At 42.9% G+C, this 72,089-nt stretch overlaps 1 long non-coding RNA gene and 2 gene segments (V, D, J or C); all 3 read right to left on the bottom strand.

The window, feature by feature from the left end:
• LOC111848117 (uncharacterized) overlaps nt 1-537 on the bottom strand; it is a 3,442-nt gene extending 2,905 nt beyond the window's left edge. For all 3 annotated transcript variants that reach the window (XR_011991678.1, XR_011991679.1, XR_011991680.1), the window contains exon 1: nt 1-537. This exon is cut by the window's left edge and continues 1,401 nt beyond it. This is a non-coding gene — a long non-coding RNA (uncharacterized lncRNA).
• Nucleotides 538-46,809: 46,272 nt separating this feature from the next.
• Nucleotides 46,810-48,906, bottom strand: LOC111843081 (Ig heavy chain C region-like). The segment is given in 4 exon segments: nt 46,810-47,150; nt 47,280-47,576; nt 48,370-48,660; nt 48,789-48,906. Coding segments are annotated over 4 exon segments (1,047 nt in total).
• Nucleotides 48,907-49,631: 725 nt separating this feature from the next.
• Nucleotides 49,632-52,799, bottom strand: LOC140590960 (immunoglobulin heavy variable 1-69-2-like). The segment is given in 3 exon segments: nt 49,632-50,071; nt 51,153-51,303; nt 52,769-52,799. Coding segments are annotated over 3 exon segments (396 nt in total).
• Nucleotides 52,800-72,089: the final 19,290 nt, after the last annotated feature.

Here is a 72,089-nt window from a genome sequence, read left to right as displayed (position 1 = left end):
ATATCTTGCTTCTCCTTGCATGTAAATGCATCTCCTACCTCAGAACAGTGAAGGGGATTTTTTTGGTACATTAAATCATATATTCCTGATAATTCCTGCTTTAAAATATTCTAAAATTATTATTTTTTGAAAAGTCTATATTTAAGTTTATATTTTCTTGAACACGGTAATCTTTCTCTGTATGTAACTGCATGGGGGCCAAAATAGACTGAATTCCCTAATGACACTTGTGGTATTAACTTGCAGTATAAACACAAAGGGAGTGTTATTGTCAGAGTGCAGGCTTGACTTCTCTCACTGTGAGTCTCGAGCACAGTAATACACTGCAGTGTCTTCAGCTTTCAGGTTATTCATCTGCAGGTACAACCTGCTGTTTGAGTCGTCTCTGGAGATGGTGAATCTGCCCTGAGCAGACTGGGAGTAGTAAGTGCTACTGCTATATGCATAAGCGATCCACTCCAGTCCCTTCCCAGGAGCCTGTCTGACCCAGTGCATAACATAGCTACTGAATGTGAAGCCAGAGGCTGTACATGTCAGTTTGTGTGATTCTCCTGGTCTCTTCACCACTGGTTCAGACTCAGTCAGTACAATCTGAGCCTTCACACCTGTAAATAAAGAGGTAGAGCAGACTTTTAGATGAGCACAAAGAAAGATGCAGAGAGAAAGAGAGACAGAGAGGAGAGAGACAGGGACCTGAGAGAGCCAGTGCTGTGAGGGTGAGCAGGGCTGGTAGGAGCTTCATGGCTGCAGGACAGAGGGAGGAGCACTGAGGTAAAGTACACACTGAGTCCCAGTGACTGCTGCTCTCTGTCACACACTGACACTGGCTCCTTTAAAAGCTATGGCAGGAATGCACTGAATACTCCTCCAATGGGGGGCGGGGGGGGGGGGTTTGGAGGTGGAGTATGACTGAAGGAGCAGAATAAGATCACTTGCACATTTGTTTTGTACAGCTTAACTAAGACATTGATCACAGATTCTGACCTTTTTATGCGATGCATTACACAAGGAATAATCACACTTTAAGTGGAATGCAAATGAAAAACAATGCAATTATCTCAGTATGAGCTACTTTAAAAAATAAGTTCTAAATCTAAAGGTACAGTTCAGATTAATTTGTGTTAGTATTGCACACATTTATTATGCAATTTTTCTTCATTTCTAAAATTCTTTTGAAGGGTCTTCAACAGTATGAAATTTGATCCAGAACAATTTAATTCAGTTCAATTTAACTCAGTTGAATTCAGTTCCATTTTTATAATTCTTAGGAGCATATGTTTGCATGATTTTTGCCTATGACAGGACCTTTGAATTGGCATCTGATTTTACAATCAGAGGCTTAGCTAGAAATTCTGGGCCTGTGACAAAATGTCACCTTGGTCCCCCATCCAATTTTATTTTTAATTGTATATGTTCAGAGTGCTGGGCCCCCTGAATCTGCCAGGGCATCCATGCCCCCACAGTACCCCTTGGTTACAGATTCTGGCTAAGTGAGCTAAGTTCTGACCCTGATACACACTCAAAGTTGCTGCCGTCTGTACAAAGCACGCAGCTGCTGGGTGGCCACTAAACTAAACAAGACACCTTGTTACTGGGTGACGAAAGAATCATAAAGAACTAAGTGTTATTCCAAACATTTAGTGTCCTAAAAGCAAATTAACAAGTTTATTCCACTATATCTCAGATCCAACACATGCTTCCCCAGATACTTTTGTACTATATTAGTCCACTGGGCTATTATCTATTTTATTGAATGTTAGCACCTGCATGCGACAGTGTGGAGCAACATGAACTCGATGTATCATTTATCCCACTGAGGATACTGCACCTGGGAGACCCCACACCCATGACCACATACACATTCTCCAAAAACCACACACAACCACAGATATTGATTATATGACATTGAATAACTGGTAATGTTTGGGTGTTCCATTGACTAATGATTAATACATTGACGTATTGTCATTGAATCATTGCAAATACATGGTTAACGTATGATTAACATGATTACAGTACTTATACATTTGCACTACCGCGTAACATTTTATATATTGTCTACTGCAACTATTTTATTAAGCTATAACTCTTTGTGCACCAGTTGGAGCGGCTCCGATCTCTCTTCAGGGTCTGCGGAACTAACCACTAGCAGCCATCACGAAGCGAGGTCACACAGTATTCAAAACAATCTCTTCTTCCCTAAGACATAACAGACCCAATATGCCTCCCCTCCTGAGCCTACCAATGTCCAATTATACTTCCACATATTACACTCTGCACCTGCATTACACAAAATTTAAATACAGCACTAAACTCTGGTAGATATAGTATATTAAAGAATGTAGAAACATACAGAATACAGAAGTATTGAAGTACAATGGAAACTATATGTAAGCAATCAATTATCAGAAACTGTGATCTTATATGAAAATAAAGCCATTAAAGTATTAGGCCTCCTATTGTCATTCAGCTGTGGGTAAAGCCTGCATGTTTAGGGGAAGCTGATTTATATGAAGCTCAGATGGATGCACTTGTTTATCTCTCTGGGGGAGTGTGGAAGTGTCTTCATAAACACAGATGGTCATACTGTACTTCCCTCCATAAGGGGCTCTGGCGCCCCCACATGGTGAGGGTCTGCAAAAATAAGGAATATTTTCAGGAAATTGTGTTAAATTACTATAAATATGCTGTTTTCTACATCAGTTATTGTAATATTAGCACCATGGCCACCAGTATCGGATTTTTGAGATTCTTTGAAACCAGATCTTAAACTAAATTGAAGCACTACATATCTTCCCTTGCAAACCGGTAAAACAGATTACTTGTAATTTCTGGAAAAAAACAACAACAAAATACATTAAGAGTTTGGGCTGTAGATGTGTCTGTGTGAGTTTATGTAGCTTGCTGGATACCATCTACGGCTGCAGTTAAGATAACTGGTGTGATGGAGTGCTTGTGCGCTGAGTAGGTACGTTCGAATCGCTGTGGGGAATCCGGTCAGAACTCTGACACAACTGCAACTGTTGATACTTTATTACGTGGAATTAGGGTGTGGTCTGTAAACATAAATAACGCAATGCCAGACTTAACATTATAAATACAAATTACAGATTACACTGCGAAGTAATCTGGCTCGTCTTCGAATTTAAACCTAAATGATATATACATATATCCAACATAAAGGAATCAAACCAAGAATGCACATTAATTATAAACTAGTAAACGCAGTCTTACGCGTAGTGTCTCTACCGTACAAATTAACATACAAACTTAGCATTATTCACAAGGAAAGAAAAAAAACTTACGGTTTTCATGGACGCACACATCCCACGCTAAAAAATGGCAAGTTATAAACTAAAATACTAACTTACTAAACTTCACTTATCACGGGCTTAAACTGGCTACATAACTAAACAAGTCACAACTCCTGTGCAGTTTCCCAAAACGCCCCTCTTCCTCCTGTGACGCGGGACGCACACCCTCCGCTGATCGGTAAGCAAAGTCTCAGCTCCGACAAATTTAAAGGTACAGACCGCCTTTTTAACAGCCGCCCCCGAATGAACAGCGTGAATTCGTCCATCAAAAAGGCCTTATAGTCCCTTTGCCAAGGTGACAATCAGTCCTCTTCAGGAAGAGCAGGGAGACTAATGAGCCGTGCCACAGGTCGGGTATATGTTCTATCCTTTACAAATACGTCAGCTGATCTGACTCGGTTGTCGGTGCCCGGGAAAACTTGAGTGACCTTACCAACAGGCCAGAGTGCCCGAGGCAGGTGATTATCAACAATCATGACGACATCCCCCACCTGCAGGTCTGCTGCTTCCGTTCGCCATTTCTGACGAGCTTGAAGTCCTGGAAGGTAATACTTGAGGAAATGCTTCCAAAAGTTGTCAGCTAATACCTGACTATGTCGCCATCTTCTTCGACCCAGAATCTCAGGGCCTTCATAGACGATTTGGGGTAGAGACGCGTCTCGCCGCCCCATGAGAAGACAGTTGGGGGTGATGGGATCAGGGTCTGCTACATCTGATGAAGTGTACCCAAGAGGCTTCGAATTGAGGATCCCTTCAATCTCAATAAGGACTGTGCGCAATACCTCTTCAGTAACCGTCTATGCTCCTATTGTTACCCTGAGTGCTGTTTTGAGAGAGCGGATCTCCCTTTCCCAGCACCCTCCAAAATGTGGTGCCCCAGGTGGGTTGAAGACAAATCTGATCTGCTGGTTAGTTAATTGGTCTTGGAGCTGAGGATGGAGGTTGGTGAAGGCTTGCTGGAGTTCGCTGTCTCCGCCTCTAAAATTCGTGCCTTGGTCACACAGGAGCTCATGAGGCTTTCCCCGCCGGGCTATGAAACGTCTCAGGGCCATCAGGAACGCGTCAGAATCTATACTACTAAGAAGGTCTACATGGACTGCTCGGGCATTCATGCATTTAAACAGAATTCCCCACCTTTTCTCATTCCGGCATCCAACCTTGATGGTGAATGGCCCAAAACAATCAACACCCGTGGAGTAAAATGCAGGCTTGAATATGCGCTGTCGTGCAGGAGGGAGGTCAGCCATCTTAGGTGGAGTGGGATGGCCTCTCCATTTCTTGCACTCAGCACAGTGCTTCTGGTAGTGCCGCACGGCTTCATGCCCACGTAACACCCAATATCTTCTTCTAATGTCCGAAAACACCCTCTCAGACCCAGGATGGTGTAACTTGTCATCATAATCCTGTATGATTAACCTGGTGAAGGGATGCTTAGGGTCAAGGACAATGGGGTGTATAGTGTCTAATGACAGGTCATTGCTACGGCGGAGGCAGCCACCCACTCTGATGAGGCCGGTGGTCTCGTCAAATTCTGGAGCAAGTGTGAGGAGACGACTGGTTCTCACCACTGGTTTACCGGCCTTTAGCTGGGCTACCTCGTCTGGGAAGGAATCTCTCTGAGCCTGTCGCAGGGCGTCCAATTCAGCATTGGCATAATCCTCAGCTGTAATTGGAGTCTCTGGTGTAGCCGCCCCGTGCAGCCGACGCGCAATAGTATCCAGGTAGTCGCACCAGGTCTGGTGTTGCTGGAGATCTGGCAGATGTGAAACGGAGGTTTCCAGGATGACTATAGCTGATCTTCTCATCTCGCTCTCGGGCTCGACATGAGGCAAACTCAGCTTCGCAGGCCATCCATCGGGTGGACACTTCAGAAAGGCTGGGCCATGGGTCCATCGGCTGCCATCACACATATCCAGAAGAGCAAGTCCTCGCGTGATGTCGTCAGCTGGGTTATCTTCCGATGGCACGTATCGCCATACAGAAGACTCTGTCAGCTCCTGGATCTCCGCAACTTGAGTACCCACAAAAACCTTGTAGCGACATGAATCTGACAACACCCATGTAAGGACAGTCATTGAGTCAGACCACAATGTGCAGCTACGGATGGGAAGGGTTAACTCAGTGGATATAACCCTGTAGAGCTGTGCTCCTGTGAGGGCTGCACACAGCTCCAAGCGTGGAATGGACTGCTGCTTCCGGGGTGCAACGCGGGAGCGTGCCGCAAGGAAAGAGACCTCAACCTTGCCCTTTTTATCCTCAGTCCTGAGATAAGCGACAGATCCATATGCCTGCTCTGAAGCATCACAGAACACATGGATGTCTCTCATACTGCTGGGGTTGTCCATTTCTGGGCTGGAGTAGCACCTGGGTAACGCTATCCTTTGCAGATGTTCCAGCTCTGCCTCCCAGGTATGCCATGAGTGCAGCAGTTCCTCTGGTAGATGGGGATCATCCCACTCCCTTTTCTTGTCCCACAAGCGCTGCACAAGTATCTTTGCTCGGGTTGTATAAGGTACTATGTAGCCAAGAGGGTCAAATTGGCTAGCAAGAACTTTATATATGTTCCTCATAGTGGCTACAGAATACTTAACCTGACGATGCTTGTAGGTGAGAATGTCAGACTTACAGTTCCACTGCAGGCCGAGGGCAGACTCCTGAGCATCTGGTCGACTGTGACTAAGCCACAACTCACAGCTGGTTGATCTGGCTTCAGCTGGGAGGTGGTCAATGATAAATGGGTCATTGCTTGACCACTGCCTTAACTCAAAACCCCCCTCAGCTAAGAGGTGACGCAGTTTGTCGATTAGAGCTTTAGCCCTATCCTTTGAAGTGAGGCTCAGTAGACAGTTGTCTACGTAGAACGACTGGTGTACGGCAACCCATACATCCTCATCTGGCTGGCTATGATCTGTCACGTGCCACTCATATACACTCGGTGGGCAGTCTCGCTTCATATCTCTCCACAGAAACCGCAGCAGTGGTCTATCTGTGGGGAGCAGCTGCACTTGGTGGAACATCCCACGAATGTCACTACTGAAGGCGATGGCATGTTCCCGGAAGCGTAGCAGTACAGCCAGTAATGAGGGACCTAAGGTAGGGCCAGGCAGTAGGAGTTCATTTAAATTGTGCCCCTGGTGCTGGAAAGAGCAGTTATATACCACCCGGTTCTTTCCATTGTGTTGGACTATATGGTGTGGTATATACCATGTCTCCTCCGAATTCTCTATCTGATGTGGCTCTAATTTCACCACATAGCCTGCTTCTTCTAATTTATGGATTTCCACCCCACCTGATAAGCAGAGGCTTGTTCTGGGGCCTTCGCCAGCCGCTTCTCAGTGCCTCTCAGATGTGGTAGTACAGCTTCTGGTGAGGCGTGCAGTCTAGGCATGTTCTTCACTCGTAGGAGGGGTGTGGCGTACCGCTCGAGGCCATCAACGTTCACCCTGACCGTCTGCTGCTGAAGGAGAGCCATTGCTTCCTCATCTTGTCGGGATCTCACGACCAGCTTCTCATTGCGATATGGAAGCACATCCATCTGCCACAACTTCTCTATGCATGAGAAGAGGTCCGTTGAGGATGACACAGATGTGAAGAGGCACTGCTGCATTTGAGGGCCATACTTGGTATCCTGAGCTGGGCCTTGTAGAGTCCATCCCAGACGTGTCCTCACGGCGGCTGGACCTCCAGGAGGGCCCAATCGAACTGGTTCTATAGGCATAATGAGGTGGGCACAGTCAGAGCCAATCAGTAGCATGGGGCGTACTCGTTGCAGGGACTGAAGGGGCAACCCAGCTAGATGTTTATACTTCTGCTGCAGTGCACTAACGGGATGGGTGTGTTCCGCAAGCCCCTGAGACGTAGCAAAGAATGCACTGTCAATCATATGCTTCTTCTTCGGCTCTGCTACAGGGGATATTATGAAGGATACTGACTCCCCCTGAAGCACTTGCAGCTCCTGTCTGACTGTGCGGAGGGCCAGCTCCTCTGGTTTGCCCTTAAGACCCAGCTTCCTCACTACCGGGTGAAGGAGTATGGTACGCTCTGAGCCATCGTCCAGAACAGCATATGTCTCCAGAGACCTGTCGCCATTCCTTATGATGACCTTACTAACCTTCAGAAGCACCTTACAATTATAAGCTGGGCGGTCAACATACAGAACCTTACTCTCTGTACTCACAAGACAATTCTCGGTCTTAGCGGCCATTGGTGTTCGGGGATTGTCCTCTACTCTCTCATTCACCTCATGCAGCACAGGCAGATGCCTTCTATTGCACATCTTGCAAGGGGCTTTCAGGGTACACTTTGCTGCCTGATGCCCACGGCCACATCGCCAGCACTTCTTGTTACCTTTAATCCACTGCACCTTCTGCTCCTTGTTTAGCTGCTTGAAATTAGCACAGTTGTTTAATAAGTGCTTATCATTGTCGCAATACGGGCAGTAGGCCTTCCCCTTTTCCATCTTAATAGAGCTACTTGCTAGGGGCTCTGACGCAGGTGGGTCTGCCGGGATGCTAGCCACCTCTGTCCCCAGGAGAACAGTAGTGGTCCTACTGGTCTGCTTTACCTCCTTCCGGCACTCTCTCTTCTTGTTGAATGGCTCCTCTTTCTTGTAGTTGCCATACCTTACACTCTCTTCTTGCACTTCAAGCTCGTATTCCAGCCATCCAGCAAAGTCAACGAGCGTGGGGATAGCTACTCTCATAGGGTGGATGAATCTCTTAAAGTTAGCAGTGAGGTCATGGGGCAGCTTACCTAGCAGTCGTGATACGTGGGAGCCACACTGAAGCTCTACCCGGCCTCTTGTCCCTAGCTGCTCCAGCATACCCACCAATGAGCGTACATGGAGAGCGAACAGACGAAAAGCCTTTATATCTCCACTGCAAACACTTGGGCCGTCCATTAACTCTGTGATACGCTGCACAGCCAGCTTGTGAGGCTGCCCATACATCTTAGTGAGAGCTTGCATTGTGTCTGTGTAAGGCTGTCTGGAATTGCAATATGAATCTGCCACCAGCAAAGCTTCTTCACATCTAAGGTGATCTGTGAGGATCTGGAACTTATACCTCTCTGTGGCATCATCAGGAAGGATATTCTCCAGTGCAATCTTCATCCTAGCAAACTCTCTTGGATCGGGCGACAGCAGGTGGGGGTTGGTCGGCTTAGGCCCTCGGTAAGTAAGCTCTTGGGCACGTGGTGGGTGCGCATAGTAGGAATGAGGAGGGGCGTGTCCTCTCTGCATTCCACCTGTGTACCCATGCTGTGGTTGATGTGGCAATGGCCTCGCCTGGGTTCTTTGACCGTAACGGTCTGCACAGGGAAAGCTGACTCGAGATGGAGCAGAATAGTCTGGCATGTGAGCGGCATCCTCTTCTACCTGATAGGTGACTCTAAGGTGGAAGAGGTCATCTGATAGCTCGTTGCCATCTTCAGGTGAGACAAACGGCACTTCTCTGCATGTAGTAGGCTGCACCGTGTCTTGCATTTGGGCTGACCATGAATAGCGTCTCTCCTGCCCACGGTCATCTGATCCTGCTAGTAGACAGGAATATGGAGATTGCTGCGCTACTGCATGTCTGGAGGGGGTGCTTATCTCCATTACCCAGCTCTGGAACTGCTGCCGGAGTTCAGCGTTCTGCTGCCTCATCTCCTTCATCATGGCTACAAGTTCGGGTACTTGGCTAATCTGCTGCCTCAGAGTAGCATTCTCCCTATTTATCTGCTGTAACTGGGTAGACAGATCTGACATCTGACGCACTGCAGGATGCAGACCCTCTGCCTCACCACTCATGTCATCCTTGTCCCCTATCAGTGGGCTCTGGTCCAGTGCGCTGCCTTGGCTGATTGGTGACGTGGACCTAGAGGGTACATCTGGCTCCAGCGACTCATGTTCTGCTTCCTGTATGTGCTGGGGCACTGGGAAATGGGCACGTCTCTGTAACCCTGGCCTACTTAATTCATAGTCCAGAAGGTGGGACGGGATTGTTGCCTGCCGTCTGGGTCTAAGACCACTCTCATCCAGCCCGGGAAGTTGCATTGTCACACAGGAATTCGCTGATCCAGCTCGAAGGACCAAATTGTGATGGAGTGCTCGTGCGCTGAGTACTGTAGGTACGTTCGAATCGCTGTGGGGAATCCGGTCAGAACTCTGACACAACTGCAACTGTTATACTTTATTACGTGGAATTAGGGTGTGGACTCTAAACATAAATAACACAATGCAAGACTTAACATTATAAATACAAATTACAGATTACACTGCGAAGTAATCTGGCTCGTCTTCGAATTTTAAACCTTAATGATATATACATATATCCGACATAAAGGAATCAAACCAAGAATGTACATTAATTATAAACTAGTATATGCAGTCGTACGATTAGTGTATCTATCGTACAAACTAACATACAAACTTAGCATTATTCACAAGGAAAGAAAAAAACTTACGGTTTTCATGGACGCACACATCCCACGCTAATAAATGGCAAGTTATAAACTGAAAATATTAACTTTACTAAACTTCACTTATCACAGGCTTAAACTGGCCACATAACCAAACAAGTCATGCAAAGAACTCCCGTGCAGATTCCCAAAACGCCCCTCTTCCTCCTGTGACGCGGGATGCACACGCTCTGCTGAGCGGTAAGCAAAGTCTCAGCTCCGACAAATTTAAAGATACAGACCGCCTTTTTAACAGCTGGCATTCAATTATTAGGGAGATTATCCCTCTGGAACACTTGACCTGTATTATTCATTTGACAACCGATGCTTTCAATCGCATATGCACTCCATACCTTAATTTCATAAATGCATCTACCTGTGATATCTTGCGGTTTGGAATGTGTTACTAGAGGTGTATAGATAATTTATGTATTCTCCCCGGTTATTGTCAATTTTGATCTGTGATATAATACTCTGTTTGTCATTGTATGTACAATTTTTGCTTTCTTTTGTGTTGTATTCCAGCCAGTGTGTGTATGGTTTTGTTTTGCTAACTAAAAAAAAAAAAAGATGCCATGATTGACAGATTCAGATTCTCCACTGAGTGCAGAGAGATAAATATAGGAGGAAGATGTCAGGATTTGCATGAACTCCTCCTCACTGGGTGGGCAGATATACTGAAGGTAAGTGGCAGAGTCAGGGCAGTGTGGGATCTCATATGAGAAACAGGATCTGTACTATTATACAGGGATTCATATTAGAGTTTAGATTCTCTGCCCGAGCCCAAGCCCAGACCCGTGGGCCGGGTCGGGCCGATATTTCCTGCCACTATCTTCGGGCCGGGCCGGGCCGGGCCGGGCTGGGCGGGGCCATGATCAAGCATTTGTGTGTGTTTTTTTTTTTTTTTAAATCATTACTTAATTAGCCTAATTGGGTGGAGAGCTATGCCATAATTATAAATGTAGCTCCCTCCCGTAAGACACGAGCACAAGAGTCCTTTGCATTTAACTGAGCTGACGGTTTATTCGAAAGACAGTGGCTTCGTTATTATCACCATCATGGCAGACGTGAGAACTAAATACAGATACGGAAACACAAAATCAAGCACATTTACTTACAATATTAGCTAACAAAAATTGAAATTCAAATGAAATATAAACATAAATAACAATAAAGACAGCTTAGAGAATTCATATACAGTTAACACGAACCTCAGTTAGCATTTACATTTACATGGCTAAATACAACAAACTTAACTAAAACTTAATTAACACATACCTCGTTGGCTGCTTACGGAAGGATTTAACCTTTTTCTTAACCCTTTACTTAAAGTTCGATGCCGAGCACACAAACTGGTTCCAGCAGCAAGCGAACTGGATAAGTGAAAACGTGCTTTTCTTCTAAACGTGTCTCAAAAATCCATTCTGAATAAACAAACAATGCAGTTTACATGCTTCGTCCTTGTTGCATTTTTCATTAAGATAAATCTAAACTAATTTCTGTAGTTCAAACAACTTAGAATTGTAGTTGAGAACGTCTGTTACAACGGCTCACGTATTAAAAAATAGTCGGCTTTAAATCGGGCTCGGGCTCATAATTACAGTTAATGTGTCGGACCGGGTCGGGCTCGGACACAAGGTGCATGGGCTCGGGTAGGGTCGGGTTTAATTTTTTGGGCCCGATCTAAGCTCTAATTCATATGAGAAACAGGATCTGTACTATTATACAGGGATTCATATGAGAAACAGGGTCTGTACTATTATACAGGGACTCATATGAGAAATAGGATCTGTACTATTATACAGGGACTCATATGAGAAATAGGATCTGTACTATTATACAGGGATTCATATGAGAAATAGGATCTGTACTATTATACAGGGACTCATATGAGAAACAGGATCTGTACTATTATACAGGGACTCATATGAGAAACAGGATCTGTACTATTATACAGGGACTCATATGAGGAAACAGGATCTGTACTATTATACAGGGACTCATATGAGAAACAGGATCTGTACTGTTATACAGGGACTCATATGAGAAACAGGATCTGTACTATTATACAGGGACTCATATGAGAAACAGGGTCTGTACTATTATACAAGGACTCATATGAGGAAACAGGATCTGTACTATTATACAGGGACTCATATGAGAAACAGGATCTGTACTGTTATACAGGGACTCATATGAGAAACAGGATCTGTACTATTATACAGGGACTCATATGAGAAACAGGATCTGTACTATTATACAAGGACTCATATGAGAAAACAGGATCTGTACTATTATACAGGGACTCATATGAGAAACAGGATCTGTACTATTATACAAGGACTCATATGAGAAAACAGGATCTGTACTATTATACAGGGACTCATATGAGAAACAGGATCTGTACTATTATACAGGGACTCATATGAGAAAACAGGATCTGTACTATTATACAAGGACTCATATGAGAAAACAGGATCTGTACTATTATACAGGGACTCATATGAGAAAACAGGATCTGTACTATTATACAGGGACTCATATGAGAAACAGGATCTGTACTATTATACAGGGACTCATATGAGAAACAGGATCTGTACTATTATACAGGGACTCATATGAGAAAACAGGATCTGTACTATTATACAGGGACTCATAACTTCATATACATCAGGTTTTTCAACATAATTTCAAATTATTTGCAACTGAAATCAAATGTTTATTTTCATAAATACTTTTACTGATTCAAAGATTTATTATATTTATTATATTATATCTGACACACATGACATATGATTATACCCAAACCAAATCCATATAACCCAGAGCAGTAGTTGTCACTGTCTTATCTTAATGTCCATTCGAGATGCATCGCAAGCCTGGGGGATTCAGGGCTTAAGCCCCAAATGAATCTAAATGAGCCCCGAATGACTGTTTAGCTCAGATATTTAAAGCCCAGGCTCTCATTCTGAGAATTTCATACATCACTGCAGTGCCAGTCCAGGGCTGCGTTTTCCAAAACCTCTGCAGTGCTGAAGTGCTGGTAACTTCAGAGAGAGAGAACTCAGTCTGACCTTCGGACAGGTCAGGTCTCTGGGCTGAGACCCTGCTGTCTTAAGATCCTAGCAAATACCTCTGGTCCATTTTGTGTATTTCCTTCAATCTTAGTAAAACAAAAGTTAAAAAAATCAATAATAAACATTTTTTTTGCATCTAAAATACTATCCTCTGTAGGTACCCTTATTTCCTCAAACCTCCAATACTGTGTGTTGAATCCCACCTCTGCTCCTTGTCTGTGGAGTTTGCATGTTCTCATTCGTTGTGCAGGTTTCCACTGGGTTCTCTGGTGTCCATAGACATGCTTTTAGGCTAAATGATGTCACTGAACTGCCCACTGACATCCCGTCTAGGATGTACCCTGACCTGGTGCCCTATGCTGCTTGGATTGGGCTCCAAGCCCCCCTGTAACGTGACCAGAATTACTGGTTGTAAGATGATTGGATGGATGGATGGATGTTCAGCCACAGGGTCAAAGAGCGTCTCACTCTAACTCACCATTAATTTTTTGCTGTAAAAATAGGTGGGGAAGGAAGTGTCTGAGAATTTGAATAGATTTGACAGCAAAAACCTATAAACCGCCATGAACATCAAGTCTTTTGATTTTAAATAAAATGATTTAGTTTCTTAAATTTTAAGAGGGTTCGAGTTAGGATTACTCTCTCCCGGTTTTACAGATATAGCACTCACCACAAGTTGATTTATATGAAGGGCAAGTGGTGGATTTGTTTACATCCCTGGGGGATTGTGGGAGCGTCTTCATAAACACAGATGGTCATATTTCTCTTCATAAAGAGCTCAGGTCCCTCTACAGAGGGAGGGTCTTCAAAAATATACAGCATTTTCAATAAATACATTTAGAGACTGAAACATTTTTCTATACACAGTACAGCTTAAATATGCTGTATTATATTCAGTCACCAGTTATTGTAATATTAACAATGTTGCCACCAGTAAAGATGCTGAATATCCTGCTGTCCAACCAAACTGTTTAAGTAAATATTTTCCCTTGTAAACAGGGATGACAGATTAACTGAAATTCCTGAATAAACTTTAAAAAATCTATGAGTTTCTTTATATGTAATGTATGTGTATATGTGTTTTTGGTGACTCACATGTATGTGTTTAGGTGGCTCACTGGGGACCACAGTTTCCTCTCTTTTCCAGAGCTGCAATCAGGCTAAACGGTGTCTCTGAATTGCCCATAGAGTATGATGTGTGTGTGTGTGTGTGTGTGTGTGGGTTACAAAGGACTGGCCCCCCATGCAGGGAGTCCCCCACCTTGTGACCCATGCTGCCTGGATTGTCTCCTCCATGACCCGACCCAGGATAAGCAGATATAACAGGCATATATGTAGATGTATCAGCCTGGGTTTGCTGATTACTGAGATCCACCACCATTCCACCATCCACACCCAGAACCTCCAGCAGTTACATGCTGCTCTGGGGGCGCTGTGCTGTTCATCGGGTTAAGATGCTGTCTGTGTGACCAGAGGGTCCCAGGTTACAATACCAGGGTCAGAAGAGTGATGTCACTGTTGGGCCCATGACCCTAATTGCCCCACGGACTGACTGGCCCAGATTTCTCAGTTGTATGTTGCTTGCGGGTAAAAGCATCTGCAAAATAAATATAATTTACAGTTTTGATTGATATTTTGCTCAGAATCCAGCCTTGATTATTATAAAAAAAAAACTATCTGGTAATTACTGCACTAAATAATGTACTCAGGGTTTTCTAGACAATCTTACCTTGTGTTTCCCCGAGCCCAGCCTGGCATGTCAATACCTCCATTAAAAAACAAAGGTTTTATTAACATAATATCTGATTTCACATAAATTGTATATATAAGGTATAAAAATACTGTAACAGACAGGAAAGCTTTTGAAGTTTATTTAATTAGAAATGAAAACATCCTTATTCTCTGTGAGGAAGTAGTATTTGTACGGCTTCCCCACAGCCCCCATCACTGTGACTCTCTGGCACAGTAGTACACAGCTGTGTCTTCAGCTTTCAGGCTGTTCATCTGTAAATACAGCTGGTTCTTGCCGTTGTCTCTGGAGATGGTGAATCTGCCCTGAACAGACTGGGCGTAGTAGATGTAGCTGCTGCTCCAACTAATATAAGCGACCCACTCCAGTCCCTTTCCAGGAGCCTGTCTGACCCAATTCATGCCATAGTCATTGAATGTGAAGCCAGAGGCTGTACATGTCAGTTTGTGTGATTCTCCTGGCTTTTTAACTGCTGGTTCAGACTCAGTCAGAGTCTGAGTATCAACACCTAGAGAAACAGAGAGAAGCAAGAAATGAGAATTACAGACATCTAACATTGAAATATAAACCTGTTACTGAATATTTACCTGTTAAGCATATAACCATCAGAACTACTGGGAACCTTGTTAAAGATGCCATGACTGACAGATTCAGATCCAGTCACCTCTCACTGCAGAGAGATAAATGTAGGATGAAGATGTCAGGATTTGCATGAACTCCTCCTCACTGGGTGGGCAGATATACTGAAGGTAAGTGGCAGAGTCAGGGCAGTGTGGGATCTCATATGAGAAACAGGATCTGTACTATTATACAGGGACTCATATGAGAAACAGGATCAGTACTATTATACAGGGACTCATGAGAAACAGGATCTGTACTATTATACAGGGACTCATATGAGAAACAGGATCTGTATTATTATACAGGGGCTCATATGAGAAACAGGATCTGTATTATTATAAAGGAACTCATATGAGAAACAGGATCTGTACTATTATAAAGGAACTCATATGAGAAACAGGATCAGTACTATTATACAGGGACTCATGAGAAACAGGATCTGTACTATTATACAGGGACTCATATGAGAAACAGGATCAGTACTATTATACAGGGACTCATGAGAAACAGGATCTGTACTATTATACAGGGGCTCATATGAGAAACAGGATCTGTATTATTATACAGGGACTCATATGAGAAACAGGATCTGTACTATTATACAGGGAATCATTTGAGAAAACAGGATCTGTATCAAAGATAGGCACGCTCAAACTCCAAAATATCTCAAAAATTACTTAGGGTGCGAGTTGACCTCAAAATACAAAAAATGAACCATGCTCACAAGATACTTCTCATACTATTTAGAAAAAAAGTTTATTGCACCATGCCACACAGACGCGTCAAGACGTTATCAATGTGTAGGACAGGATCTGACTCATAACTTCTGGTTTTTCTACATAATTTGAAAAGATTTGCAAGTGAAATCAAATGTTTATTTTCATAAATACTTTTACTGATTCAGTGATTTATTAGATTATATTTGACACATGCAATATATGATTATACCCAAACCAAATCCATATAAACCAGAGCAGTATTTGTTAATGTCCATTCCAGACCATTGCAGTGCTGGTAACTTCAGAGAGAGAGAGAGAGCTCAGTATCACCCTTGGACAGGTCTGGTATCTCTGTTGAGCTCTTGATATCTTAAGATCCTAGCAATACCCCTGGTCCATTTTGTGTACTTCAACCTTAGTACCAGATGCGACAAAACAAAAGTTTAAAAAGTCAATAATAAACATTCTTTTGCATTTAAAATCCCATCCTCTGTAGGTATCCTTATTTCCTCAAACTTCCAATACTGTGTGTTGAATCCCACCTCTTTGTGTGTGGAGTCTGCATGTTCTCATTTGTTATGCAGGTTTCCACTAGGTTCTATGGTCTCCATAGACATGCTGTTAGGCATCCCATCTAGGATGTACCCTTACCTGGTGCCCTATTGTCATGACCTGCTCGTACGATCCTCGTGTGTGTCACGCCCCCTCATTACCTACGTGTACTAACCCGATTGTGATCACCTGTTTCCTGTTATGTTCGGCTTGTCTTGTGTATTTAGTCTGCGTCTGAGTTAGTTTTCCCCAGATCGGTCATTGATGTTTGTCTGTGTTTGCCCTGTCTGTGCTAATAAACCCCCATTCCTGACTTCATGGCTTCGCTGCCATCCTGCCCGCTGGGCGAACGTAACACTTATGCTGCCTGGATTGGGCTCCAAGCCACCCTGTAACGTGACCAGAATTAGTGGTTTTAAAGTCTCAGGGAATTTGAATAGATTTTGCAGCCCAAACTCATAAACCACCATGAACATCAGGTCTTTTATTTTTAATAAAAATCATTTAGTTTCTTATATTTTAACAGGGTTAGGGTTAGGGTTAGTCTCTCCCGATTTTACAGATATAGCACTCAAAAGTTGATTTATATGAAGGGCAAATGGTCGATTTGTTTACGTCCCTGGGGGATTGTGGGAGCGTCTTCATAAACACAGATGGTCATATTTCTCTCCTTAAAGAGCTCAGGTCCCTCCAAAGAGGGAGAGTCTTCAAAAAGAAATAATTTTGGAGACTGAGACATTTTTCTGTACACAGTACAGCATAAATATGCTGTATATTTGCTGTATTGAGTCACCAGTTATTGTAATATTAACAATGTTGCCACCAGTAAAGCTGCTGAATATCCTGCTGCCCAACCAAACTTTTTAAGGAAATATTTTCCCTTGTGAACAAGGAAGACAGATTCACTGAAATTCCTGAATAAACTTAAAAAAAAGTATGAGTTTCTTTATCTGTAATGTATGTGTATATGTGTTTATGGTGACTCATACGTATGTATTTAGGTGGCTCACATGTATGTGTTTATGGTGACTCACATGGATGCGTTTATGGTGACTCACATGTATGTATTTAGGTGTCTCACATGTATGTATTTAGGTGTCTCACATGTATGTGTTTATAGTGACTCACATGTATGTATTTAGGTGGCTGACATGTACAGTATGTGTTTATGGTGATTCACACATATGTGTTTATGGTGACTCAGATGTATGTATTTAGGTGTCTCACATGTATCTCTTAGCTGTCCATCGTGTCCGATGACGACGCTTGCTCCCGGGGGAAGGGAGGGGGGGGAAGGAGGAGTCAACGCCATTGACGTTGGTGCCACGTCATATGGCTGTGAAGGCCAATGCGGGAACCACATACTCGCTTGCAAATGTGGCAAATGTGTCCTGATGTTGGAGCGATTCCGGCTGCCCGCTGGTGTCGTTGGGCACGTCTCTCGGCCCTTCTTTTAAAGAAGATGTCGCTGATTTGTTCAGTTGCCTTGTTGCAGATGTCATGCCAAATTGGCCTGATGAGTGCAAGGGGCTCTAGTTTACTTGGGCTGATGTTGCAGTGCTTCAGGAGTTCCTTAGTATAATCTTTATAACGTCTTTTCTGGCCACCAGCAGCCCGTTTGGAGTTGAACAATTGCCCATAGAGAGTTTGGCGGGGAAGACGGTGGCCAGGCATGCGAATAGTATGCCCAACCCAGCGCAAATGCCTTTTTGCCAGAATGGCTTCCATACAAACGGTATTAGTTAGTGACAGAACATCTGTATGGGGGGTTCGGTCTTTCCAGGAGAGATTGAGGATTTTTTGCAGGCACCTAATGTGAAACATCTCCAAGCTATTTATATGACGCCGGTATGGGGTCCATGTTTCTGCCCCATAGAGAAGGGTGGAGACACAAACTGCATTATAGACTGCGATTTTGGTACTGATCTTTAGGTTTTTGTTATGAAATACCCTATTACGAAGTCGCCCGAATGCTGATGCGGCATTGTTGATGCGGTGATTAATTTCCATGTCAAGAGAACAGTCTGATGTAAGTCTAGAACCAAGGTAGGTAAATTGGTGGGCAAGGTTGAGAGGGCTCCCATTAATACAAAAAAAGGATGGTGAGGGGAGTTGGGTGGAGAGCTGTGCCATGACCTCGGTTTTCTTGACATTGATGTGGAGACCGAAAGACTGATATAGGCTGGTGATGGTATCTAGAGCATGCTGCATGGAGTCTGGGCTGTGTGCCAAGACAGCACAGTCATCAGCATATTGGAGCTCATAAATTTGACAGGTTTTTGTCTTTGTGTGGGCCTGGAGTCGCCGGATGTTGAATAGGCTGCCATCAAGGCGGTATTCCAGGTGAACGTCAGCGTTTTGTTTCATGGCATGGTGAAAGAGGTAGGTGATTGCTGAGAGAAGGAGGTTGAACAGTACTGGGGCCAGGACACATCCCTGCTTCACCCCTACGGTTACCTTGAAGGGCTCTGACTGGAGGCCTCCCATTAGAACTCTGGCTTGCATCCCATGGTGCAGTTGCTGCAGGATGGATAGAAACTTGGGTGGTATACCAAGTTTATGGAGCTGTTTCCAGAGCAGCTCACGGCTTATGGTATCAAAAGCTTTGCTGAGGTCAATAAATGCTATGTAGAGGTCTCTATGCTGCTCTCTACTCTTCTCAAGCAACTGCCGCAGAACAAAGATCATGTCGATAGTCGACCTGGACTTCCGGAAGCCACACTGCGTTTCAGGAAGAGTAAATTCTGAGATGTATTCCACCAGTCGGTTGAGCATGATCTTTGCCAGTACTTTTCCAGCGTCCCAGGAAAAGTACCATATATTTCCATATATTTAGGTGGCTCACATGTATGTATTTAGGTGTCTCACATGTATGTGTTTAGGTGGCTCACATGTATGTGTTTATGGTGACTCACACATATGTGTTAATGGTGACTCACATGTATGTGTTTATGGTGACTCACACGTATGTGTTTATAGTGACTCACATGTATGTATTTAGGTGGCTCACATGTATGTATTTAGGTGTCTCACATGTATATATTTAGGTGGCTCACATGTATGTGTTTATGGTGACTCACACATATGTGTTAATGGTGACTCACATGTATGTGTTTATGGTGACTCACACGTATGTGTTTATGGTGACTCAGATGTATGTATTTAGGTGGCTCACATGTATGTATTTAGGTGTCTCACATGTATGTGTTTATAGTGACTCACATGTATGTATTTAGGTGGCTCACATGTATGTGTTTAGGTGGCTCACATGTATGTGTTTATGGTGACTCACACATATGTGTTAATGGTGACTCACATGTATGTGTTTATGGTGACTCACACGTATGTGTTTATGGTGACTCAGATGTATGTATTGAGGTGACTCACATGTATGTATTTAGGTGGCTCACATGTATGTGTTTATGGTGACTCACACATATGTGTTAATGGTGACTCACATGTATGTGTTTATGGTGACTCACACATATGTGTTTATGGTGACTCAGATGTATGTATTTAGGTGGCTCACATGTATGTATTTAGGTGGCTCACATGTATGTATTGAGGTGACTCACATGTATGTATTTAGGTGTCTCACATGTATATATTTAGGTGGCTCACATGTATGTATTTAGGTGTCTCACCTGTATGTGTTTTGGTGGCTCACTGGGCACCATAGTATCATCTCTTTTCCAGGGCTGCAATCAGGCTAAATGGTGTCTCTGAATTGTCCATATAGTATGGTGTGTGTGTGTGTGTGTGTGTGTGTGTGAGAGAGAGAGAGAGAGAGAGAGAGAGGATGTGTGAGTGTGTCTTACAAAGGACTGGCCCCCCATGCAGGGAGTCCCCCACCTTGTGACCCATGCTGCCTGGATTGTCTCCTCCATGACCTGAACCAGGATAAGCAGATATAACAGGCATATATGTAGATGTATCAGCCTGGGTTTGCTGATTACTGAGATCCACCACCATTCCACCATCCACACCCAGAACCACCAGCAGTTACATGCTGCTCTGGGGGCGCTGTGCTGTTCATCGGGTTAAGATGATGTCTGTGTGACCAGAGGGTCCCAGGTTACAATGTCAGGGTTGGAAGTGTGATGTCACTGTTGGGTCCATGACCCTATTTGCCCCAGGGACTGACTGGCCCAGATTATATGTTGCTTGCAGGTAATATAAATAAAACAAAAATAGGTAAAAATAAATGTAATTTACAGTCTTAATTGATATTTTGCTCAGAATCCAGACTTACTATTTAAAAAAAACTGTCTGGTTATTACTGCACTGAATAAAGTGCTCAGGTTTTTCTAGACAATGTTACCTTGTGTTTCCATGCGCCCAGCCTGGCATGTCAATATCTCCATTATAAAACAAAGGTTTTATTAACATAATATTCAGGGTTCCACATAAATTGTATGTGTGCATTTAAAAGGTATAAAAATATTATAACAGACAAGAAAACTTTTGAAATTTATTTAATTAAAAATGGAAACATGCTTATTCTCCGTGAGGAAGTAGTATTTGTACGGCTTCCCCACAGCCCCCATCACTGTGAGTCTCTGGCACAGTAGTACACAGCCGTGTCTTCAGCTTTCAGGCTGTTCATCTGTAAATATAGCTGGTTCTTGCCGCTGTCTCCAGAGATGGTGAATCTGCCCTGAAAGGACTGGGAGTAGTGAGTGCTACCATCACCAGTCCAAATGTGAGCGATCCACTCAAGTTCCTTCCCAGGAGCCTGTCTGATCCAGCTCATCCAGTTGTTACTGACTGTGAGCCCAGAGGCTGTACATGTCAGTTTGTGTGATTCTCCAGGTCTCTTCACCACTGGTTCAGACTCAGTCAGTACAATCTGAGCCTTCACACCTGTAAATAAAGAGGTAGAGCAGACTTTTAGATGAGCACAAAGAAAGATGCAGAGAGACAGAGAGGAGAGAGACAGGGACCTGAGAGAGCCAGTGCTGTGAGCGTGAGCAGGGCTGGTAGGAGCTTCATGGCTGCAGGACAGAGGGAGGAGCACTGAGGTAAAGTACACACTGAGTCCCAGTGACTGCTGCTCTCTGTCACACACTGACACTGGCTCCTTTAAAAGCTGTGGCAGGTTTGTACGGGATCCTCCTCTGATGGGCGTGGGGCGGGTCGTGCAGGGAAAATGGTCACATGATAAAGAGATGAATTTGTTATGTAAAGACTAAAATGGGTCTCAGTTTGATATTTATGTCCCTCTGCTGCCTGCATTTATTGTCACACTGAGGACATCTTGTGGTTCCTGCTGAAGAAGCAGAATACGGTCACATGCCAAACAGATTAATTTGCTTTGTAAAGCTTAACTAAGACACGGAATATATTACCTATTTGACCTTTTTATGCTATGCAGTCCACAAGAAAAATCACAATTTTTCTAGTATAATTTCTTTAAAGAGGAGCATATGTTTATTAGAGGTCGACCGATGTATCGGTTTTGCCGATTAATCGGCACCGATAGTTGATTCCCGGAACTATCGGTTATCGGCAAAAATCCACGCCGATAGTTTTTCCAGGTTGCGTCAGAGCTGAAGTTTCTGAGAACGGTCCGTTGTCCTTATACAGTGCGAGAGCCAACATATATATCTATGGCAAGAGCGGCCTCTATAGGCGAAAATCGCTGTAAAGCACATGCTTTTGTTTTGACACGTGATACTGTTAGTTAAAAGGAGAGCGCAAGCTGCCTGGAGAGAGCGCGGTGCACGGACAACGCTGACACTTCAAATGCACGTTTAAAACACAGACAGCGAAAAGGTATGTATACAGTACACTACAGTACATGTTTTCATCTCAATATAAAGTAATTCATTTGTTGATTAGATTCTGCATTGGAGAAAGAACAGCAGTATGTTTGTCGACAAGGCTGAGAGGACGCTAACATTAGCAGTACATCAAGCGGTTAAAATAATGTGGCAAAAATACACGCAAGTCCGACCCAAATGTTTAATGTCATGATTGTTACCATCAGGAATGCATTCGATTTCAGTTCTTTTTATCTTCAGGCACAGGGTGCGATTTGCCGGGGGGATGGGGGGATCCGACTGGAGCGCTTCGAAACAGTGAATCTTTTTGCGACGCAGTGTTTTACTGATTCGGAGTTTCAAAAAGCTCTGTTGATACTTTGCTCACCTTCTCTATATAATATATTTGTTGTTTGAAATGAAATCATTACTATTATAGGCCTAACTTACGATGTTTTTATTAAATTTGTTATCACGTAATACAGCTCCCTTCGTATTAAAACCATTTCATGACGTGACACTCATTATCTGGTTCTTGCCTAAAAAGACGGGTATATAATGAGCGTTGTTAACAGATTACACAGTTTGGTCAACCTCTGCCTATGGAGAGAGAAAAAAGTTTTCAAAATAGAAGCAAATATAGTGGGAGACTACACATATAATATACATTTATATAATTAATATTATATATAATTATAATATTATATAATTATATAATTATTATTACAATTCATTTTGTATGTAACTTTTTATTTATTTATTTGGAGTGTTACTTTTTCTTTCAGTTTGAAAGCATGTCTTTAATTTACCTCAATATTTATTAATATATTCATATTTATTTCATATAGCACATTTTCATGATTCAGTACTGTTTTTTTGTTTGGTTTTTGTAATAAAGTTTAGTACTATTTTACATGTAGTGTTGTGTTTTAATTTAGTTTTTTTTTTTTTTTAATCCAGTATCCATTTTAAAAACTATCGGTTAATTAATCGGTTATCGGCAAGTACGGACCAACCTAGCTATCGGTATCGGTAAAATTCAATATCGGTCGACCTCTAATGTTTATATGATTCACGCAGATGGTGGGACTTTTAAATCAGCAGAATCCAGCCTGTGGCATAAATGCTACCAGTCCCTGACGATCCAGAGACTTTACATGAGATGGTCTGGAAACGTATTACACTGTGCACCTGCATTATACAAAATTTAAATACAGCACTATACTCTAATAGACACAATATAAAAAGTATTTAGAAACATACAGAATACAGAAGTATTCAAGTACACTGTATATAAGGAATCAATTACCAGGCACTGATCTTATATGAAAATAAAGTCATAAAAATTATTAGGCCTCCTATTGCCATTCAGCTGTGGGTAAAGCCTGCATGTTTAGGGGAAGCTGATTTATACAGTATGAAGCTCAGATGGATGAACTTGTTTATCTCTCTGGGGGAGTGTAGAAGTGTCTTCATAAACACAGAAGGTCATAGTGTACTTCCCTCCATAAGGGGCTCTGGTGCCCCCACATGGTGAGGGTCTGCAAAAATAAGGACTATTTTCAGGAAAATATGTTCAATTACTATAAATATGCTGTTTTCTACACCAATTTTTGTAATATTAGCATCATGGCCACTAGTATCGGATTTTTGAGATTCTTTATAACCAGTAGCAATTGGTTCTTAACCTAAATTGTAGCAGGAAATATCTTGCCTTGCAATCAGTGAAGATTAAATGTACTTTCTGGATAAAATGAATGAAACAAAAATACCTTAGCAGTTTCGGATGTAGATGTGCCTGTATGAGTTTATGTAGCTTGCTGGCTCAGTAGCTACCATCTACAGCTGCAGTTAAGATAACTAGTACCTCAAAATCGCCCATAGTGCATGACTGTGGGTGTGTCTATGTGCTCTGTGATGGACTGGCATCCTGTCCAAGATGTATCCCTGATCTGTATCCTGTGCCTCTCCAAGTCTCCCCATGACCCAGACCAGGATAATCTCTTAAATCTATTAAAGTTCCACAATTATTGGCACCCCTTGTAAAGATTTGTAAAAAGGGTTAGAAAAAAATCCACGTTTTGGTGAAGTAGCTTCATCTCACCCTGAACAAAGGAGAAAAATCCAGCCTTTCATTAAAATAAATTTAACCAAAGAAAAATAAATTCTTCAGCATGTTGATGTTCCCACACATTTCAGAGGGCATATCTTGGATCTGGTTATTACAAACTCTGTACCCATTAGCAACCTTTTTGTGTATGATCTGGGGATGTCCGACCACAAGGTCGTTTCAATGGAGCTGTCACTCCCTTGTTCCCCCACAAAAGCAAAACGAGAAATATTTTACAGAAATTTGAATAAGATCAACCCAGATAATCTGAGTAAAGATCTTCAACATCTCTCCTCTGTTGAATGTTCCTCAGTCACCTAGTCAGTTGACTTCTACAATCAATCACTCAACAGTATCCTGGATTTCCATGCCCCTGTCAGATATAGAACTGTCTGCTTCTCACGTTCAGCCCCCTGGTATACATGTGAATTGCGGAAAATGAAGACAACTGGGCGTGTACTTGAGCGACGTCTGCAGGCCTCAGGACTCACTGTTCATAAGCAAGTTTACAGAAGACATCAGAAAGCATATGCAAGAACATTGAAAGCTGCAAGATCACAGTTTTATTCAAATATCTTTAACAATAGCTCTGGAAATTCAAAGCAATTTTTCTCTACTATTGATCGCCTATTGAAACCAAAATTTCAATGTCATCTGGAAGCTACAGAAGAAAATTGCAATAACATCATTACTTTCTTCAGGAAAAAAGTGGATACCATCCGCTCGTCTCTATCGGGTTCCTCTGCAATACCCGTCCTGAAGGATGACCCGCAAGAAGGAAATTTGCAACCTTTCAGCAGTTTCTCTAAAGTTATGCCGCAAGAGGTTGAGGTCATTGTCAGAAAGATGAAACCATCAAATTGTGCTCTGGATCCTTTTCCTACAGTATTGGTTAAATCTAACTTTTGTGCTATAAGTCCCCTGACTACCAAGATAATAAATCAGTCTCTTCAGACTGGATATGTTCCCGCTACATTGAAATCGGCTATCATCAGACCACTTGTAAAAAAATCCACCTTAGATCCAGAAGTACTTGCAAACTACAGGCCCATTTCTAACCTCCCGTTCCTTTCAAAAGTGCTGGAAAAAGTAATTGCTGCTCAGCTACAGTCTCATCTAAAAAAAAATAATTTGTTTGAGAAATTCCAGTCTGGTTTCCGCCCATGCCACAGCGTGGAAACAGCTCTGGTTAGAGTATCGAATGACCTACTGATGTCGGCTGATGCTGGTTTTCCATCACTTCTCATACTGTTGGACTTGTCTTCGGCCTTTGATACTGTTGATCACAACATTCTGCTTCACAGATTACGTCATACTGTAGGACTGTCTAACTCTGCTTACAATTGGTTCTCCTCTTATCTTACTGAAAGAACGGAGCATGTTGCCCTGGGAGAGGCTAAATCCGCTATACACAATGTCACCTGTGGTGTTCCTCAGGGCTCTGTGCTTGGTCCCATTTTGTTTATATTGTATATGCTTCCCCTGGGCTGTATCATCAGCAATCATGGTATTTCATTTCATTGCTATGCTGATGACACTCAGCTTTACCTCAAAATAAATTCAACCTCCTCGTCTACTTTATCATCATCCACTTTGACAACTTGTTTGGAGGAGATAAAGTCATGGATGAAGCAAAATTTCCTGCAGCTGAACAGCTCTAAAACTGAAGCTATGTTAGTCAGCACCCCACACCAGGTTAGGGCCTCTAACATCACCAGTATTACCTTTTCTGGTGAGGATATCCCATTGTCAACATCTGTTATAAACCTTGGGGTTAAAATGGACACTCATTTGTCATATGAGGCTCATGTCAAACATCTGTGTAAAACATCTTATTTCCACCTCAGGAATATAGCAAAACTGTGTCCAGCACTCACGTTTGCTGATGCAGAAAGTTAGTCCATGCGTTTGTCTCCTCCAGGCTGGACTTCTGCAATGCACTGCTCATTGGGACTACTGGAAAAACTCTTCAAAAGCTGCAGTATATTCAAAACAGTGCTGCTAGGATCCTGATAGAAGGGCGTAAATACGATCATATCACGCCCATTCTTAAATCTCTACACTGGCTCCCTGTTTCATTTAGAATTGATTACAAGGTTGCCCTTCTTACCCACCAGTGTATTTATGGGGACGCCCCACCCTACCTCAAAGAACTTATCACCCAACATTCGTCCACACGAAACCTCTGCTCTGTATCATTACATCTTTTGAAAACCCCTAAGACTAAACTTCATAGCATGGGAGATCGAGCCTTTTGCGCAGCTGCAGCTAGACTGTGGAATGCTCTTCCTGAGTATCTGAGGACCTCACGGACGGTTGATGCTTTCAAATCTGGTCTTAAAACTTATCTTTTTAACAGAGCTTTTCGGGTCGAATTAATTTTGTAGCACTTTGAGATTTGCTTTCAAATATAAAGTGCATTATAAATTAAATGTATTATTATTATTATTATTATTATTATTACAAAATAATTATTTTTTATCAAAAACACATGTACCACAATTATTGGCACCCCAGCATTTAATACTTTGTACGACCTCCCTCTGCCAGTATAACAGCATGGAGTCTTCTCTTCTAACCTTCCATAAGGTTGGAGAATAGAGAGCAGGGCATCCCAGACCATTCCTCTGTACAGAATCTCTCCAGGTCACCCAGGGTCCTCGGCCCTCTCTTGTGCTCTCTGCTCTTCAGCTCAGCCCACAGGTTTTCAGTGGGGTTCAGGTCAGGGGACTGAGATGGTCATGGCAGAAGCTTGATTCTGTGGTCAGCTAACCGTTTTTATGTTGATTTGGACATGTGCTTAGGATCACTGTCCTGCTGGAAGATCCAATGATAGCCCAGTTTTAGTTTCCTATATCCTCCTGAGACCCAACCTATTCATTTATGTCCATTGTAGTGGACATTGTATTTTAGCATTTAGTTTTTCACTGTTAGGAAACATATTTATTCCTGTTGTGCACTAAAGAGGACATGCTGCGAAATTAAAAATAAAAATAAATTTGAAAAAATTTTATTGTAAGATGTCTTATTTCGTCCAAAGAAAACTTACCTACAATTGAAGGACACTTTTTTCCTTGGGTCTCAGGGGGATATAAAACATATATGTAAATTTATAAGTTAAGAGAGATCTGAATTTGATTAAACTAGAAACTAAGACATCCTTATTCTCTGTGAGGAAGTAGTATTTGTACGGCTTCCCCACAGCCCCCATCACTGTGAGTCTCTGGCACAGTAGTACACAGCCGTGTCTTCAGCTTTCAGGCTGTTCATCTGTAAATACACCTGGTTCTTGCTGTTGTCACAGGAGATTGTGAATCTGCCCTGAAAAGTCTGGGAGTAGCGAGTGCTATCATCTTCAGGGTCAATGCGAGCGATCCACTCCAGACCCTTCCCAGTAGCCTGTCTGATCCAGTGCATATAAGAGCTACTGATTGTGAAGCCAGAGGCTGTACATGTCAGTTTGTGTGATTCTCCTGGTCTCTTCACCACTGGTTCAGACTCAGTCAGTACAATCTGAGCCTTCACACCTGTAAATAAAGAGGTAGAGCAGACTTTTAGCTGAGCACAAAGAAAGATGCAGAGAGAAAGAGAGACAGAGAGGAGAGAGACAGGGACCTGAGAGAGCCAGTGCTGTGAGGGTGAGCAGGGCTGGTAGGAGCTTCATGGCTGCAGGACAGAGGGAGGAGCACTGAGGTAAAGTACACACTGAGTCCCAGTGACTGCTGCTCTCTGTCACACACTGACACTGGCTCCTTTAAAAGCTATTGCTGTTGCACATTAAAAACTCCTCCATTGGGGAAGGGGTTGGTCTGAAGGAGCAGAATATGGTCACATGCAAAACAGATTAATTTGCTCTGTAAGACAGAGTATATTACACTTTCTGAGCTTTGTATGTAATGCAGTCCGCAAGTGATAATCACACTTCTTGTAGAATCCAAATAAAAAGCAACGCAAATATGACCTCAGTAATTTGATGCAATAGTAGTTGTATCTGATAGTAGGGTTTAGATTTATTTGTGTCACTATTGTACTGTTGTACTAGTTTAATTTGTATTTTTTGTACTTTCAACTATCCTTTTAAATGGTTTTCAACAGTATCAAATTTGCTCCAGAACAATTCAATTCAATTCAGTTACATTCTTACAGTTCTTTTAAAGAGTAGCATACACTCACCTAAAGGATCATTAGGAACACCATACTAATACGGTGTTTGACCCCCTTTCACCTTCAGAACTGCCTTAATTCTACGTGGCATTGATTCAACAAGGTGCTGAAAGCATTCTTTAGAAATGTTGGCCCATATTGATAGGATAGCATCTTGCAGTTGATGGAGATTTGTGGGATGCACATCCAGGGCACGAAGCTCCCGTTCCACCACATCCCAAAGATGCTCTATTGGGTTGAGATCTGCTGACTGTGGGGGCCATTGTAGTACAGTGAACTCATTGTCATGTTCAAGAAACCAATTTGAAATAATTCGAGCTTTGTGACATGGTGCATTATCCTGCTGGAAGTAGCCATCAGAGGATGGGTACATGGTGGTCATAATGGGATGGACATGGTCAGAAACAATGCTCAGGTAGGCCGTGGCATTTAAACGATGCCCAATTGGCACTAAGGGGCCTAAAGTGTGCCAAGAAAACATCCCCCACACCATTACACCACCACCACCAGCCTGCACAGTGGTAACAAGGCATGATGGATCCATGTTCTCATTCTGTTTACGCCAAATTCTGACTCTACCATTTGAATGTCTCAACAGAAATCGAGACTCATCAGACCAGGCAACATTTTTCCAGTCTTCAACTGTCCAATTTTGGTGAGCTCGTGCAAATTGTAGCCTCTTTTTCCTACTTGTAGTGGAGATGAGTGGTACCCGGTGGGGTCTTCTGCTGTTGTAGCCCATCCGCCTCAAGGTTGTGCGTGTTGTGGCTTCACAAATGCTTTGCTGCATACCTCGGTTGTAACGAGTGGTTATTTCAGTCAAAGTTGCTCTTCTATCAGCTTGAATCAGTCGGCCCATTCTCCTCTGACCTCTAGCATCAACAAGGCATTTTCACCCACAGGACTGCAGCATAATGGATGTTTTTCCTTTTGCACACCATTCTTTGAAAACCCTAGAAATGGCTGTGCGTGAAAATCTCAGTAACTGAGCAGATTGTGAAATACTCAGACCGGCCCGTCTGGCACCAACAACCATGCCACGCTCAAAATTGCTTAAATCACCTTTCTTTCCCATTCTGACATTCAGTTTGGAGTTCAGGAGATTGTCTTGACTAGGACCACACCCCTAAATGCATTGAAGCAACTGCCATGTGATTGGTTGATTAGATAATTGCATTAATGAGAAATTGAACAGGTGTTCCTAATAATCCTTTAGGTGAGTGTATGTTTGCATGATTCATGCAGATGGTGGGATCTTTAAATTTGCTGAATCCATTCTGTGCCATAGCTGCTATCAGTCACTGAGTATTCAGAGACTTTATAAAAGATGGTCTGGAATGGGTTTTACAATCAGAGAGACTCTGGGTCCCTGACAAATTGTCACCTTGTCTGCCATCTAATTTATATTTATATTTTGACATATTCAGGGGGCCTTGTAAAGCACAACCCCCCCAAATCTCCCTGGGTATCCATGCCCCCATTGCAGCCCTGATTAATGTCATAGATTCCAGCTTAGTGAGCTCAGTATTGCACTGTGCACCTGCATCACACAAAATTTAAATACAGCACTATTCTCTGACACAGTATATAAAAGTATTTAGAACAGGGGTGGGCAAACTTTTTGACTCGTGGGCCGCAGAGGGTTCTAAAATTTGATGGATGGAGTGTTTTGGTAATTCACCTCATAAGAGAAAAAATAACATGGGATATGTAGAAAATGTGCTTTCATTTCAATAGAAAATTAACAAAAGCATCACAACAAAATATCTCTTCCAAGTCCCACAGTATTTCTTTATTGAAATGACTCTTAAAACACTGAAAAATCAATTGACAAAATATAGCTTTTTTTAAATTACTAACAGTTACCATTTTGAACCATTTAAAGTTTTGATATCCTTCAGGACATTATCATCACTCTCCTCCTGAACATTTCAAAAATGGTTGGAGATGCAGATCATCGGAACAGTGACAGCATGCCAGTATGTGGCCATGTTATATCTGGTGCGCATTGTTTATATTGAGAAGGCAGTGCACCTGCACACCACTTATGTGCGCACCTTAACAGAGATGACATGTAACACGTAAATCCACGTAAATATGATTACACCTCCGGAAGAAGGCGCTTCAGTTCACCGAAGCTGAATACAGCGCTTTAATTGCTTAGGCTGGGTACTGGATCCAGCAGCCCGAGATTCATACCCGGACGAAGGACGCCTTCCTGGCAGAGGAGGTTCGTTTAAACCTGCAGCAGCTTAGAAGCATGGCGGCAGAGGCAAACCGGTGGCAGGTAGCCGCAAACAGCGGGTTGTCTATAGACCCGCCGACTGAACTGCCTGAGGGAATCCCAATCATGGGCGTAAATTTCATTTAACAGTAGGGGGGGGACAATAAATATAAAATTTCTCATGAGCAATTTTTGAAGGGGACACAAATAATAGTCAAATTGTACTTACTGTATAAAGATATGTCCCCACAATGAAAAACTTTGCTTCTATCATTATTATTGTAGCATGGAGACTGCGTCATTATGGTTATTTTCAAAGTTTTTCTCAGGTTCAATGACAAAGCAGATTTTTCTTCAAAACTATTTATTGCATTGTTTGTTATGTTGTTTACAGTCAAGCCATCAACATACAATAAAATTTAAACATGACTGTTTAAATGCATAATAGATATTGATTAAACAAAAAAAATACAGTGGGGTCAGTTCGGACGTAGCACAGTGCTCATTTAGTAAATGCACAGCTAAACAACATGCTAATTGTGGCCGTTAATGTTGTTAACATTATGCCAAGTCGTCACAAATAAAACAATGCATGGGAAACGGCTTTGGCGTGTTAGTTGCAGTGCACTATGCAACAAGCTATTGTAAACAAGCTAACGTTACCTAGATAAGTAATATTTTAATCGCTAATATAGCAGATTCGTGGAAAATTACATCGGTAATCAGCATTTTTGCCGCAACTAATTTATGAATGAGTCTGCATCAACTACATTAAAGAGAATCACTTTATTTAAAGTGAATAAAATACCCTACTTACTGGAGTTCAACATTAATTGAGCCGTAGCCACACACCTGATTCGTGTGTGTAGAGTATGTGCGATGACCTGGGAAAGCAGGCAGTTGGCCAAACCACTGTGAGGAAGGAGAGGGGGAACTCAACTGTTTCTAAATGCATTTTTTGCGTTTGTTTTTTTTTCTACTTACAGAATTATTTTAGGTATACATACATATATTTTTCACAATAGATAGTGCGATTTTTTTTTTAATAATTTTTTGGGGGGGGACATGTCCCCTCCGTCACCCCCGGGATTTACGCCCATGATCCCAATTTCGGGAAAGAAAGAGCCGGGCGTCACAGGTTGAGCTGTCAAAGAGGGAAAATGCTGTGTAATGATGCGTTCATACGGTGTCGGAATGATCGTAAAAATCACTTTCCCACTGGGAAAAACAACTCGGCAAGACGGATCTTCCGACACCACTTGAATGCAGCATAAGACAGCGCACCTCAACAAAGGTCAGTGTATCAGAGTGTCTCATCTATCGAGAAACGCCACAATTGCAGGGAAAATAAAACATTAACAAGGTTTACCATTATAATTGATTCTAATTCGGGGGGCCGGATTAAAAAGCTTAACGGGCCGCATACGGCCCCCGGGCCGTAGTTTGCCCATCCCTGGTCAGTGCTAATGGTGTTAGACATATTTTATTTCATTGCAAACTTGTCCAAATGCTAAAATACTTTTTTTCTTCATGAAACAGGTGCATCCTGTTGGGACACATTGTCATGCACCAGTGCACTAAAGTCTATGTCTATAAATACATATTTAAATAAACATATTTGAATAAATATTTTTGTGGTCCTTTTTGTGGAACAATTTCAGATTTTCTTCTAAGCTTTACAAAAGAATGCTTGTTAAACTATTTATTATTGTAAAATATGATCCACATGAAGTTATTAATCTGTGACACGTTTCAGTGTAAGTTTCTTACATAGTTTCTTGCCCAGAGCGTCACTGGAAGTTTATGAAAAGGTGGCAAAGCCTTTATTATGGAGGCCTGATGGAAATGACAACAGCTTAAACTGGTGGGGGTGGCGACCAGAGGGGATGGGGGTGGCGACCAGAGGGGATGGGGGTGGCAGTGGTGATTTAGTGATTTTATTAAATCATTAACGGTCCCTAAAAATAAGTCTGCCATTTCAGTGGGCACTGCCCATCCCTCGCCCATGAAAAATCATGTGACAATTAAACCTAAAGATTTTATGTGATAAGCACTACAAAGGATAAAGACTGACCTAATTCATTTAGTCTTCTAGTCTTCTGTTTGGGTAGCAGTGACATCTGCTGGCCAAACTGGAGCAGACAGGACAGATTGTGACGTTTAATATATCGTTTGAGGGGTTGGGCTACGCCACATGACCCGGCCCACAGGCCCTACCATTGGCCATTGCTCTGCCCCTCAATCCTAAATGCACAATAGTCATCCTGTAACATTGTCATGCCAACCACATGTTGCAGGGTGTGCTGGACATCTTGATAGATTGAGGTCTCCAGGCAGCACCCCCCAGGAGAAGTAGGGGAAATAAATGCAGTTAGTCAAAGTAGGGGAGACTATAGGCAGTGCTAAAAGGTAGTTGAGTGCAATATGAAGTGCAATGCTCCAGCAGATATGGCTATGGCAGCATAAGTAGGAGGGAGAGGCAGGGGTAAAGCCTGCATGTTTAGGGGAAGCTGATTTATATGAAGCCCAGATGGATGCACTTGTTTATCTCTCTGGGGGAGTGTGGAAGTGTCTTCATAAACACAGATGGTCATACTGTACTTCCCTCCATAAGGGGCTCTGGCGCCCCCACATGGTGAGGGTCTGCAAAAATAAGGAATATTTTCAGGGAATTGTGTTAAATTACTATAAATGTGCTGTTTTCTACACCAGTTATTGTAATATTAGCACCATGGCCACCAGTATTTGATTTCTGAGATCCATTATAAGCAGCTATTAAGCTAAATTGTAGCAGGAAATATCTTGCCTTGCAAACAGAGAAGACAGATTAGCTGAATTTTCTGGAGAAAATTAAAAAAACAAAAATACCGTAGGAGTTTGGGCTGTAGATGTGTCTGTATGAGTTTATGTAGCATGGAGATTCAGTGGGTAACATCTATGGCTGCAGTCTGGCTAACTGGTGTCTCAAAATTGCCCATAGTGCATGACTGTGGGTGTGTCTATGTGCTCTGTGATGGACTGGCATCCTGTCCACGATGTATCCCTGATCTGTATGCTGTGCTGCCTGAGTCTCCAAGTCTCTCCATGACCCTGACCAAGCTAATCTATTAAATGGTGTATATACAGTGCCCTTCACAATTATTGCCACCCCTTGTAAGGATTTATAAAAAGGGTTAGAAAAAAGTCCACCTTTTGGTGAAGTAGCTTCATCTTACACTGAAAAATGAGAAATATCCAACGTTTCATTGAAATAAATTCAATCAAAGAAAAACAAATCCTTCATCAAGAAATAATTATTTTCAGCAAAAACACATGTGCCACAATTATTGGCACCCCAGCATTTAATACTTTGTACGACCTCCCTCTGCCAGTATATCAGCATGGAGTCTTCTCTTCTAACCTTCTATAAGGTTGGAGAATAGAGAGCAGGGCATCCCTGACCATTCCTCTGTACAGAATCTCTCCAGGTCACCCAGGGTCCTCGACCCTCTCTTGTGCTCTCTGCTCTTCAGCTGAGCCCACAGGTTTTCAGTGGGGTTCAGGTCAGGGGACTGAGATGGCCATGGCAGAAGCTTGATTTTGTGGTCAGCTAACTGTTTTTATGTTGATTTGGACATGTGCTTAGGATCACTGTCCTGCTGGAAGATCCAGTGATGTCCCAGTTTTAGATTCCTATATAAAATATATTCTGATGTAAATTAATAAGTGAAGAGAGATCTGAATTTGATTAAATTAGAAACTAAGACATCCTTATTCTCTGTGAGGAAGTAGTATTTGTATGGCTTCCCCACAGCCCCCATCACTGTGAGTGTCTGGCACAGTAGTACACAGCCGTGTCTTCAGCTTTCAGGCTGTTCATCTGTAAATACAGCTGGTTCTTGCCGTTGTCTCTGGAGATGGTGAATCTGCCCTCAACAGACTGGGAATATCTTGTGTTACTACTATCATGAGTAATTCTACCGACCCACTCCAGTCCCTTCCCAGGAGCCTGTCTGACCCAGTGCATATAATAGCTACTGAATGTGAACCCAGAGGCTGTACATGTCAGTTTGTGTGATTCTCCTGGCTTTTTAACTGCTGGTTCAGACTCAGTCAGAGTCTGTGTATCAACACCTAGAGAAATAAAGAAAAGCAAGAAATAAGAATTACATACATTTAAAACTGAAATATAAACCTGTTGCTGAATATATACCTGTTAAGCATATAACCATCAGAACTACTGGGAACCTTGTTAAAGATGCCATGACTGACAGATTCAGATCCAGTCACCACTCAGTGCAGAGAGATAAATGTAGGATGAAGATGTCAGGATTTGCATGAACTCCTCCTCACTGGGTGGGCAGATATACTGAAGGTAATTGGCAGAGTCAGGGAAACAGGATCTGTACTATTATACAGGGACTCATATGAGAAACAGGATCTGTACTATTATACAGGGACTCATATGAGAAAACGGATCTGAACTATTATACAGGAACTCATATGAGAAAACGGATCTGAACTATTATACAGGAACTCATATGAGAAACAGGATCTGTACTATTATACAGGGACTCATATGAGAAACAGGATCTGTACTATTATACAGGGACTCATATGAGAAAACGGATCTGAACTATTATACAGGAACTCATATGAGAAACAGGATCTGTACTATTATACAGGGACTCATATGAGAAACAGGATCTGTACTATTATACAGGGACTCATATGAGAAACAGGATCTGTACTATTATACAGGGACTCATATGAGAAACAGGATCTGTACTATTATACAGGGACTCATATGAGAAACAGGATCTGTACTATTATACAGGGACTCATATGAGAAACAGGATCTGTACTATTATACAGGGACTTATAACTTCAAAAAGTTTTTTCAACATCATTTTAAAAGACTTGCAACTGAAATCAAATATTTATTTTCATAAATACTTTTATTGATTAACAGATTTATTAGATTATATTTCACACATACAACATGATTATACCCTAACCAAATCCGTATAACCCAGAGCAGTAGTTGTCACTGTCTTATCTTAATGTCCATTCCAGATGCATCGCAAGCCTGGGGGATTCAGGGCTGAAGCCCAAAATGAATCCAAATCAGCCCTGAATTACTGTTTAGTTCAGATATTTAAAGCCCAGGCTCTCATTCTGAGAATTTCATACATCACTGCAGTGCCAGTCCAGGGCTGCGTTTCCCAAAACCTCTGCAGTGCTGCAGTGCTGGTAACTTCAGAGAGAGAGAGAACTCAGTGTGACCCTCGGACAGGTCAGGTCTCTGGGCTGAGACCTGCTGTCTAAAGATCCTAGCAAATACCTCTGGTCCATTTAGTGTATTTCCTTCAGTCTTAGTTCCAGATCTGACAAAACAAAGGTTAAAAAAGTCAATAATAATTTTGCACCTCTGCTCTTTGTGTGTAGAGTCTGCATGTTCTCATTTCTTATGCAGATTTCCACTGGGTTCTCTGGTCTCCATAGACATGCTTTTAGGCGTCCCATCTAGGATGTACTCCAGCCTGGTGCCCTATGCTGGCTGGATTGGGCTCCAAACCCCCCATAACGTGACCAGAATTAGTTTTTGTAAGATGATTGGATGGATGGATGGATGGATGGATGGATGTTCAGCCACAGGGATCAAAGGGCATCTCACTCTGACTCACATCTAAATGATTTCCGAAAAAATAGGTTGGGAAGGAAGTGTCAGGGAATTTGAATAGATTTGACAGCCCCTACCTCCAAACCACCATGAACATCAAGTCTTTTAATTTTAAGTAAAATTATTAACTTAAACTTAAACAGTGATATTACCTGTTTGACACATTAGGTCTAAATGAGTTTTTGTATCACTCTCCCATTACATTCTCTCACTGTGAGGGTCTCATGCACAGTAGTACACAGCTGTGTCTTCAGTCTGCAGGCTCTTCCCTTGTAAGGACACTGTGTTGCTGGAGGTGTCTCTGGAGATGGTGAATTTATTCTTTAGTGAATCTGCATAATAAATGTTCCCATTCCACCACATTGCTCCAATCCACTCCAGTTCTTTCCCTTCAGGTTGTCGGATCCAGCCAGTGCTATCGCTAGTTACTGAGTAAGAGACTTTACAGGAGATGGTTGGAGATCCTCCAGGTTTCACAGTGATGGACTCTGACTGGGTGAGTTCAACATTACAATAAACACCTGAGGGGAAAAAGAGTGTTTTTGTACTTCAAGAAATAAAGAACAAATCATTAACAATATCTGCACTTAAATGTCGAAATGTCATGTTTGACTACAGCAAATACTTACATGTGAAAACACCCAGTAAAAAGAATAAAGTGGTTGTAGCAACCATTGTGTTACAGAGGCGTCCTTGAATGTGACTGATGTCTGTGTGTTTGAAGGTGTCACTCTGGCTTTTATACAAAGTCCAGCAGAAGCAAATGAATCTCTGGGGATTGTTGAGTGAAATCAAGTGAAGCAGAAAGACAGACGGCTGCTCTGCTGTATATGGATAACTGTGCTGTTTGAGATGGACACAAGCTGAAGAATGAGCAGTAATGGGTTATAGAACTGCTGATGGTCTAATCATCTCAGATTACCTGTGGTATTTTGTTAAATATATGATAATGTGTATACACTCACCTAAAGGATTATTAGGAACACCATACTAATACGGTATGTGACCCCCTTTCGCCTTCAGAACTGCCTTAATTCTACGTGGCATTGATTCAACAAGGTGCTGAAAGCATTCTTTAGAAATGTTGGCCCATATTGATAGGATAGCATCTTGCAGTTGATGGAGATTTGTGGGATGCACATCCAGGGCACGAAGCTCCCGTTCCACCACATCCCAAAGATGCTCTATTGGGTTGAGATCTGGTGACTGTGAGGGCCATTTTAGTACAGGGAACTCATTGTCATGTTCAAGAATCCAATTTGAAATGATTCGAGCTTTGTGACATGGTGCATTATCCTGCTGGAAGTAGCCATCAGAGGATGGGTACATGGTGGTCATAAAGGGATGGACATGGTCAGAAACAATGCTCAGGTAGGCCGTGGCATTTAAACGATGCCCAATTGGCACTAAGGGGCCTAAAGTGTGCCAAGAAAACATCCCCCACACCATTACACCACCACCACCAGCCTGCACAGTGGTAACAAGGCATGATGGATCCATGTTCTCATTCTGTTTACGCCAAATTCTGACTCTACCATTTGAATGTCTCAACAGAAATCGAGACTCATCAGACCAGGCAATATTTTTCCCGTCTTCAAATGTCCAATTTTGATGAGCTCGTGCAAATTGTAGCCTCTTTTTCATATTTGTAGTGGAGATGAGTGGTACCCGGTGGGGTCTTCTGCTGTTGTAGCCCATCTGCCTCAAGGTTGTGCGTGTTGTGGCTTCACAAATGCTTTGCTGCATACCTCGGTTGTAACGAGTGGTTATTTCAGTCAAAGTTGCTCTTCTATTAGCTTGAATCAGTCGGCCCATTCTCCTCTGACCTCTAGCATCAACAAGGCATTTTCGCCCACAGGACTGCCGCATACTGGATGTTTTTCCCTTTGCACACCATTCTTTGTAAACCCTAGAAATGGTTGTGCGTGAAAATCCCAGTAACTGAGCAGATTGTGAAATACTCAGACCGGCCCGTCTGGCACCAACAACCATGCCACGCTCAAAATTGCTTAAATCACCTTTCTTTCCCATTCCGACATTCAGTTTGGAGTTCAGGAGATTGTCTTGACCAGAACCACACCCCTAAATGCATTGAAGCAACTGCCATGTGATTGGTTGATTAGATAATTGCATTAATGAGAAATTGAACAGGTGTTCCTAATAATCCTTTAGGTGAGTGTATAAATCTCTTTTTTCAGCTTTGCAGTATGTATACTGTAGTAGGTGTGTTTGATTTAGTTTGCCTACTTATAAACCCCAGTTGACATTATCAGATTTGAACACGGCCCTTAACTCTGACTGTTCCAGGGATGCTGGGTGACTCTCTGACCACAAGCTTTCTTCACTCATACGCTGCATTGGAATAAAGTGTTTGCTAGATAAGTTAAACTTAAATAAACTTTCTGAATCTTAGGACTGAAACTAGAATGGATTCCCTGATAATACCTGTATTATGAAGGTCACAGAGAGAGGATTATAGTCAGACTTCTCTCACTGAATCCTGAGTAGAGTAACATACTGCAGTGCCATAAGCTTTACAACCTGCTGTCATACTGAACACAGAAGTCTGTATGACCCTACATAAGGAGCTCTGGTGCCCCCTTATGGAAAAGAACTTAAAGAGCAGCAAACAGCTCCCTGTAAGATCCTTCATCACTTCATTACACCCAATATTTTTTCAGCTTATTACAAATGACACACTTTTATTTAAAAAAAACTTGAAATAGTTTATCTGCTTTAATTGTGAGTGAATGTGAATGAATGAATGATTTCATAGTTTCATAGTCGGTGACAAAGGGCAGCCCTGACGGAGTCCAACCCTCACTGGAAACAAGTCCGACTTATTGCCGCCCATGCGGACCAGGCTCTGGCACCGGTCATACAGGGACCGAACAGCCCTTAAAAGGAAGCCCGGCACCCCATATTCCCAGTGCACCCCCCACAGGACTCCCCGAGGGACACGGTCGAATGCCTTCTCCAAGCCCACAAAACACATGTAGACTGGTTGGGCAAACTCCCATGAACCCTCCAGAACCCTGCGGAGGGTATAGAGCTGGTCCACTGTTCCACGGCCGGGGCGAAAACCACACTCCTCCTGAATCTGAGGTTCGACAATCCGGCGGACCCTCCTCTCCAGAACCCCTGAATAGACCTTACCAGGGAGGCTGAGGAGTGTGATCCCCTTATAGTGTGATCACCCTCTGGTCCCCCTTTTTAAAGAGGGGGACCACCACCCCGGTCTGCCAGTCCAGAGGCAATGCCCCCAATGTCCACACGATGCTGCAGATGCGTGTCAACCAGGACAGCTCTACAGCATCCAGAGCCTTAAGGAACTCCGGGTGGATCTCATCCACCCCCGGGGCCAGGCAACTAAGGAGCTTTTTAACCACCTCAGTGACCTCCGCCCCAGAGATAGGGGAGTCCACACCCAAGTCCCCATACTCTGCTTCCACATTGGAAAGATTGAGGAGGTCTTCGAAGTATTCCTTCCACCGACCCAAAACGTCCCGTGTTGAGGTCAGCAGCACCCCATCCCCACCATAAACAGTGTTGATGTTGCACCACTTTCCCACCCGGAGCCGCCGGATGGTGGACCAAAATCGCCTCGAAGCCGTCCAGAAGTCGTTTTCCATGGCCTCGCCAAACTCCTCCCATACCCGAGTTTTTGCCTCAGCGACCGCCGAAGCCGCATCCCGCTTGGCCTGCCGGTACCTGTCAGCTGCCTCTGTAGTCCCACAGGCTAAAAAGGCCCGATAGGACTCCTTCTTCAGCTCGACAGCATCCCTCACCACTGGTGTCCACCAGCGGGTTCGCGGATTGCCGCCACGACAAGCACCGACCACCTTACGGCCACAGCTCCGGTCAGCCGCCTCCACAATGGAGGTGCGGAACATGGCCCATTCGGACTCAATGTACCCCACCTCCCCCAGGACATGGGAGAAGTTCTGCCGGAGGTAGGAGTTGAAACTCCTCCTGACAGGGGATTCCGCCAGACGTTCCCAGCAGACCCGCACTATACGCTTGGGCCTGCCAGGCCTGGCCGGCTTCCTCCCCCACCAGTGGAGCCAACCCACCACCAGGTAGTGATCAGTTGACAGCTCCGCCCCTCTCTTCACCCGAGTGTCCAAGACATGCGGCCACAAGTCCGATGACACGACTACAAAGTCGATTATCAAACTGCGGCCTAAGGTGTCCTGGTGCCAAGTGCACATACAGTATGAACACCCTTTTGCCTGAACATGGTGTTCATTATGGACAATCCATGAAGAGCACAGAAGTCCAACAACAAAACACTACTTGGGTTCAGATCGGGGGGGCCGTTCCTCCCAATCACGCCACTACAGGTCTCACTGTCATTGCCCACGTGGGCATTGAAGTCCCCCAGCAGAACAAGAGAGTCCCCTAGAGGAGTGCTCTCCAACACCCCCTCCAGGGACTCTAAAAAGGGTGGGTATTCTGAACTGCCGTTTGGTGCATAAGCACAAACAACAGTCAGGACCCGTCCCCCCACCCAAAGGCGAAGGGAGGCTACCCTCTCGTCCACTGCAGTAAACCCCAATGTACATGTGCCCAGCCAGGGGGCAATAAGTATTCCCACCCCCGCTCTGCGCCTCTCCCCGTGAGCAACTCCAGAGTGGAAGAGGGTCCAACCCCCTTCGAGGCGACTGGATCCAGAGCCCAAGCTCAGGCTCCTTCCCCATCAGAGAGGTGACATTCCATGTCCCAAGAGCTAGCTTCTGCAGCTGAGAATCGGACCTCCAAGGTCCCCGCCTTTGGCCACTGCCCAGCTCACACTGCACCCGACCCCTGTGGCCCCTCCTATTAGTAGTGAGCCCATTGGAGGGGGGACCCATGTGCCTTGTTCGGGCTGTGCCCGACTAGGCCCCATGAGTATAGGCCTGGCCACCAGGTGCTCGCCATCGAGCCCCACCCCGAGGCCTGGCTGCAGGGGGGGGGCCCGGTGACCCGCGTCTGGGAAAGGGAAACTGTGATTCCATCATTTTATACATCATTAGGGGTCTTTTGAGCCGCACTTCGTCTGGTTCCTCACCCAGGACCTGTTTGCCTTGGGTGACCCTACCAGGGGCATAAAGCCCCGGGCAACTTAGCTCCTGGGATCATTGGAACACGCAAACCCCTCCACCACGATAAGGTGTCGGCTCCAGGAGAGGTAAAAAAAGAAAATAATAAAAAATAATATTTTAATGAAAATGGTAAAAGGTCCATTATTGTTCTATTTAGTAACCAAAATATATTTTTTACAAATGCAACATATATGCTGACAGAGCATACAGTATGTATATCAGCTGCTTCCAGCTGTACTTCAGCCTCATGCAAATATCTGTGTACATTTATTTAGTGTGTATCTGATACAAACATGATTTTATTGTGAGTCTCTGATGGTCTTTCCAGGAAAGGGGGAGGGGGGGCTGTAGCCGGTATTTGGCTGCTTTAGTACAGACACCATAACCGCAGCTCCCCTGTGATTTATGCAAACCGGTGACTCTGCTTAGCCAAGCGCTAACTGCCCAGAATTAGAGTGTATGTCATGATTATTTTATTATGCTCATAATCAAACTGTTTAATTTCTAATTAGCTTCTCTTTAATAGGAGGTTCATGTGTTTTGAAGAGGCATGAGGTGCAAATATGGTAAAAATAAAGAGTTTCGGGATTAATATGTTAGTATGCAAGAAGCTGGAGGAAATGGGGTGACAGTTTTTATTTGTAGATGTATTTATATAGAGACATAGAGTACAGGGATATTTTAACTGAAAAAAGGACAATTATTCAATTTCAGACATTTTAAAAAATAGTAATATTAACAATGAGACTAACTAATGCAGTAGAAGAGAAAAAATCAAAGGAAATATTATGATGCAATATTAAGTTACATAAATGTGAGTATACATTTTAGCTGCTTACATTTCAGCTGCTATCCACTATTTTTAAAATGTTGACATTCATCCTGACTGCACATGTATTTTGTCGCATGTATTTCATTTAGCCAAAGAAAGAAGAACTCAATTACAAACCACATGAAATTTAACACTAAAATAAATTGAATTAATTGAAAAAAAGTATTTTAACAACCCATGGGTGAGAATTTAATGTATCAGCTTTAAATAAAAACTGACAGTAACAAACTTAATAACACATAATTTATAATGTTCTATATAGAGAATACAGATTCAGAAGACATGTAACAAAAATTATCATCAATATATAAGCAGCCAGATAAAAGAAAAGTATCTGTATAATAACTGATATTTTTCCTCGCCTTTTTTTCTTTCTTTTCCCCGAAGTTAAATTCACTCCTTTGCCTGAAAAATACAACAGTAAGTTTAAAAAAGAAAAAGAATTAGAGTAAACATGTTTTTTTTTTTTTACAGTTCATAACTATGAATAAAACAATGTAATTATACCAGTTTTCATTTACTGCTGTGAAGAACAGGCTGTGTGGCCCTGTGCTGTGCTCTGTGCTGTGTGGCCCTGTGCTGTGCTCTGTGCTGTGTGGCCCTGTGCTGTGTGGCCCCGTTGAGTGAATTCCAGCGTGGTGCCGTCTTACTATTATGTCTCCAGTTTAGGACACGTAACAAAGAACACCGGGTACATAAAAAAAAAAATGCCTCATACTTTTAAGAGTCGTCACAAGTGCTGTACAACTTATTGTCCCTGGCCACCAACCTACATGTACCACATACCAAACAGACACAGATGTATAATACAAAAGGGCCATGCCATCTCTCCAGGGGCAAGCTGGGCAAAATAACAAACAATCCCCAAACTGCCTCCAACACGCACCACGGTTACCTGCCAACAGAAGGAAAAGAATAAACACTTACAGCTACCCCATCTCCCTGACTACACCGAAACAGGTTAAAGAAGAGGCATCTGAAGGAAATGGCGCTTACCCCCTTCCAGCAGTGGTGGGAAAAAAGAATACAAACAATATTTGCAAATACGTCCCCCGTGTTTCCAGTGGGACAAACACAATCAACCATACAAAAAAAAAACAGTGTCACAATAGAAGAATATCACAATATCACAATAGCACAGCCGAGAGAGAGACAAAAAAGACCAGCACAAAAATATCTCTCCTTCCTCTTCATACTACACTTGCTGACCTTTATATCCTCCCAGGAAGAAAGGCCTCCTGGTGTCATAGCGCCCCCTGTAGGACAGGAGAGGAACAGGGAGAGAGAGACTACGGGCAAGCCTGTAACACTTAGGATGCCACCTTTGCAATAAGTCAGTGCGTGAAATTTCTTCCCTGCTAGATATTGCACAGTTAGCTGTGAGTGATATTATTACAAAGTGTTTAGGAACAACAGACACTCAGCCACACAGTGGCAGACTAGCGAAGTCACTGAATGCCAAAGCTCTGTTGATTCAATAACTGCAGAGTTCCAAACTTCCTCCGGCATTAACTCCAGCACAAAAACTATGTGCCGGGAGCTTCATGGAATGGGCTTCCATGGCCGAGCAGCTGCATGCAAGCCTCACATCACCAAGCACAGTGCCAAGCGTCAGATGCAGTGGTGGAAAGCACACTGCCACTGGAGTCTGGAGCAGTGGAAACATGTTCTGTGGAGTGATGAATCACGCTTCTTTGTCTGGCATTCTGATGGATGAGTCTGGGTTTGGCAGGTGCCAGGAGAATGTTAGAAATGACTGCACTGTAGCAAATGTAAAGTTTGCTGGAGGAGGGTTAATGGTATTGGGTTATTTTGCAGGGTTGTGCTGGGCCCCTTATTTACAGTAAAGGGAACTCTCAATGCTTCAGTGTACCAAGACACTTTGGAGAATTCTATGCTTCCAATTATGTGGGAACAGTTCGGGAAGGTTCCTGTTCCAGCATGACTGTGTCCCAGTGCACAAAGCAAGGTCCATAAAGACATGGATGGGTATGTTTGGTGTGGAAGAACTTGACTGGCCAACACAGAGCCGGGACCTCAAGCCCATCAAACACCTTTTCGATGAACTACAGCGGAGATTGCGAGCCAGGCCTTCACATCCAACATCAGTGCCTGATCTCACAAATGCTCTTCAGGATGAAAGGGCAAAAATTCCCACAGACACACTCCAAAGTCTTGTGGAAAGTCTTCCCAGAAGAGTGGCATCTGTTATAGCTGCAAAGGGGGAACCAACTCCATATTGGTGTCTATGGATTTAGAATGGGATGTCATAAACGATCCTGTAGGTGTAATGGCCAAGTGTCCCAATACTTTTGTCTATGTAGTGTATATGTAGGAAATAAGATATACTGAAACAATAAGATTATATAAATATACTAAAAGTATATAATGTACACTTTTAGTAGGTACATTCCTCACCTCTTTAGCTTTTCTTCCCCCACCCCCAATGAACAGTTTACCCAATACAAACAATCTCCACTCAGAAACAATCTCCACTCAGAAAGAAAGCACACCTGTCAGTAATGATCCCAGGGGGGCTTTTTGTGCCCCCTCAGGCAAATAGCAATGAAAGTTACATGTAAATATAGAGCCTCCCATTGCTGGTGGGAGGGCAGTAACTTTAATGCAAATCAGAGAGCTGACAGACTAATGGTGAGACCCTCAGTACTAAACAGGTCTGTTTAAAAGTGTCAGCTAAGTAACAGATAACAGAGGGATGTGGACAATTTAGCAATAAGATCCAAATCATAATCAGGAATTCAAATTTTACCCACCACCTACGTGCCCTTTTATACGCCCCAATAATTTAATATTAATATTTAATTTTATTTAATATTACTGGATTACAGGACTGGTCTTTCCAGGACGTCTGTCACACTGCATGCTGCTTGTTAGATAGTTTCAGAGACGCAGGTGTGGGGAGGGGAGAGGAAACTGCACCCTGTGTTATTCTATTTCAGTACAGAATCATCACCCACAATGCACCTGTGATTTACTAGGAATAAATGCTACAGTGACCTTTTATTAGTGAGTAATAACTGCATTAAACATGAGAACATATTTTACAGACTTTTCAAAGTACAATTTTTATTTGCATTTCAGTGTAACTTTCAGTAATTTTGCTGTGTTGAGCAATAGGGGAATGTATGAATACTTTCATTACACAGGCTAAAATTTAATCCAAAGGACAAAATATGGATAACAGTAAAAAAATAGTAAAAGGTCCTTTATTGTTCAATTTAGCAACCAAAATGTATTTTTTACAAGTGTAACATATATGCTGACAGAGCATACAGTATGTATATCAGCTGATTCCAGCTGAACTTCAACCTCATGCAAATATCTGTGTATATTGCAGGTTCGAATCCCCCACCAGCAAGTCACCACTGAGGTACCCTGAGCAAGGTACCGTCCCCAAGCACTGCTCCCCGGGAGCTGAATTAGCTGCCCCCTGCTATGTCACGAAAGTCACATATGGGTCAAATGCAGAGGACACATTTCGTTGTTGCGCACTGTGTGCTGTGGTGTGGTGACAATGACCACTGATCACTAAATTCTAAATTACTGACATGGGAGCATTAAAATGCTCCCTAAATATTACAATTAGGTTGATAGTAGCGCTAGAATGATCTCTGCCATGTAAACCTGAAAAACATAAATAATTACAGTGACACATTACTGGGTGGCCTTGTGCTGTGTCTAAGTGCATTTTTCCTCATTAAAAAATAAACAGAGCACTGTTTAATGGAATTAATGACTGACTCTAATCTCATATGCAGTTACTTTTATTAATATTTCTTAAGGAGATTCACAGTATTCCAGTGACAGGAGGTGCTTTAAAAGGACCTTCAGGGCATCTGAGATTTGCATCTCCAAGCAGTGAGACAATAAGCCGTAACACTGGGAGCAGACGAATGATGACATCATTATGGACAGAGACAGACACAGTGAACATCAGGAGGAGGAACATGTGGCTAAAATATGACAGAATGACATCACAGAAAACCATAAACAATGTTAACAGATATCAGACAAAATCTGCTCACTTTAATCTAAATAATCAGTTGTTCAGGATGTTTATCAAAAATATTATTTTCCAAATTTCAAAAAGCATATAGCATTTAAAAAACTCCAGGCAAAAGGCTAAGAAAAAAAATAAATCAGACTAATATTATATCCATTATTAGTCTGCTTTACAGTGATCTTATTGAATACTAATACTTCACTAATCTTGCTTTATAAACATGAGACAATAATTTTTCACATAGTACAACAACATAGGACAACATGGGAAAAAGACAAAATACAAAATACAGAAGGTGAGCAAAGCAGGGGTTTGTCATGCTGTGTGAACAAAACTATAAGTGTGGACTTCCTGAAAAAGCTGAAGATTAGAATGTCTAACGTAAAACTACACTGACCTTCCTGTGTCCACATGAGATAACAGTGACTATGCAGTGTAAGGAAACTCAGTGGCATCTTCAAATAATTGATTTTTATTCATACAGGACATTCCAGTGAATTACCCGTTGATTTTGACACAGTGTTTGATGCAGGTATCTCAGCTCCCTTTTGAGACACGTGTCTGGCGTTGCAGTTGTACTTGGTGCCTTTGTCCCAGTCCTCTTTTGAGACCCTAAACAGACTGGTGACAGAGTATTTATCCTCAGTCTTCAGTGGCTCTCCAGTAATACCCTCATACTTCCCCCCATTTACTTGCCACATGATATATATTTCCTTAGGATAGAAGCCTGTTACTAGGCAGAGTAGGAAGAATTCACTTTTTCTATCAAGGTCTTCAGGAGATGGTGTTTGGATGGAGACTGTAGGCATTGTCGTACCTGAAATCAGTTGTTAAAAACATATAGGTGAGTTTTCTTTGCATCTCTGAACTTCATCTTAAATAAAAATATTTCTATTTATGATTTTAACTGTGAAAGTGTATTGTGAAATATACCTTTTTGTCCAACACTGAGGGTCTTTGTGGTAGTAGGACCACCCTTCTGCTGTACACTGCACTTCACAGTCTTGCCACCTTCCCAGTCCTTCACTGCCAGTCAGGATGCTGCTGAAAGAATGAACTGTATTCTGTATCTTATTCGTGTCTGTTATCGGTTCATCATCCAGCATCCAGGTCACTTCAGCTTCTTTTACTGCCTCATCCTCTCCTGTGATGATGCATTCCAGCACAGCCCTGTTATCTATGAACATCTCTTTTACTCTTGGAGATTTCAGGGTCACATCCAAACTGGACATACTGGACAGGGCTGGGAGAGGAAGAGAGAGAAACGGAGGAACATATAAGACGAGCAGCAACAGGAGCCATGGAGGCCAGTTTCAAGTTCTCAGTCATTCAGCCAGACTGATCTTCAGACACTATTCATATCAATCAGAACCAGCTTCAAATCTTGAACAAAGACATTCTAAAGGTACTTTATTGGCAGAATACAATGGAAATAATCCTTGGGCTTGTAAAGATGGCAGAAATCCATATAGGATGTTTTTAGCCAACATTAAGCCATTAATTACAGTGACTACAGTCTCACACCTCTAGGTGTGATTCCTGTTCACGCTCTGTAAGTGTGCAGTTGTCATGCTTTGCCCGTGTCCGCATGGGTTTCCACTGGTTACTCAGGTTTTCTCCCACAGTCAGACACATGAGGTTGGGTGTAGTGGTGTCTCTAAATAGCCCTCAGTGTATATTAGTGTGTACTGACCCCCTGTGACCGGCCTGCATCCCACCCAGGCAGCTCCCTGTCATGTTCCCTCTACTTCCTATCATAGTCTCCAGGTTCACTGTAATCTTGTGAAGGTGATGATGGATGGATGGAGGGGAAGGTGGATGGAGAGATGGATGAATGGTGAATGAATGGTGAATGAAGGGATGGATGTCATATTTTTTACAAACATACATTATTTTAGTTAAAGCAGGTGAAGAAATAATATAATGAACTGGAATAAAGATGGAAATGTTGGCCTCTTATTTATGAATGGGTCTGCTGATGTTGTTGTGAGATCAGATGCTCACTGACAGTATCTGTGTGCTGTGAGCTCACTCACCTTTACTGATGGTCTTAGTGGTTTTATTAGTACTGTGCTGCACCTCACATGTGTACACAGTGTCACTCTCCCAGACGCTGCTGTCCAGTTTCAGCAAACTGCTGGCTGAGTACAGTCCTTTCTGTTCTTTCTCCGACTCCCAGGTCTGTCCTGAGATAGTTCTGTACCCAGCTTTCCATGTCACAGTGACGCTCTTGGGGTGGAAATCCTGAATGACACACATTAGAGCATCTACACGGCTCTCCCCGCTGGGCAGAGTCACAAGACTCACGGTTGGGGATGTTGGTGGAGCTAAAGGTAACAGAAATATAAAAAAGGCAAAATGTCAGTGACACTTCATATTTCAGTTATGGTTCACTGCAGAGATAAAGCTCCACAGGAAATCAGATAATCTCAGTTTGAAAACACAGCAATGTTACCTGGCTTGTCTATTCTCCCAGATCGCTCCTTTCCACTAGATTGGTGTTGTGCAGCATATTCGTAATGAGTTTGACCTCCCCAGTCTGCCACATTGACGCGGATCTCACTGACCACCATGCTGACTCTTTTGTCATTGACCAGTGAGTACTGATAAATGTCAGATGGCTTTTTACTGCTGCTGCCCTTCCAGCTAAAAGCTCCTACATCGATACTAACGTTCGTCTGATGTAGCCTGTAATAATATGATTTTTAATAGTAGGTTTCGTTTTTAGCTAAATCATATTTGCATCGCACTGTTTTAAAATCAAACTATAACTATACGATAATTTAGAATACAGGGGTAATGTAATGGAATGTACGGACTGGATTCTATTTCCCAAGTTCTCTCAGAGTAAAGTTTAATCTAAAGGGAAAATTACAGCATACAGCAACTCTGGATATAACGGACCAGGTCCCTTGAAGTTTGTTATAACTGTATTTTACTGGATTTTATTTACACAGCCCACAACATGTTTAAATTCATTTTCAAATCTGGTCAGCAGATGGATCTTTAGCTTTCCACAGAACAAAAAACAATGTAATGTTATGCAAAATAATTATTAAAGATGACAGCCAAGCATTATGTTGACAGCTATTAGTCTCTGATTGCAAAATCCACAGACTAGTTCACAAAAGCAGGTTTTCCTTTTTTCGTGAAATAGCAGAAGTGGACATGCCCAGTGCCATCTGATGCAGCCTAGCTGAACAATGTGATGATAAAAAGTGTTTGAATGTGACCATCACTGTTCATAAGTAATAAACCAAAAGGTGCTTTGCTGAATTATAGCAAAGTGTCATTTTTTGAAAGGCCCTAGATTTCTATCTGATAAGCTTATCCTGCAAATTTTATATCTCTAAGTCAGACCATTTGGGCTGCAAAAGGCAAAAATAAATAATTAAATAATAAGCTGCAAAAATAATGGATCCAGCAGCTACACACAATAGGGATCCAGCAGTTTTGCTGCTTTGACCCCTAAATACTAAGTTTATTAAATGCTCCTGTAGTTTTGTTTCCATATCCAGTCCAGGTTACATTACCTCAGCAATCTCATCAAATAATAAAGCTCTTGGGGTGGATTTCCCACCTCGTGCTTTTTGTGCAGCAGTCACACTGACTACACTCACTGAGCCTCGAGCACAGTAGTAAACAGCTGAGTCTCCCGTCTTCAGACTGACGGCCTCTAAATACTGTGTGTTACTGGCAACATCCTCAGTCAGGATGAACTGCCCCCCTTGGATCATCCTGCAGTGTTGGGGGGGAGGCGGGCCGGGTTGCTGCGGTGGGCGGCGGCCCGTCCTGCCGGGGGACGGGCTGGGGGGGCTGGGGCTCCTCCGGTGTGTGGGGGGCCGTCCGCCGGGGGGGGGGGGTGGTGGTCCCGGTTGGTGGGGCCCTTCGGCCCTGGACCCGCCTGCCTCGGTGGGGGGGTTGCGGGTGGGGCTGGGGGGCTCGCCGCCCGTCATCCCTCTGCGGGCCTCCCTGTGCGGGGGTTGGCGCCCCCTTAGTCCCTCGCGGGCTCCCTCTCGGGTTGGGCGGGTGGTTGTCTCGGGGATGCGTGGCTGTGGGCCCTTGTGCCGGGGGGGCAGTAGGGTGGCCTCGGTTGCCTGGTTCTCCTGCCTTCGCCTTGGGCCTGGGGGGGGGGGGGGGGGGGGGTGCTGCCGCCTCCCCTGACGCCATTAAATGCCAGCACATCCAATGACAAATCAGGTCACACCTATACTTGCACATGCATACAAGAATGGTTGAGCGATCAATATCATTATTATTATTACTTTTTAGGGTATGTTATAGATTTAGGAATTAAAATATACATATATAACGGTACGATCACGTGTGTGTATGCTACATATATATAATACCGATTTGTCACATTATTAATTATTATTATCACTGATGTTGTTATAATTCTTGTTGTTTGATGAGTGTTATGCTTCTTATGCTTGTTTGTATTCTGTATTCCCCTATACTTAATTTTTTTTTCCATCCCACCTACATTATTAGTGTTATTATTTCTGTATACCTTTTTTTTTTTCTTTTTCTCTCTCCCCCTCTCCCCATGTTGATTGATGCCTGTTATTGTTATGCTTGTTGTTTCTGTACCCACCCTGTTTTTCTTTTTTTTTTTTTTTTTTTTTTTTTTTTTTCCTTTTTCCACGGTACTGGTGAGTTCGGAGCGGCCACACTCTTTGCTCTCAAATGTAATGTAAAATAAAGTTGTCCTCCGAAGAGGGGGGGTGGTGGTGGGCAATAAAAAAAAAAAAAAAAAAAAAAAGGATGAACTGCCCTTTCAGGGATTCTGCCAAAATCGGATCATTATTCCGGCCACTCAAGTGGTTCTCCTGCCTCTTGCCATACCCAGTGCATGTAGTAGCTTGTCATATCAAACCCAGAGATGGCGCAGGACAGCCTGAGCCGCTCCCCAGGTTTACGCACCTGGGCCAGCGGTTGATCCAACCTAATTTCCTCGCCGTATAATCCTGAGGATATGAACATTTAAATGTCAAATTAACTTCAGGCCAACAAGTAATTATTTTGTTATATTTCAACATGCACAATATAATCTCAAAGCCTTTCCTACCTTGTATGGACCCCAATATAAAAAATTTTCCAGTGAAAATTGTTGCAATTTTCGGTTTTAAAGGGTAAAGAAAAGCGTGGCTGGTAGCTCTCTCAAGTGCGAACCTTTGACATGCTGGTTTTAAAGCCCCAGAGCGATAAGTAACTTTGCATAATCCGTCCACTAGGGGTTTAAATACAAACCAAACGCGAGCCGCAGCAGGGATGTGGAGAATACGGATTGTGCTGAAGCAGACTGGGGTGACAATCAGGGATGGTTCTTAATGTCAAACTGTGGAATTTAACAGCAGGCACTTTCCTTGGGGGGACAGTGAGCAAGGTAAAAGTTGTTACTGGAGGGAGTGGGTACAGACAGTTAATGTTGGGCTGATTTGGTGCCTGCAGTTTGCTACACAATATGGACAAAAGTATTGGGACACCAGATTGCCCAACATCTCACTCTGAATCTAAGGGTATTAATATGAAGTTGACTAACCCTTAGTTCCTGTAGTATCCTGTACTCCTCTGGGAAGGCTTTCTGTTAGATGCTGGGACATTGCTGGTGGGATTTGCTGCCATTCAGGTTGGGTATTGATGTTGGGTGATCAGGTCCCTGTCTCTGAACTTGTGTGGCTTCCACTCTACATAAATAAATACAATAGATACTTGAATATCAATATTTGATTAAATATATTTTCCAGTCTATTTTGTCAAACTGTATTTTTTTTTTTATCTCTATTCTATTACTTTCAGTCATAGTGTCTATATGGAGCACAGTAGTACACAGCTGTGTCTTCAGTCTGCAGGCTCTTCCCCTGTAAGGACACTGTGCTGCTGGAGGTGTCTCTGGAGATGGTGAATTTATTCTTTAGTGAGTCCTTGTAATAAGTGTTCCCACTACCACAAACTTCACCAATCCACTCCAGTCCTTTCCCTGATGGCTGTTGAATGAAATCTGTACAGTAGCTGCTGTCAGTCACTGAGTATCCAGAGACTTTACAGGAGATGGTCAGAGACTCTCCTGATTTTACAGTCACTGAATCTGGTTGAGTGAGTTCAATATTGCAATGTGCACCTATAAAAAAAAAGATTATTAACTGATATGATTTTTAAAATATACTCTATAATGCAAAGAGTATGTAGAAATATAAGAAAACAAATATTGAAGTATGATTAAAAATCATCTATAAAGTATGGTGATCTTACATGAAAAGAAAGGCATTAAAAGTATCAGGACTCTCAGAGCTTCCATTGTAACACAAAGTGTTTGGCTGATTTGTATGTGAAGTCTGTGTGTTTAGAGGAACCTCATTTATATGAAGGGCAGGTGGGTGAATCCTCCCTGGGGGATTGAAGGAGCCTCTTAATAAATGCAGATGGTCATACTTGCCTCTGTAAGGAGCTCTGCTGCCCCCATATAGGGAAAAACTACAAAATTAAGAAACATTTTTCAAGAAATCCATCCATTCATCTTCCAGCTGCTTATCCTGCTCAGGGTCTCAGGGGGTCTGGAGCCCATCTCAGGTGGGGGTACGCCCTGGGCGGGGTGCTGGTCCATCTCAGGATTTTCCTGAAATCTTGATGAGATAAACAATTATGTCTGCTTGTAATAATTATATTTTTATTTACTTTTTTAAAAAACTTCACATTGAAATACTTTCAGAAAATTTTATAAGCATGTTCTCCCAGTGCTGTATGGGTTTCATTTCACAGCCCTGCAGTTCAGTGATTTGCTGTCTCTAAACTGTGCCGTTCTGTGCCTGCCCTGATTATGGACTGTCATTCTATACGTGGAGTTTCCTGACCTAGTGCTTTAACTGCCCAGAACAGGCTCCAGACTTCCCACCACCCTGGAGAAGTGTTTGATTTCCTCCTACAGCCCAGAGACACGTGATTAGGTGTCTCTAAACTGCACATGCAGTGTGACTGTGTGTGTGGAGCCTGCATGGTCTCCCCATCTCCATTGTCACTGGATACTCTGATTTCCTCCTACAGCCCAAAGACTCGCAGTTGGGTGTCTCTAAACTGCACATGCAGTGTGACTGTGTGTGTGGAGCCTGCATGGTCTCCCCATCTCCATTGTCATTGGATACTCTGATTTCCTCCTACAGCCCAAAGACATGCGGTTAGGTGTCTCTAAACTGCACGTGCAGTGTGACTGTGTGTGTATGTGCCTTGTGATGAACAGGCATCATTTGTATCCTTATCCATATTATTATTTATCTCTGTCACTGTTTTGCTTTCACAGTCTGAGCTGCTGTAATCTCCTAATTTCCCCACTGGGACAATTAAATACCATCTGTCATGCCCTGCTTGTTCGATCCTCCTGTGTGCCATGCTCCCTCAATAACCTTGTGTGAAATCCTGATTGTTACCAGCTGTTTCATATTATTTCCATTAGGTCCTGTGTATTTCAGTCCGTGTTCGAGTATGTTTTCCCCAGTCCCGTCATTAACGTCCTTCGTCGTTGCTGCCAGTCTACCCCGAATGTGCTGTTTCTCCCCAATAAACCCTGAATCCCTGGCTTTCCGTCTCCCTGCTCTTGCTTCCCTGGATGCGATCACAACAGCATCCAGGGATAGGACGTTATGTTGGTTGTATGATTGTATGTATGCTTTCACGGTTCTGATTCGTCCACCAGCTGTGGAATGGTCTCCCGGCGGATGTGCGGGATTCAGGCACACTCTCGCTTTTCAAGTCTAGATTAAAAACGCACTTGTATAGCTTAGCGTATAGGAAACCTAGTTCTGGTTCCAGCTAGTCGCTCACTCCCAGTCAGACTAACAGTATGAGGTGAAGAGCTGGGTGGGGATCGGTGTCATTGGCTTTGGATAAACTGATGCGTCAGTGCTGTCACTCTAGCTCTACACTAGAGTGCTGATGTTCAGGGAGTCCCCATGCCTGTGTTCCCGCCTGTCTCTCCCTCTTTCTCGTGCTGCTATATTCAGATCTGCCGGAGCCTAGACGAATATTGCACTCGATCATTTTGCTTGCACTGCCTCTGGTTTCCTCAACTCTGACTAATACACAATTATTCTCACTTCCTCCCTCACCCCTTCTGGGGTGTGCTCCATGGAGCACAATGTCGTTGAAGAGTTTATGCCTCTGCGGCCTGCAAGACAACTACCTCCACCTCCGGCAACTACCCTCCAACCTGCCTGCCGTTGGCTCAACACGATGCCTCGCCATCCATCCTGCGGCTGTGTGTCTATTAATCCTGCCATCGTGCATCAAGCACCACGTGCCTGCACCGGTCGGCCGCTGCATTGAGACATATATTTCAACCCCTGTATTAGCTTAGTCATTTCATCTTGTTTGTTTGACTCATCTGCCGGCCCCTGGAGGATGGGCTCCCCCTTTGGGTCTGGTTCCTCCCAAGGTTTCTTCCTCTTAGGGAGTTTTTCCTTGCCACCGTTGCCTTTGGCTTACTCAATGGGGGGTCCTTACGAGGCAGAAATGTAAAGCGCATTGAGACAATGTAATGTTGTGATAATGCGCTATATAAATAAAATTGAATTGAATTGAATTGGAGCCAGTGTCAGTGGCATTTACTGTTCACATAAAATAGACCTAAAACACTCGTGTTCTGAAATGTCAAAAAATTGCCTCTTATTTAGGCTAAATTGTACTAAGGAGTAAACTAAATACCAGCAATAGGTCATCTGAGAAAAATATTATTTGTTGGTGAATTTTACTCTAAGTCTGCTTGGCAACATTGTTCCTTAACTACTCATGTTTGTTAAAAACACAAACCTAACAGCTGATCACAGTCAGCTAACGAATCCAAGTGTCCTGTAAAGGACGTCACACCACCAGTCGAAACTGCAATTAATTGGCAAGACAAGGACTTTGCTCTGTTTTCTGCTGGTACTTTGCATTAGCAGTTTGTTGGTGTCCTATAGGAAGTGATTCATTTATAAATTCTGAAGCATTGAAGCTCGTAAAGACCATGATGGTGTCATGCACACAACTCATCTTTAACAACAATAATGCCCTATTAATTACTTAAACACTTAGCAATGCAATATTTTCTATCATCACCTGATAGTTACATAAGCTTTTCATCTGTGTTGCACTTTTCTTACTCCTCTCTGTGATCCTGCTCATTAGCATTAGCCTCCACAAACGCTGCTCCTCTCCGCTCCCTCTCTGTGATCCTGCTCATTAGCATTAGCCTCCACAAACGCTGCTCCTCTCCTCTCCCTCTCTGCTTGTTCTTCTATCACATTTTCTTGTTCATTTTTATCCTGCTTCGGTTCTGAAAGCTCTGTTACAAAAAAAATGCAAGAAATTATTATTCCTTTTTGAAATTTTCTTTGAATTATTTTGCGGTAACAACCTGGCCTGTAGCCTCATCTATTTCAGTGGCCAAAAAGTGAATTTTTCTGTGCCCACGAGGTGTGGATTTTCCCTTCCAAAGTAATCAAATTAAACGCTAATTTTGGCAGATGAATGTCAAAATAATCATACTCTGTGTGCTGTGGAAACCTTCAGGTTCCTGGGACCCATAATCTCCCAGGACCTACAGTGGGCGGCCAACAAAGGTCCAGCAGAGGATGTATCTCCTGCTCCAGATCAGGAAGTCCAACCTGCCTCAGGAGCTGCTGACCCAGTTCTACTCGGCAATAATCCAGTCTGGGCTCTGCACATCCATCATGGTCTGGTTTGGTTTGGCCAGCAAACAGGACGGGAAGAGACTTCAACAGACAGTCAGGACATTGGTGTTGACCTGCCATCCTCTCAGGACTTTCCAGAGTCAGGAAAAGGGCAGAATCTCTGCAGACCCATCACACCCTGGTCACACCCTGTTCACACCCTGGTCACACGCTGGTCACACCCTGGTCACACGCTGGTCACACCCTGGTCACACCCTGGTCACACTCCTCCCCTCTGGCAGGTGCTACAGAGCACTGTACTCCAGAACAGCCAGACACATGGACAGCTTCTTCCCACAGGCCGTCACTGTGCTGAACACTTAAAGCAGGCACACAGTGTCAGACACAATACTTATATAATAAATATGTTCACACTAAACAATCACAAAATGCATTTCATCTTTTGCTCAGTCGCGAAATGCCTTTCGTCTTTTGCTGAGCCATAAGATGTACATAGGAGGCATGCGCCCGTGGCGGAAGTAGTACCTTCCAATGGCCAGAAGGTGGAGCACCAGCTGTGATTTTGCGGACCCATGTAATTATAATTAAACTTGCATTTAAAAGTAATTAAGACACAAATAACAACTGGGCTTATATTTTCAATGTTGTATGTACTGATTATTGTCATTATTTTTTTCATTACATTTTTTAAATATTTAAGCCAAGCCAATGAATAATGCAGGCTATGCCACCGTGCCATTTCCCCCTGGATAACACTGTCCCCGATAATTCAGATCAGGCATGCTGGGTAACCTGTGTGTAAAATGCAACAATGAAATGATGAATATAAATGGATTAACACAAGGAGTCACAGACTGTCTGCGGATCCTCGTAGAATCGCTGGTGTCGCTAATTGCTGATGGAGCTACAGGTACTGGACCCGGTCCGCAGGGTGTTCAGGAGGACAGCCTGGACTGGACAGGCACTGGTCAGCTGTCTATCGTAAGGAGGGTCCTTGTTCTGCTCCCAGTAAGGTAGTGATTACTGAATGTCTATCATCGCTGCTGCAGGTAGGCTGTGAGGTTTATACTGTATAAAAAGTGTAAATTGCACACGGAGTGAGTTCTCTGTCACCAGCTTTCAGTGTCTAACATTACCTTAGGATGATTAGACGTCACCTTTAAGGACATTTACTCTTTTTGGCATTTAAAATATTGTTTATATTCATTATTGCCTTTATTATATAACAACAAAAGAGTTTGACTTCACAAAACAAACATGACTGAATGTTGTGCCTCTATTCACAGGTTTTAAAATGACCCATTTTTGCTGACATTATCTCTCTTGCTGTCTGCTAATGGAACATGTGTTGTATGTTCTAATATGTTTATTCAGCTGTATATTAAAAATAAAAAGATAAAAATGAGATAAAAAATAATGTGTCATCTTTACTCTCTGTGAGGAAGTAGTATTTGTACGGCTTCCCCACAGCCCCCATCACTGTGAGTGTCTGGCACAGTAGTACACAGCCGTGTCTTCAGCTTTCAGGCTGTTCATCTGTAAATACACCTGGTTCTTGCCGCTGTTTTCAGAGATGGTGAATCTGCCCTGAAGTGACTGGGAGTAGTAAGTGGTACTATCACCAGTCCAAATGGCAGCGATCCACTCCAGTCCCTTCCCAGGAGCTGTCTGACCCAGCTCATCCAGTTGTTACTGACTGTGAGCCCAGAGGCTGTACATGTCAGTTTGTGTGATTCTCCTGGTCTCTTCACCACTGGTTCAGACTCAGTCAGTACAATCTGAGCCTTCACACCTGTAAATAAAGAGGTAGAGCAGACTTTTAGATGAGCACAAAGAAACATGCAGAGAGAAAGAGAGACAGAGAGGAGAGAGACAGGGACCTGAGAGAGCCAGTGCTGTGAGGGTGAGCAGGGCTGGTAGGAGCTTCATGGCTGCAGGACAGAGGGAGGAGCACTGAGGTAAAGTACACACTGAGTCCCAGTGACTGCTGCTCTCTGTCACACACTGACACTGGCTCCTTTAAAAGCTATGGCTGGAATGCACTGAATACTCCAGTAGAGTTGGGGGTGGGGCTAGAAGAGCTGGAATTTGTCACATGCAAAACAGATTAATTTGTTTTGTAAAGATAACTGAAGATAACTGAATTTATCCTTTTGCAAGCTGTCCACATCTGATTATCACACTTTTGCAGAATACAACTGGAAAACTCAGTATAACTTCACTGTAAGCTGGTTTTAAAAATCAGATCTAATTGTATGATTTACATTCACTGATGGCTACTGACCAAAATTTTAGACTAACACTCACCCACCCATACTGTAATTTCAGACCTGATTATATATTAGTCATTGCTATAAAAATTATAGTAAATTTTAAAATATTCCATGAGTACCAGACATGGTTCCGCATGAATTAATGAGCCCGACACAATAGTACAGGAAAGCACCAAAAAATGGTGTCTACTGATGTTATGTCAGTTACACTCACAGCACACCTTTCCGACTCCTCATACTACACACGCTGGGTGCACATCCGCCCAATTTTTTAATTAACATTAGTGTTGTAGTCAAGACCGCCTAAACCGACCTAGACATTGCCAAGACCGGAAGGTATCAAGACCAAGACACTGCAGAGACTTGAGGGTACCAAGACCAAGACCAAGTCCAAGACCAAGACCAAGACACACTAAGGCGAGACCAAGACCAAGACTGGTCGAGACCAAGACCAAGACCAAGATCGAAAACAGACTAGGGATAGAATCAACATCACATTACTCAGATCAACTGTAGAGAAAAAAGGCATTGCTGTAAAGTGTCATTACTCGTTAAATCAAATTCATGTTATCTTTTCAATTATATTGTCCATATGTCCATATGTCTCTCATTTAAAATCTCCCAGATTTGTCATAGTTACGAGGCCTGATGGAAAATAATATTCTCAGCAATCCTCTCCTACAGTATAACCATTTTATCAGACCTCGTCAAGGGAAAGAGATGGGATGTACCAGAAAGATGTTCATATTAAGTACCAGGGATAGAGGCCTCGGGTAAGCTATGAATACGGCTATGTGATGATCCTCTGCTTTGAATTGAAGAGAATGAGCCTCCAGATTGACTTGCACCTCCAAGACCGTGCTTTCTAATGAATGTGAAATACCTAATTTAATTGAATTATAACTATGCTATTAGTGCTGGGAGACAAAAACGATCTTGATTTTTTATCGATAAAAAATAAGGACGATCACAATGAAACACACAGACTATAAAACTCGATCAACCAAATTTGCTCCGTTTTAGAGAATGCGCTGAGACAGACAACTCGTTGGCCTATCGAGCAGAGGTTTACTGAACGCCAGCACAACAGCCAATCACCGACGACGTTGTAATTTTGCCCATCCCCCCTTAAAGAAGCAATGGGTGCGTTCGACTGCAGCTGACGCATCGTGGAGTGCGATCTGTCGGCGGCTGCAGGGGTGGAGTATAAACTGACTGCAGCCAAGTCGGACAACTTCTACTCCTCGTAGTCTGTGAGACTATGTCTTTATGATAGGTATGTCTGATTGTTATGTCTTTCTGATAGGTATGCCTTTCTGATGGGTATGTCTGTCTGATAGGTATGTCTTTCTGATGGGTATGTCTGTCTGATAGGTACAGTATGTCTTTCTGATGGGTATGCCTTTCTGATGGGTATGTCTGTCTGATAGGTATGTCTTTCTGATGGGTATGTCTGTCTGATAGGTATGTCTTTCTGATGGGTATGTCTGATAGATATGTCTGATCGGTATGTCTTTCTGAGGGGCATGTCTCATGAGTATGTCTTTCTGATGGGTATGTCTGATCGGTATGTCTTTCTAATGGGCATGTCTGTTTGATAGGTATGTCTTTCTGATGGGTATGTCTGATCGGTATGTCTTTCTGATGGGCATGTCTCATGGGTATGTCTTTCTGATGGGCCTGTCTGATGGGCATGTCTTTCTGATGGGCATGTCTCATGGGTATGTCCTTCTGATGTGTATGTCTGATGGGTATGTCTGATGGGTACGTCTTTCTGATCGGTATGTCTGATGGGTATGTCTGATTGTTATGTCTTCATTGGTATGTCTTTCCGATGGGTATGTCTTTCTGATACATATGTCTTTCTGATAGGTGTGTCTGTCTGATTGGTATGTCTGATCGGTATGTCTTTCTGATTGGTATGTCTCATGGGTATGTCTTTCTGATAGGTATGTCTTTCTGATGGGCATGTCTCATCGGTATGTCTTTCTGATAGTTATGTCTGATGGGTATGTCTTTCTGAGAAACAGCGCCTTACTTTGAAATGTAATTGATATTTCAGTTGATGCTGGAACATGGAATATTATAAATTAATGATGATAGTTTTCTGCCTAATAACTTGGTTTAATTAACCTGGAGATGAGTATCTGTATAATATTGTACAGAGATAAACTGGTTTGAAGCCTATGAGTTGAGTCATTGAGACATACTACAGTCTGTCAGTCAACCAAAATGAATCCTGTGTGACATCAAAGGGCAGAATAATTGGATTTAACGAATAGCTAGGAGATAATCAGAGCAAAAATAAATTGCATAATGGTCATATATAAAATAATCCAACAAAAGAATTTGGATTCACTATAGAAATAAAAACTGCAGCATGCATATTGAAAATTACTGACATTAATCTTAATTAATGTGTAATATTTTGTCCACAGATTGCAAGGAGACCTATTATAAAATACAAAAACTTCCTCCCATAAAACCTGCATCACATTTGGTCTAAGTGAGTTTTTGTATCACTCTCCCATTACATTCTCTCACTGTGAGTGTCTGGCACAGTAGTACACAGCCGTGTCTTCAGCTTTCAGGCTGTTCATCTGTAAATACAGCTGGTTCTTGCCATCATCTCTGGAGATGGTGAATCTGCCCTGAACAGACTGGGAGTAGTAAGTGTTACTACCACCAGTGCTGATCTCTGCGATCCACTCCAGTCCCTTCCCAGGAGCCTGTCTGACCCAGACCATATAAGAGCTACTGAATGTGAACCCAGAGGCTGTACATGTCAGTTTGTGTGATTCTCCCGGCTTTTTAACTGCTGCTTCAGACTCAGTCAGAGTCTGTGTATCAACACCTAGAGAAACAGAGAAAAGCAAGAAATGAGAATTACAGACATCTAACATTGAAATATAAACCTGTTGCTGAACGTTTACCTGTTAAGCATATAACCATGAGAACTACTGGGATCCTTGTTAAAGATGCCATGATTGATAGATTCTGATCCACCACTCAGTGCAGAGAGATAAATGTAGGATGAAGATGTCAGGATTTGCATGAACTCCTCCTCACTGGGTGTAGGAGCCATATGTAAGTTACTTAACGCATATTTACAAGTGTAATCAGTTTGTATTTTGCACAAGTGCGCCCTCTACAGGTGGTGAGGGTGCTGCCCTGAAAAGGAGGTGACGTTGCGCATGGCAGGGAGGAAGCGGGCCAGCAAGATACCGTCACTGACCTCAGCCTGGGGTTTTAGGCACGGTCTGTTCGCTGTCCCGGGGAAGCGGCTGAGATGAGAAGGCATCCGGAAGATTTGCAATAAATTAAAAAGCAGACTATAGTTACCCGTGGCTTGAATTGGAACAATATCAGTGTAAAAATATCCTAGTTGCAGATCTCCCATTCCTTCCACAGTCAATCATTAAATCAAACATTGGTAAGATCAACACCATCTCTACAACTCTGACAGCCTGGTGGAAACAAACCAAATCACTAAGTCATCATTGATTCTGAATAAATTCACCCCATTGTGGCACAACCCAACATTTACTCTACAAAATAAATCTGTTTATTTTCCCACATGGGAACAAAAGGGAATTACACACCTCCACCACTTATTCCATAATAACCAATTTATGTCATTCGATGCTCTTATGCAGACATATGGGGTTGGGAGAGATCAATTTCTTCAATATCAACAGCTTAAATTAAGAATTAAAGGAAAAGTTAATTTAACCAATGACACACTACAGCCATCTCAACTAACTGAAGAACTCATTCAAATCAGCAGCCCAAAAAAATTAGTATCTAAATTGTATTTACCTTATTACCTTAAATAGTGTAATAACGCTCCCAACAGCTAAATGGGAAAAAGATTTGGGCTGTTCCACCAACCCCGATTACTGGAAGTAGATTTGCAAAATCATCTTCTGCATGACCACCAACTCCAACTTGCAGCTTATCCAATATAAAGTCATACACAGAACTGATATTAAACAAAATAAAATGTTTAAAATGAGATTGACTAACACAGATATCTGCTCACAGTGTACTTTGGGGAGCATAGATAATTATTTTCACTCTGTCTGGCTTTGTGAACCAGTTCACTCCCTTTGGCTAAGGGTTACTGAAACACTCTCCACTATTCTGAGATGCAGAATCCCAGCATCAGCGTCACTCTGTCTTCTTGGTGATACATCTAATATACATCTTCCCTCTAAATATAAAAACCCTTTGCTCATTTCTCTTGCTGTCGCCAAGAAAGTAGTTCTGGAAATCTAAGAGCTCATGTCATATTACTCACTGGACCAACTTGATTGTAGAATACATTTCAATTTATAACATTTCTTAATATTCCATCACAATAACTTTACTAACATATAGCAAAGGAGAGGGAAAAAAAAACTGTGTATATCTGCAGAGTTAACCCCATTCCCCCCTCCTTCTCTGTACACATATACACAATTACTTTTATAAACTTTTAGTACAAACCCCACACATACACATACATCTGATCAACTTCAGCATCTCTAACTGTAACTGCTTGTCTGCCGTGTCCCAGTCTCTCGTAAGTCACTTCGTATTGTCTCGTATTGTCTCTTGTCTGTCTGTCTTTTTGCTTTGTCATCATTGTCGGATCTTGTGGCACTATTTTGCCTCCTGTATGCTTGTTATTTGTTTTATTTTGTTTTATGTTGTATTTCGGGTTTTTGTATGTTATAAATGAGCCCCCCCATCTACAGTACGTGAAAAAAAAAAGTGAATGTAATCATTTATTCTTTTTTTTTTTAAAGTTTTTTTATATCGTAATTAAACATAAAGTTGTCCTCCGAAGAGGGGGGGTGGTGGTGGGCAAAAACAAAAAACAGCAGTGAACAGGAACTTGTGGATCCTTTGGTGAGGGACTCAGCTAAAGGCTGCCAGTCAGACAAATGGTAGCGGCACTTCCCAGGTGGCAAAACCAAAAGTGAAGAAAGACCAGACTTTTGCTTTTTGTCACTTCACTGGGTCTGCAGATACACTGCGGGTGGCAGAGTCAGGGCAGTGTGGGATCTCAATGTCTATTTTATACGAGATGTAAGAAATCTTCATAAAAGGGCCTGAGACTGAACCCAGGACCTTCTTGCTGTGAGGCAGCAGCGGTAATCACTGCACCAAAGCACCACCCATATATGAACTTATTTTCAAATAAAATGATTAGAAAATTAGAAACTTGGATAGGCTGTCAATAAGGAATGCCGATTGATAGCACACATCAGCCTATCACATCACAGAAACGAGAGGAATTCCAGCCAATCATGCAGTAATATTTTAAGAACGGACAACCTACACCCAAAAATGCAGTGCAAGGTGGAGTGAGAGAGTGGAGCATGTCACATGAGAGTGTTTTGGTTATGATTGGCAGCAGCCACTACATCTTATTAAAAGAGGAGATATTGTGGATAAATAAAGTAAAACGACATTGGTCTGGAGATACTGGAAATAAGTTATTGTACCACATCATTATCATTTTAATAATACTGGGAACATTGTCCTCTATTCCTCTTCAGTATATCTATTAATAAAATTAATGGTCAGCAGCCATTGATGGAGGTGAATATGAATATTTGCATAGAGATTCTAAACTATTATTATCCACTGTTCCTCATGTCTTATGCTTGTCCTTCATCTAAATGTATCTCCTGCCTCAGAGCAGTGAAGGGGATTTAAGTTTTTTTTTCCATTAAATTATATATTTCTGATCATTCCTCCCTTAAAATGTGCATTTCCAGTGCATTACTAAACATGTGTGCTATATTTAATTTAATTTTATTATATTTTACTTCTACTTATTGGTATTTTTCTTTAAATTTTTATATCTATATTTTTCCATTCTAATACTTTTTCCTAAACTATTTCCTTTTTTTTCCTTTCTTCCCAGTAAATTAATCAGAGCAACTGTATAACCAAGACAAAGCAATTTCCCTTTGGGATTAATAAAGTTCTTTGAATCTTGAATGAATGAATCTTGAATGAGTCATTACTTTATGAAAACAATGTTATATTTTCCCGGACACATTAACTGCTAACTGTATGGGATTTTTCTCTGCATTTAACTGCATGAGTTAAATAATTATAGACTGAATTCCCTAATGACACTTGTGGTATTAACTTGCAGTATAAACATAAAGAGAGTGTTATTGTCAGAGTGCAGGCTTGACTTCCATAGATCCTGGCTGTGTGAGTTGAACATTACAGTGAACACCTGTAATCAAGAAGAAACCAAAGTACATATGAGTTTGAAAAGAAAAGGACATTATTGTTAGTGTATCCCACTGCTGTTTCTTAATTCACTTTTCTGTTGTTCTGTTAATTTTTGTTCTTTTTGAAGAAACACAGAGACTCACGGGATGCAGCTGCCAGCAGCAGCAGAGACACAGAGAACATGGTCGGTGCTGAAGATGATCTGCTGTGAGCTGCTCTTCACCGTGTTCCTTAGGAACTACTGAGGGTTTAAAGAGAGTCAACAATGTGCTGTTTAAATGAGGAGGGAGGAAGGAAACAGGGACTCATTTGCAGAGGGGTGGAGTATGAAATGCCCTTTGTAGTATTAAAGGACAGGAGGAGTGATACTACAGTGCAGGTGCTGATGTTCCTGAAGATTTACACACTAAACCTGCTACATATAGTAAGAGGAAGTTTTACTATAAGGACACTTCAATATTTTACCCAGTAAAAGAGAAAGAGAAGACACTATATAAAACCATATGTCTTTCATACATTTCAAAAGTTTATGTCAATATGATAAAGCCAATGGAGATGAGATGGAAAAAGCACTTAGAGAAAGTACATTTACTTATGAACAAACAATTGTTAATACTTAAGATAAAGCTGAACAGACGGTGGAATCTCATCATTACCACTGCAGCTGTATTACTGTAAGCATTCTGACAGAAGAGAGCCCTCAGTTACTTTGTAGCTGATGACATCACAGTTGCTTTCATACATCCTACTGAAATATTGAATCTCTGGGGAATTTGGTTGTGAGCAAGAAAAGCAGAAACACAGCCGGTCAAAGTCAGTGTGGAGCTGTCAGATGGAGATCATATGGAGACACATTCTGATGGACTTCATGGCTGTACAGTTGCTCATATCCACCTACATTCATTATACTTTTAGCATCAATTTACCTTTTAATACAGTCTCTTCATGTTGCAGCTTCTTATACAGCAAACACCACACACAGATCATGGTGGTTTAAACCACAAATCCTCAGGATATGGAGCAACGATGTTACCCACTGATTCACCATGTTGTCCCCTTTTCATAAACAAAATATTAATATTTATTCTATGACACACAAGCTTTTTGATTGACTGGCATCCTATCCATGGTGTCCCCAGCCTTGTACCCTGAGTGACCAAAGAGTTGATTGACAAGGTGCACAGACAGAGGCAGAAGGTCACAGCCAACCTGCACACACCCACATGGCAGGTCTTCTGCCTGCCAGCCCTTTGCTCATCAGCAGGTGAGCCTCTGAGTGCTCAGTGCTGAGAGGCCTGGAGCCGCTGACTGTGAGGCACCAAGCTGAGGCGGCTAAACGGGACACAGGAGTAGAGGTGCTGTGGGCATCACTAGGGATGTCAGACTTGAAATAATGTTTCAGTGGTGATTCTGAGCAACAACATACACAAACACACATTCTACCTGCTAAAATAGATTTGTATATATTTTTAATAGGATGTTTCTCTGACCAAGAGAGTGAACCATTTTTTCCATATATTTTCATTGCAAAAACAGCCTTTAAATTTAAGATAAACTGTTTCTATTTGGAGAGAAGACAGCCTAAAACTAGAAAAATTATCAGCCAGTAAGATAATTGTACTTGGTTAGGTTCCCTAAAATAAGACAATATGCCTAAATGGAAGCAAATTAATCTTATTCATAAGATGTGTTGTTAGTTTATCAATAAAATTAGAATTTCTAAATAAAAGAAAATTATACTTGCATAGATGTTCAGTTTTTGCAATTTGCATGCAGTTTCGAGAAACAGATGGTTTATTTGTTACTGATTTATGATGATTAATAGTTTACATGATGGTCCTTCATTATTCAGTCTAATTTAGAAAAGAAAACTAATATGTCGTAATTGTTTTTTTTTTTACAAATCAATTAGTGTTTAACTGTATGGTTTTAAAGTTTAAGCTGAGCATGAATCCCTGTAAGCAAAAAAAAAAAATGACACTGATTTTGGGAGATTAAAATCTTGTGTAAAGTCTACCAAGCCTTCTGAAAAAATTAAAAATGAAGAACCTGTGAGGAAGTATTTGTACGACTTCCCCACAGCCCCCATCACTGTGAGTCTCTGGCACAGTAGTACACAGCCGTGTCTTCATCTTTCAGGCTGTTCATCTGTAAATACAGCTGGTTCTTGCCCTTGTCTCTGGAGATGGTGAATCTGCCCTGAAAGGACTGGGAGTAGTAAGTGCTACTACCATCACTGGATGTAATCCACTCCAGTCCCTTCCCAGGAGCCTGTCTGATCCAGCTCATCCACCAGCTACTGATTGTGAACCCAGACACTGTACATGTCAGTTTGTGTGATTCTCCTGGTCTCTTCACCACTGGTTCAGACTCAGTCAGTATAATCTGAGCCTTCACACCTGTAAGTAAAGAGGTAGAGCAGACTTTTAGATGAGCACAAAGAAACATGCAGAGAGAAAGAGAGACAGAGAGGAGAGAGACAGGGACCTGAGAGAGCCAGTGCTGTGAGGGTGAGCAGGGCTGGTAGGAGCTTCATGGCTGCAGGACAGAGGGAGGAGCACTGAGGTAAAGTACACACTGAGTCCCAGTGACTGCTGCTCTCTGTCACACACTGACACTGACTCCTTTAAAAGCTGTGGCAGGTTTGTACAGGATCCTCCTCTGATGGGTGTGGGGCGGGTCGTGGGGGGAAATGGTCACATGATAAAGAGATTAATTTCCTATGTAAAGACTTATTATACAAACATTATCTTCGTGTATTTCAGTCCACAAGCGATAATTACACAATATTTGTAGAATCTAAAATCAAGTTTCACTATGACCTCATTCTAAATGTTTTAAAATGCACTAATGCGTAACAGTATATATTTAATTACTTTGTTTAATTTTGTCTTATGCAAGGTTATTTTCTTATATTCCTCTACCAAGTCAGTCACTGTTTTCAACACAATAAAATATTCTGCAAGTGTAAAACTATTCATATTTTTAAAATATGACAATAATATTACAAGATTTACAACAATTTATAAAAGCAATACAGCTGTTACAGTCTATCTAAAATGGGTCTCAGTCTGATATTTGTGTCCCTCTGCTGCCTGCATTTACTGTCACTCTGAGGACATCTTGTGGTTCGTGCTGGAACTGCAGTGATTGTTTGTAGTTTGATAATCGATCCGTACAGACCACAGGTGATTCTACACCCTTCAGCCTATTTTCACATTTCATACGAATTGGATCTCATATTTCCTTAGACTGAAAATGGCAGCCTGATCCATATAATCATCCCTGCTACAGAACAGTGACAACACAGGAATTATATTAAACGTCTTTGAAATTTCTTATCATCATAAAGCTTTGTATCCTGGCAGTCTGTTGCATTCATGTACGAAATGGGTGAAATGATTTATACTTTGGGACATTTCTCTACATTTTTATCTTGTTTCCTAAGACATTCTTAACTGACATATTTCAAGGTATTGGTATTAAATACTGTTTCTAGATTAATACTTTTTAGATTTACATTTTTATGTTAAAATGAGCGTACATTAATAAGGGCATACTTTATACTCCTCAGTTTTATCTATGGTACATTAATTAATTGCAGGACTGAGGGATTTATTCCTTAGTCAGTCCTTGTAATAAGTGTCCCCATCACCACAAACCTCAGCAAACCTCTCCACTGCTTTTCCTGACGGCTGTCGGATGAAGCTGGTACAGTAGCTGCTGTCAGTGAGTGAATAACCAGAGACTTTACAGGAGATGGTCAGAGACTCTCCTGGTTTAACAATCATAGCAGCTGGATAATAAGCTCAGTATGACACTGTGCACCTGTAGGAAAAGAAACTGCTTCTGTTGAGGGAAACTGTATTTAAATATAATACTATACTGCAGAATATAGGTAGTCTGTAGAACAAAAAGTAGTTTAAAAATAATCACGTGTCATTCGTGACAAGGGAGGTCCCCCATGGGATTCCCCCCCATCCTCCCAAAGGATTACTCAGTATTACATACAGAGCCTGGGAACAGCAGCCCCCCCCTATGGAGCCGCAATGGACCATGTGTGAGAGATGGAAGGGGGGACAGAGCGGCTGCACAGGAGAGTGGTACACAGACTAATGTCAGGCACGTGTTTCTGTTTAATAAAGTATAAGACATGAAATATGAGAAATATTTGTACTTTAAAAGTGTGAATGTAAACTCCATAACACAAACAACTTAGAAATAAAATACCATTACTATACTGAGATTCAACATTTTCCCACAGATACTTTAACTGTCAAGAATTTCGTCACTGTTCCGGTCCCCAGCTCTGTGTGCATGTTTGAATGTTATAAAAGAAGAAAATAACTAACTAAATTATTAAACTACCTAAATAAATCAATAATGTATTTTCCTTATAGTCTTTGAGGAAGTAGTATTTATATGGCTTCCCCACAGCCCCCATCACTGTGACTCTCTGGCACAGTAGTACACAGCCGTGTAAAAAAATAAAAGGGCTAAACTAATAAAAGTTGTTGTGTCATATGAGTTTCTGGTAATAGTATAATGTGCACCTGGTTTTGGATCACTGGTTTCCACAGGATAGAAGCTATTGAAAAAAACCCATAATTTTGCAAAACAAAAATTCATATAAAATACACAAATGGTTAAAAATGAATACATATTGTTGTAACCTGTGAGGCTCAGGTAGTAGTATAATTTGCTCCCACATTGGGGTCACACATAGCCTAAAAGCAATGATGTAGTCAAGACCACCTAATCCAAGACCAAGTCATTTGCCAAGACCAGAGTGTATCAAGACCGAGACAAGACCAAGACCAAGGCAGGGTGAGACTGAGACAAGACCAAGACCAAGGCAGGGAGTGACCGAGACAAGACCAAGGCAGGGGTAGACCAAATCAAGATCAGAAACAGATTAATGTTTGAGTCTATATAAAACAACACACTATAAAATGTGGAGCATAGACACCATCTTGAGGCTAGGCAGTATGGGCGAAAATTTGTGTCACAGTATAATTTGAACCATGGATGTTTCTTCTTAAAATTGCAATATAAATGTTTCTGTACAAGTGTTACATTTTTTCAAATAAGACACACCTTGCTGGTTGCAATAGAACTGGTTCTGCAACTTGAACCAAACTACTACCATATAATTTTTTCTCTCTTTAAAAAGACAGGTATTTCTGTTTGGTGTTTTTTGCTTGAATACTCTGGAGATGCATGTTAAAGGGTTGAAAAAAAAACTAGACATGAATATGAATTTGAAACATTTTATTGGCATATTTGTTTTAAGTTCCATCCATCCATCCATTTTCTCCCGCTTATCCGAGGTCGGGTCGCGGGGGCAGCAGTCTCAGCAGGGAAACCCAGACTTCCCTCTCCCCGGCCACTTCCTCCAGCTCCTCTGGGGGAATCCCGAGGCGTTCCCAGGCCAGCCGAGAGACATAGTCCCTCCAGCGTGTCCTGGGTCTTCCCCGGGGCCTCCTCCCAGTGGGACATGCCCGGAACACCTCACCAGGGAGGCGCCCAGGAGGCATCCTAATCAGATGCCCGAGCCACCTCATCTGACTCCTCTCAATGCGGAGGAGCAGCGGCTCTACTCTGAGTCCCTCCCGAATGACCGAGCTCCTCACCCTATCTCTAAGGGAGAGCCCAGCCACCCTGCGGAGGAAACTCATTTCGGCCGCTTGCACTCGCGATCTCGTTTTTTCGGTCACTACCCACAGCTCGTGACCATAGGTGAGGGTAGGAACGTAGATCGACTGGTAAATCGAGAGCTTCGCCTTTTGGCTCAGCTCCTTCTTCACCATGACAGACCGATGCAGCGCCCGCATCACTGCGGACGCCGCACCGATCCGCCTGTCGACCTCCCGCTCCATCGTCCCCCCACTCGTGAACAAGACCCCGAGATACTTAAACTCCTCCACTTGGGGAAGGATCCCATCCCCGACCCGGAGAGAGCATTCTACCCTTTTCCGGCTGAGGACCATGGTCTCGGATTTGGAGGTGCTGATTCTCATCCCAGCCGCTTCACACTCGGCTGCGAACTGTCCCAGCGAGAGCCGAAGGTCACGGTCTGATGAGGCCAACAGGACCACATCATCTGCAAAAAGCAGAGACCTAATCCTGAGGTCACCAAACCGGACACCCTCAACGGCCTGGCTGCGCCTAGAAATTCTGTCCATAAAAGTTATGAACAGAATCGGTGACAAAGGACAGCCCTGACGGAGTCCAACCCTCACCGCAAACAAGTCCGACTTATTGCCGCTCATGCGGACCAGACTCTGGCACCGGTCATACAGGGACCGAACAGCCCTTAAAAGGAAGCCCGGCACCCCATACTCCCGGAGCACCCCCCACAGGACTGCCCGAGGGACACGGTCGAATGCCTTCTCCAAGTCCACAAAACACATGTAGACTGGTTGGGCAAACTCCCATGAACCCTCCAGAACCCTGCGGAGAGTATAGAGCTGGTCCACTGTTCCACGGCCGGGGCGAAAACCACACTGCTCCTCCTGAATCCGAGGTTCGACAATCCGGCGGACCCTCCTCTCCAGAACCCCCGAATAGACCTTACCAGGGAGGCTGAGGAGTGTGATCCCCCTATAGTTGGAGCACACCCTCTGGTCCCCTTTCTTGAAGAGGGGGACCACCACCCCGGTCTGCCAGTCCAAAGGCACTGCCCCCGATGTCCACGCGATGCTGCAGATGCGTGTCAACCAAGACTGCCCTACAGCATCCAGAGCCTTCAGGAACTCTGGGCGGATCTCATCCACCCCCGGGGCTCGGCCACCGAGGAGCTTTTTAACCACCTCAGCGACCTCCGCCCCCGAGATAGGGGAGTCCACACCCAAGTCCCCATACTCTGCTTCCACATCGGAAGGCGTGTCGGTGGGATTGAGGAGGTCTTCGAAGTATTCCTTCCACCGACCCAAAACGTCCCGGGTTGAGGTCAGCAGCACCCCATCCCCACCATAAACAGTGTTGATGTTGCACCGCTTTCCCACCCGGAGCCGCCGGATGGTGGACCAGAATCGCCTCGAAGCCGTCCGGAAGTCGTTTTCCATGGCCTCACCAAACTCCTCCCAAACCCGAGTTTTTGCCTCAGCGACCGCCGAAGCCGCATCCCGCTTGGCCTGCCGGTACCCGTCAGCTGCCTCTGGAGTCCCACAGGCTAAATAGGCCCGATAGGACTCCTTCTTCAGCTTGACGGCATCCCTCACCACTGGTGTCCACCTGCGGGTTCACGGTTTGCCGCCGCGACAGGCACCGACTACCTTACGGCCACAGCTCCGGTCAGCCGCCTCCACAATGGAGGCACGGAACATGGCCCATTCGGACTCAATGTCCCCCGCCTCCCCCGGGACATGGGAAAAGTTCTGCCGGAGGTAGGAGTTGAAACTCCTCCTGACAGGGGATTCAGCCAGACATTCCCAGCAGACCCTCACTATACGCTTGGGCCTGCCAGGCCTGGCCGGCTTCCTCCCCCACCAGCGGAGCCAACCCACCACCAGGTAGTGATCAGTTGACAGCTCCGCCCCTCTCTTTACCCGAGTGTCCAAGACATGCGGCCGCAAG

The sequence above is a fragment of the Paramormyrops kingsleyae genome, chromosome 5, assembly GCF_048594095.1.
Source record: "Paramormyrops kingsleyae isolate MSU_618 chromosome 5, PKINGS_0.4, whole genome shotgun sequence".
In the NCBI taxonomy this organism is placed as follows: Eukaryota; Metazoa; Chordata; class Actinopteri; order Osteoglossiformes; family Mormyridae; genus Paramormyrops; species Paramormyrops kingsleyae.
This window is presented reverse-complemented; position numbering and strand designations above follow the sequence as displayed.